Source organism: Lactuca sativa, chromosome 4 (genome assembly GCF_002870075.4).
Source record: "Lactuca sativa cultivar Salinas chromosome 4, Lsat_Salinas_v11, whole genome shotgun sequence".
NCBI classification, from domain to species: Eukaryota; Viridiplantae; Streptophyta; class Magnoliopsida; order Asterales; family Asteraceae; genus Lactuca; species Lactuca sativa.
Window position 1 is genome coordinate 250,193,407 of NC_056626.2, and position 72,089 is coordinate 250,265,495.

At 40.4% G+C, this 72,089-nt stretch overlaps 1 protein-coding gene across 1 annotated transcript; it reads right to left on the reverse strand.

Annotated features, from left to right (window-relative positions):
- Positions 1-15,786: 15,786 nt before the first annotated feature.
- LOC128133609 (uncharacterized) lies at positions 15,787-16,698 on the reverse strand. Its single transcript, XM_052771113.1, has one exon. It carries the CDS (start codon positions 16,696-16,698, stop codon positions 15,787-15,789), a length of 912 nt encoding a protein of 303 aa, XP_052627073.1.
- Positions 16,699-72,089: the final 55,391 nt, after the last annotated feature.

Sequence of the window (72,089 nt, forward strand, 5' to 3'; positions counted from 1 at the left end):
CTGAGTTTTTATCGAAACAATGATTTTACTTAAATTGAAAAATGTAAAATTTATCAATGATTTTACTTAAATTGAAAAATGAAAATTTTATCGTGATTTTGGGGATGTTACATTGTTGGATTGAGGAGATTTTCAAGTTTATCTTGCGCTTTTGAAATCTCATGAGAGAGATGAAATTATGGGAAACAATGCAAGACGTGATCCTTCAAGTGTTAACATGGATAAAGATTACGGCTGTAAAATCAACTAGAAGTGGAGGTAGTGACAAATGTTGGTTCTATGGCTGCAATAGCTCAGGTAGTTGTTTATTTTTATTTTTTAATTTGTATATGTATAAATACCCTTTTTTTATATATATGTTTGGTTGATATATTTAATTGTTTGGTAAATAGAATAACATTGAGAGTACAATGCTATAATAGAGAAAAAATATGATTGGGTTTTCAAAGTACAATCTACTAATAATAGAAAAAATAAACGGGTTTATTTTAATAGTATGACACCTTAATAAGTAAACATCGAAATTTAAATGCTATAAATAAAAAAAAATATAATTGGCTAAACTTTTGAAGTATGATTTCATAATAAGAAAAACATGGAAGTACAATGTTATAGTTATGGAGATTTTTCAAAGTACAAGGGTTAATATGAAAATAACAAGAATAATTTCCTATAAATAAGTAGGTTTAGTTATGTTTAATAATAACTTAGTGCACAAAGTCATATTTCATGTGTGTATGTTTTACCATGTGTAGATGGTCAACTGTCATCTTTATTTACAAATTTTCCCCTAAAGTGAAGTTAATTATTTTCATATTATAGGTTCTTGCTCTTGAATACCTTCATTCACTCGACATTGTTATTGGAGTAGAAGACTTCTTTTATTATTTTCTCCAACAACTCGTTCTTTCACAAGATCCAGTTGATTCTGTTTTGTTCATACATTTTATCTCCTCAAAATAACATTTATCCTTTTAGTCCAGTTAATCATTTCTTATATTAAATATTTATTATTTTTTCCCTAATTAATCTTGAAAAATCAATCCATGTTTGTAACAATGTTATAAACGTTCATTAAGAAATGCATTCTGTGATCCTACCAACCCATTCGTAGCATGGGTCACCCCACTAGTTCTAAGTAATGATCTAAGCTTCGTCTAATATTTTGCCCATAAAATGTATTAGGCTAACTTCAATGGTAGCATTCCAACCAATATTTAAAATACACCAATTTTATATATGTGTTACATTCAAATACCATTTTCAGGACTATGCCATCCTTACATTCCAAATGAATCATAACCCTGCCAAAATAATTGTGCCTATATTCAGGACTATTTCTTTTATTATTTTATCGACCAAACTATTTTGACGCTTCCAGTAGTAAGGTGATCTCAAAGGCCTTTTCCCTATATGTGAGCATGATGTCTATTGTTCGACTTTATCTTTATCTTTATCTTTATAATCTTTCTTTATATTCTATCTCTCTTATAAAGGAGGTCATTCAAATGAAGATGATGCAAGATAAACCATGTATCTTGAACCATATTCATTTGAAACCTCCAAACTCTTCAACTTATTGCTAATTAATTAATATATTAATTGAAATATTTTACTTATATAAGAACATTATTTCTCATGTTTGGTTAACCATACTTGTTTGCTTTCTCTTTCAAAGTTTGTTATGTAGAATACATAAAAATAGAGAAGAATGTTATAATTGTCATATGTCTAAAAGAAAGAACTTAATGATGAAATACATCAGGTTATATGATATTCTTTGTGCACATTAAAGATTAAAATAATCAAGTCATTTGATTGATTTAAAGAAAATACAATAGTCAAGGTTAAGGAAATGATATGATCTATTGTCTCAGGTTTTTTTTCTATATTTTTTTAATTACTAATTTTATTTTGCATGGTATTTTTATGTTTCATATATTATAAACAAAACTGTAAATACATTGTTGTTTTTTATTATAGGCATGGGAGATTTTGAAGCAACCAACAATCAACATAGATGTATATTTCATGATGTTGGATCATTTTTCAATTATAATAGTATTGTTTCTTAATCAATTAGTGATTGATCAATTGTACTATAATGTTATAATTGTAGAAGAAAGGTTTAGAGAGGTTAGGTGTTGAGTCTAGGAGTTGCGTCATTGGGCTTGTTAAACTTAGTCTAATATTGTCACGGTTTGGGCCTGTCCAACCGTGTTTTTGTCATTAGGGTTAGTATTTATGGTGCATGCATGCATCGTTATTTAGTACGCTTCTCAATTATTATTTCTTTCATTGTATTGTAACCCAAGTACACCTCTACAGTAGAAGTTCTTAGTCGAGCTCTTCTGAGGTGTTGCAGTTTAATCATTCAGCGCTTGTTTGATTCATTGTGTGTACATGCTTTTATTCTCTTTCTGATTTACTTGTTAAGGATCTAAACGATATTAAAAGAGTTTTCAACTCATCAATTGGTATCAGAGCAGAATACTGTGTAATCCATACGCATCTCATCTGTTGAAGAATGTTTTAGGGTTTCCGCTATCATCGTTTTTGTTAGAGCCGTCATCTTGTTATTGACGTTGTTCTTCGATCTCGATTTTACCCGAACTCAGTTTACTAGTCTGATTCTTGGCAGGTCATCAAACCAAATCATCATGTCACACGACGACTCTCGTTCAAACCCCATCAACATATCCAATAGTATCCGAAAGTAAACATTCACAAGTCTCAAAAGCAACTATCAGAACAGAAACACCAGCGAAACAAGAGATATCAAAAGAATCTCAATGAAAGGAAGCAATTTTGGCAATCCCAAAACTCCAATTATGTCCGCACAGAAAAGGCGTCCAATCTTAAGGCGAAAGAAAGATCAAAGGCTAACTCTGGTCCATGCACTCATTGCCAATCTTGCAGTCAAACGAACCGAAGAAGCAGTTTTGGTCCCAAATCTAGCACTGACAAGAACCGAAGGACCAGTTTCGGTCCTAAATCCCATCCTCCTCATTCTCAACCAAAGCAAAATCCTAACAAGGATATCAAGGGAAAAGGAAAGCTCATCTCAGAATACGAAACGCAAACAAAGAAGACGACAACTAACACTAGGAAACAAAAGAACAAGTTCGTTAAGAGTCAAAATAAAATTCCACAACTTGATTCAAACAAAACGAAAGATAACAAAATTAAGGTTTTCACCATCAAAAGGAAGGACGAAACCACTTTAATAAAACAAACGTATTTGGTTGATCTTTCTATTGCTATTCCCTGTTCTGTAAAAGGCTCACGTGGACCCAAGCAACTTTGGGTTCCTAAATATGTTTGATTTTTGCAGGTTATCAGTGACGAGCAGTTCGACGACGAATGGTATATCGATAGTGGCTGCTCACGTCACATGACAGGGAGACGAGAAGAGCTAAGGGAGTTTCGGGCTCTAAAAAATGGTGGATGTGTTAAGTACGGAAACAACTCATTTGGCACAATAAAAGACTATGGAATGATCACAAACGGAGATTTTTCGATCTGAAAGGTGGCATACATGGAAGGATTGCAACACAATCTCATAAGTGTCTCGCAATTGATTGTAGGGACTGGCTTGAAGGTCTCATTTTATGATGAAGGATCTGAGATCATTGAAAAGAAAACTAAGACGGTTCTTTTGAAGTCCCAATGCAAAGGTGAAATGTATCCATTAAATCAAAACCCGATATGAGGGAAGCATGCTGTATGTTTTCTAACGAAAGCTCATTTTGATGAAAGCTAGCTTTGGCATCAAAGACTCTCGCACATTAACTTCAAGGAGATCAACAAGTTAGTTCTTGGTGATCATGTGCGAGAATTGCCACTTCTAAAGTTTGACAAGGAACATTTGTGTGCTGCATGCGAAATATGAAAGCAAAGCCGGAAGAGTCATCCCACACGTGTTAACACGAAAATCATCGAACATCTTGAGCTTCTACACATCGATCTATGTGGTCCTTTGGCCATAGAAAGTGTTGGTGGTAGTAAGTACATTATTGTAATTGTCGATGATTTTTCACGTTTCACCTGGGTTTTCTTTCCTTTGGCCATAGAAAGTGTTGGTGGTAGTAAGTACATTATTGTAATTGTCGATGATTTTTCACGTTTCACCTGGGTTTTCTTTCTTAAACAGATATCAGAGGCGACTCATAAGCTCAAAAACTTTATAAAGCAAATGGAGCTTCAACTGAGAAAGGTGGTTAGAAATGTCCGAAGTGATAACAGGTTGGAATTAAAAAACCAAGAGTTTGAAGAATTTCTTGCTGAAAAAGGAGTGTCTCACAACTTCTCTGCTCACTATACTCCACAAAAAAATAGTGTAGTTGAAAGGCGAAACCGTTAGTTGTGTGAAGCCGCCCGAACCATGCTCAGCTTCGCTTCTCTACCTCTGTACTTCTGGGCTGATGCGATTGCAGCTGCCTGTTATAACCAAAACCGATCCTTCCTTAATAAGCGATTTTCCATCACTCTGTATGAAATTTTAAATAATTGCAAGCCTAACGTTAAGTTTTTCCATGTTTTCGGTTCAAGACGCTTCATTTTTAACTCTAAAGAGAATCGAAACAAGTTTGATGTAAAGGCAGACGAATGGATTTTTCTTGGTTACTCGCTCACTTCAAAGGCATATAGGGTTCTAAACAAACATTCAAAGAAAATTGAGGAAACCTATTATGTCACATTTGATGATAGGTACATGAAGAAACTCCCGTCAAGCGAAGGACCAGTGGAGTAAATCTTTCCCAAATAGGTCAAGTCTCAGTTCCAATATCCAATCTGTTTGAAGAGTACATGTCGCTCTTTAATGAGCTGGACAATGCCATTCTCTCCGAAGCGAAAGAAGCTGATAATAAGGTTGACAACTTGAAAAAGATAATCGACGAAGCTACAAAAGCCATGGAAAGCGAACCTCAAGATCGAAACAAACCTCGAGTTCAAAGTGAATCTCAAAGTTAAGGCAAACCTCAAAGCTCAAGTGAACCTACACATAGACGCTCCACATTCTAGGGGGAGGGCTCGTTTACACCAAAGCAACCTGATTTGCCATTCCAGGGGGAGAACCCATCTCCAACAATGAACCATGAAAGTCCAATCAAATGGGAGAATTATGAACCTGATGTTGAAACTGTTTTGTCATTCGAGGAGGATAATCACAATACAAATGACGAAGATTCTCAATCAGAATTTCAAGAAGAAATAAATGTTGAATTGGATCCTGCTTACGATCCGAATTACCCTCCCCTCACAAAATGGACAAGAGATAATCCAAAAACTCAAGTAATTGGTGAATCATCTGAGCGAGTTCTTACACGCTCTCAACTGAAAGCGATGCAAACTGTTTATTCTCTTATGTAGAATTTTGTATGTTTAATTCGTTTGTTTCCAAGATTGAGCCAAAAATAGTGAATACTGCACTTGATCACTCTGATTGGGTATAGGCAATGCAATATGAGCTAAATGAGTTTGAGCGAAACTGAGTCTGGAGACTGATTCCCACACCAAAGAATGCATATGTGGTTGGTTTAAAATGGGTATTCGGGAATAAGATGGACAAAGAAGGAAATGTAATACGCAACAAGGAAAGGCTAGTTGTTAAGGGATATTGTCAGGAAGAAGGGATAGACTATGAAGAAACCTTCGCTCCTGTATCAAGGTTAGAATCAGTTCAGATCTTTCTGGCATACGCTGCTCACAAGAATTTCGAGGTTTTTCAAATGGACGTCAAGTGTGCGTTCTTGAATGGAGAACTAGAAGAGACCGTGTACGTTGAGCAACCACCTGGATTTGCGAACAAGAAGTATCCTGATCATTGCTACATTCTGGACAAGGCGGTTTACGGTCTGAAGCAAGCCCCGAGAGCCTGGTATGAAACACTAACTCGCTTTCTAAAAATGTCTAAATTCAAACATGGTTCGATTGACCGAACCTTCTTTTGCAAGAAAGAGGGTGAACACCTAATGATCGTCCAAATTTATGTCGATGACATCATCTTCGGCTCTACGAATCCAATCTTAACAGCTGAATTCTGAACGTTGATGGAGACTAAGTTTGAGATGAGCTCAATGGGTCCGATTAACTTTTTTCTTGGATTGAATATAAGACAGGGACCAGAAGGCATATTCATTAATCAGGAGGCTTACACAAAGACTGTACTGGCGAAGTTCGGTATTATGGGAGATTCTAAAGTAAAGCTTCCAATGGCATTCAGAACGAAGCTAACACCATCTCTAGAGAAACCAGCTGCTAATATGAACCTCTATCGTCAAATGATAGGGTCTCTAATGTATCTAATTGCTAGTAGACCAGATATTATGTTTTCTGTCTGCTATTGTGCCAGGTTCCAAGCTAATCCACGAGAACCTCATATGGTGGCTGTGAAAAATATCTTCAGGTATTTGAAGCGAACCTCATCTCTCGGACTTTGGTACCTGGCGAAATCTGGCTTCTTTGTTCAAGCATTCTCAGATGCCGATCTTGGAAGATGTGGTCTAGACCAAAAGAGCACAACTGGTGGGTGTTAATTCCTTGATGGAAAACTCGTTAGCTGGCAATCCAAGAAACAAACGTGCATGTCTCTTTCTACGGCTGAAGCTGAATACATCACCACAACTTCTTGCACTTCACAGGTTATATGGATACAAAGTCAACTTAAAGACTATGGCCTAAACATGAAGAAAATACCCCTCTACTGTGACTCAGAAAGCACCATTCAGATATGTCACAACCCAGTGCAACACTCCAAAATGAAACATATAGCACTGAGATACCACTTCATCAAGGATCACATGGAAGATGGTAACGTTGAAATCCACTTTGTTCGATCCGCTGATCAATTAGCCGACATTTTCACGAAAGCCTTACCAGAAGCAAGTTTTAATAAAATACTCTAAGGCTTGGGAATGATGGAAGCTGAATCAGTACCAAAACCGATTTTGCCTCATTAAAATTGGACAAGTGAAATAGAGCGAACGCTCGGTCTATTTCGGTTCCAAATTTTTCAGGAACCGAAATGAACTGAACCTTCGGTCCATTTCGCTTCATCACCTTTAAGGTGAAATTTCGGTGGTATATTTTGTACACTATGTATATCTTTTCTCAATTAATTTTATGTTTTTCATTTCTTTTCATAAAATCCAAAAATATTTTATTTTTTTTATTTTTATTTCTTTCAGAAAAATTCATAAAATCAAAAAAAAAATTTATTTTCTGTTTTTATTTCTTTTTAGAAAATTCACAAAATCCAAAAATATTTTCTTTTTTATTTTTATTTCTTTTCAGAAAAATTCATAAAATCCAATTTTTTTTTTCTTTTCTGTTTTTATTTCTTTTAAGAAAATTCACAAAATCCAAAAACATTTTCTTTTATGTTTTATTTCTTTTCTTGTGCTTAGTTTTAATTTTAACTTCTTCGCACTAAATGGCTCACGGACAACTTCACATGATGGAGCTGGAGTAGGTATAACTCTCTTTCTTTGCACTAGCTACGTGTCCCTAGAAGCATGCTGCTGTATGTTGTCCGAAGCCTCAAAGACTTCAAGTGAAGCCTTACTGATTGAATATATACAAATCGATTCTTCCAAATCAGGCTGATAAAATCACTTAAGTCATGAGCTACCTTACTCTTCTCATATTGAGTCAAGAGTTAACTTCTTGGTCACTTTCACATAGCATAGGTACTTTCAGTTCTTTAACCACCTCAATAATTTTCTCCATCATATTTTATTTCATACTTGTAACCCTTAAGATTCTCAGAATTTACCACTGAGGTTTCCGGTTACACAACATCTGCACTAATGATCTTAGTTTCGTTTCACCACGTGCTAAGTGAAACCCAAAATCCAACACCTACAATGAATTGACGGTGAACAATAAAACGTTCTAGTTTTCACCCAAGTATTAATGAAACAACTTTAGTGGGAGGTACCAAGAAATCACTTTTTATTTTTGAGCGATCATTATGAAATTGTCTAATACCAAGACTTTTCTACCTAAAAGATCCATTTTATTTTTGTTTTTTAGATTTCCACTATATCACCAAGTCACTGAAATATGTTCAAACCTACTTGTTTATAAGCTACATTGGTCTTACAAGTACTTCATCCCACTTTCGGTCTTATATCAAGCTCCGTAGTGTGGTTGAAGCGAAAGCCACTCTAATAGGCTTATACTAAAAAAATCCGAAGAAGATGCTCTCAAAAGAAAGCAAAATGACCGAGAGTGTGATGAAAAGCTTCACATCGCAAAAGAAGAAGAAGAGAGGGAAAGAAAACGAAAAGAAGCGAACGACGCATTGGAACGAAGAAAAACTCTATTTCCTCTGTGGTCGTTAGAGAAACTTTCAAAAGAAGTAATCGAGTCTCCCAACACTCATTGGCTCGAACCGATCATCTCGTTTGATCGAGAGAATTCCAAAGACTCTCAGTTCGACATGCCGATCACCCGAAAGGCGTTTGTATTTCATTGCTTTAAGCCAACCATTGCTATCCCCTCTCCTGACCCGAAGGTTGATCGAGAACTAATTGACTACTATCTTGCATTCTCTCAACCACAATACTTGACCTGGAGCGCACAAAAGATCACATCGGTCAAGGTATTGAAACCAACTTCAGCGGGGAATTTTATAAATGTGAAGTTCAAGGTGACCTGAGGCTCTGGCAGCTCGGTTCATATGATCTCTCTCGCTGATTTGCCAAACTTAAACCCACATGATCGGATCCTCCTGAACAACATTTTGCTGACTGATCAAGAGCAGTACGAGCCTATCGTCGATCACATCAAACGAATGTTGGTGTGCTACATTCTTGAAGTTGCCAAGATGGATCAAGATATCGCTTCTTCCTTAAGGAAGAAGCCTACAATCAAACCAATTGGGAAGGCAAGCGACGTCAACAAAATGCAGATGAGTAAGATCGACCCTAAGTATCACACATTCATGTTCACTAGAGCCGAAGACCAGAAGTGCTTGTTCGCTGTTGATGAGAAACACCTGTTCTCCACTACTTGTCTGGAGCACATTCTCGACATCATTTACAGGTGTAATCAAAACAGTGAAGCTGATAAGCAGATTTTTTTGGATATGCTTCAGTGGTATATTGACTTTCGTCAAACTCTTCTCGCCATCATATCAAAGCTATTCAAGACTGTGAAGAAATCCACCCTCACTCAACCGAAATGATCTCTTGCCTCAATTGACGCAAATGGGGAGATTGTTGAGTCTACGAGTTACGTAATTGGGCTTGTTAAACTTAGCCCAATATTGTCATGGTTTGGGCCTGTCCAACCGTGTTTTTGTCATTAGGGTTAGTATGCATGCATCGTTATTTAGTACGCTTCTCAATTATTATTTCTTTCATTGTATTGTAACCCAAGCACACCTCTACAGTAGAAGTTCTTAGTCGAGCTCTTCTGAGGTGTTGTAGTTTAATTAATCGGCACTTGTTTGATTCATTGATTGTTCATGCTTTTATTCTCTTTCTGATTTACTTGTTAAGAATCTAAACAAGCTTAAAAGAGTTTTCAACTCATCATTAGGGTTATTTGTATCACAAATCAATAGTTATTATTATGGATATATTTTAACTTTTGTGAATTTGTTGAAAATTTATGATTTGTCGTTTCATGTGTATATCTTTTTATTAAAAAAACATTTAATTTAACGTTTACTATTTTCTAACATAACTTGAAATAGTTGTGGAGTATTAAGATATTGACATAAAATTTAAATATTATTTTAGATATTCAATTAGCCAATTTAAAGAAAAACCTTTTTAGATCATATACATAAAAGCCTTTTTTATATTTGTTTTTTTTAATATAAAAATTGTTGTGATTTTAAACTATTCTAAAAAATCACTAATGAAAAGTAGAAACACAATAGTATTTATATATAAGTTTAAAAAATTTTGGTTTTAATAGAAATTAGAAAAGTTTCCCTACGTTTATAGATAACTTTAAAAAAAGTTGGTTTTAATAGAAACTAGAAAAGTAGCCCCACGTTGCGGGGGTTGGACGGTATTCGTTTGTAATATGGAATCGAGAACAGTAAGTTGTAGAAAGTATATTAGCATGTGTAAGAGAGTAAAGTACATTGTTATTTCCTGCAATCTAGCATATATTTAACCAAGTTCTTGGGGCTTTATCTGGACAACCCTAGCAAAAAATAGTCCTTCAATGACAACCTGTAAAGGCGGAATGATTTAGAAGTTTTCATGGGCTGATTTGATTTAAAACGTTAAACCCACAATGTCAATGAACATAACATGGCACACATAAAATGACTACCCAAAATGCAACTCCTTAAAATACAATTAGAAAAAACAAACCTCTTGTGTGTTTTTATTTAATTGAAATTGTTTGAAAACTCCACAAATATTATATCTTGGGCACCTACTTATTTTGTAGCTATCTGAATTCTCAGGTCAAGGCAAACTATATGCGTCAATAAGCTTTGGATGCTCTCATATCACGACTCCTCGATCAATAGCAAGCACCCGCAACAAACCAACATATAATCCATCAACTCAATCATATGGTTACTTTTAAGACATAGAGATACATTATGTATACAAATTTATGAACGTGCTAATACTTGGCTGTAGATGTATTATGTTTTTTTTAATATGTTCAATGGGGTTATTATTATATTCCAATTTTTTCCGCACAAATAAAATAAAAGTATTGATTAATGCTACAATTAAGTTTTGGAGAAGGTACCTCTCTAGTCATGTACGTAACTGCAGGGTTAAGAGCCAAAAATTATACCAACTTAAGGTTTTCTGTGAAATGTTGAAATAGATTTTCATAACATTAATAAGTTTCTATGAGACATTTTTTAAATTTGGTCCTAGTGTAGCAAGGTTTATAATGGTAAGAAACATTATAAACATTTTTGGTCCATGTCTCCTCCCTTGAAACCCTCTAGAAACATTATATTTCTTCCTTCCAAAAATAGCTTTAAATATTTTCTATTAATTTTTTACAATCATTCACCCCCTGTGTCTTGCTTATTTGGATTTTTTTTTATCATTGTCGCTTCTGTTAGATTGTACAAGGGACTGCAACTCCATATATGCTATAAAAATGATTTTTAAGATCAAGTTATCTCCATTTTGGACCTTGCAATGTCCCAGTAAAAAAACAACTAATCATGTCATCCAACATATTTATAATGTTTCGGTCATTAATCCAGAAACAAAGTAAACAACATCTTCATCAGCATGCACTACAAGGAAAAAGGTCATTACCGGCAACAAAAGTCGCCGATAAAAGTCCCAAAAGTCGCCGGTAATATTAATAGCGGCGACGCGTCGCCGGTACTGAGTCGCCACTACTGCCTCGTCGCTATTGATCAGTTTGTCGCCACTAATGATAATAGTCGCCGCTATTGGTATGTCGCCGCTAATGATTATTGTCGCCGCTAATAAGCTAGTTGCCGGTAATGACATCTGTCACTGGTAAAAGTGTTGCCGGCAAAAGTGTCGCCGGTAATGAATTCTGTTGCCGGTAAAAGTGTCGCCGGTAAATTTTTTTCATTTTTTTTTTAAATAATGATTTTCGTTGCCGGTGATAATATCGTAGGTAAAAGTGTCGCCGGTAATAACAATATTCGATTAAATATCAAAACCAATAGTGTCGACTCTAATTACCAAACAAACATCCTATTAAATATCAAATATAATAGTGTCAATGCAAATTACAAACAAACATCCAAAATATAATTAAATATCAAAAGTCATAATATCCGAGTAGCAAAACAACAAAATTTTTACAATCTACCAAGTAGCAAAACGAGACAACATATGCAAATAAAATCCATTCTTACATACCCTCATCGCCGTTCCCATCGTTTCCTTGATTATTTTGGGATTGAAAAAACGAATAAAGCTCATCCCTACATGCCGGGTCGGCGAACATTGCACGAAGTTTTTCCAACTACATAATTAATAACAATATATATAAACTTATGAGTTAGATCGTCAAACATAAACAAAAACTATTAAAATACATTGTTATTTTTAAAGTAAGATAGAAAACCAAAGTACATTGTTATTTCTTGCACTTGGGACAAAAACCAAATTACCAAACTTTTTAGCAAATAACCACCACAAAACCAAAACTACCAAATCAACATGCATTTTATGATGCTAAAGTAGATTGCTATTCTTAAACAAAGATAGAAAACCAAAGTACATTGCTATATTTTGCACTTGGGACAAAAACCAAATTACCAAACTTTTTAGCAAATAACCACCACAAAACCAAAACTACCAAATCAACATGCATTTTACGATGCTAAAGTAGATTGCTATTTTACCTGTGATGGTTGTGATGGTTGCGAAGGCTGTGGAATCGTCGGGAGACCAGAAGGTTTGCGGCCAATGCCTCTAATGTGGCCACGTCGCTCTCCTAATACTATCTCGAACGTAGCTCTTTCTTGAGTTGGCGTTAACTCACTTTCACCTTGAGTTTGTTCTAGCATCTCTTCAACTAACCGATTCTATAACTCCCAAAAGTGAGTAACAATTAAGTATAAATAAACATTTAAATATATGATAAAATTATAATTAAATACTTACATATTGTTGTTCCGATTCAGCAGTAACAAATACACCATTCTTATCGGTATGAGCTTTGCGAAATGTTTCCACTCTCTTAAGGTTCTGTTGAAGTTTAAAAATTAGATTATATTTTAAATGTGATATCCCTATCATATTGTATGCCTATTGGTTTCCCCTGGTTCTGCAAGATTACTTTTTCAAGCTTTATATTTTTTGCTTTTCCTCGAACTTTCCTTCGGGCACGTCCCTCAACTACAAATGTAATTAAAAATGATTAGAAACGACATTTAATTTCTGATAATTGAAAAAAAATAGTAAATAAAAATTCATGATAAGACTTACCGTCCTGCTCGTGCTGGCCAGGACCTCTACCACCTGGGAAAGGTGGGTCCTCAGCTCCGTCTCCCCCATGTCCACGACCCATGACAGCAGCCATGGTAAACATAAACAACAGCCACACTCTCATCATTTCCTGAAAAATTATAAGATATACAAATACAATTTTTATTATAGATACACATTACATAGAAATAAACATTTAGATAGGAATAAACATTTAGATAGGAATAAACATTTCTATTTAAACTAGAAATCCAAATAAAGTTCATATTAGAAACACATATTACAAATACACATTACATAAGAACTATTCTAATCAGAATCTTCCTCATATCCTTCAATGTCTTCTTCAGTATCATAGTCAGAATCGGTGTCATTGTAATTAGTCTCGCAATCAGAAACATCATTGACTCTACCAGTTGGCGGAGGAACTTCAGATGCACTTTCTACATCAATAATGACTCTAGGAATGTTTTGAAAGTACATGCTGAAATCGATAAAAAGTGGAGCATCGGATGAAGAGATATTTTGAAGTACATCGACATCGTCTACATTTTCGTGTGAGACATTGTCAACATTTTGAACAAGGTCATCGTTCGATGGTAGATCCCAAATACTTCAATGATTAACATGCTCGACAACAAACCGATGGTTATTGTTTGGCTCTCTAATGTAGAACACTTGTTTGGCTTGTGACGCATATATGAGTTGATCATCTTTGTATGCTTCGCGTCGTGTGTCGATACTAGTGAAACTATCACTAGAAATAACTCCTGTTCGAGTATCAAACCATTTGCAACGAAATAGTACAGTTGAATAATCATGTGTATACCTCAACTCTATAATCTCTTCTAACTGGCCATAATATTTCTCGCCTTTCTCACCCACCGCTAAAACCCCAGAGTTTTGTGTTGTTCGTTGTGTGTCACGACTAAGTACCATAAACCTAAAACCATTGACTATGCATGCGGTGTAAGAATAGGCATTCATTTGCGGGCCCATTGCAAGAACCGACAACTCTTTGTGGAATTCTGGAGATTTTTCTATTTTCATTTGATGAACCTAACAATTATAAATTAATATGTATTATGTATTCGTTAGATCAATGAAACAAATTTGTTTATTAATTTATATTACCTTTTCACGAAACCAATTACGAAATTCTCTCTTTTCATCACTTTGGGGATGCTCAGATTTGAATTTCCTATGTTGATGACCAAAAGATATAGATTTAAAAAGATAAAATAAAAAATTAAGAATGAAAGTTAGAGATAAGATTAATTACTTGATATACTGTCTGACTTCTTCACAGCTATTCAATACAAACCATTCCATGTTATGCATTTCCGTTAAATTAAGAGTTTTGATTTGAGTTGTGCTGGTCGGTCGACATTTAGACTCAAACATCCAAAACTTTCTTTTTTCAATGACAACATCTACATTTCTTTCCGGACGATTCTTTACATCTCAAAGGTACATTGAACAAAATGATAAAGCTTCTTCAGCAACATAACCCTCAGCTATAGAACCTTCTGGCTTCGCCTTGTTTCTGACATAGTTTTTTAGTTTTTTCATATATCTCTCGAATGGAAACATCCATCTCATACAAACCGGGCCTCCAGCAATTGCTTCATCAGGTAAATGCAAAAGTAAATGAACCATAATGTCAAAAAACACCGGAGGATAAATCAATTCTAACTTGCACAAGATTGCAATAATGTCTACTTTTGCTTTCCTCATATCCTCCACCTTCAATGTTCTGGAACAAAGTTGCTTGAAAAACGTACAAAGGTCTACAATAGGTGTATAAGTATCTTTGTCTAACAACCCTCTTACTCCAATCGGTATCAAACGTTGCATAAGAATGTGGTGGTCATGCGATTTCAACCCAATAATGTTAGTATTGGTATCGTTCACTTTCTTACTAATGTTAGAACCAAACTCATCCGGCAGTTTAACCTCTTTTATAAATTGACAAAAGAGTTGTCGACTAGATTTCGTGAAAGAGTATCTTGCCTGGGGTCTATGAAACTTGTCACCATTTTTTTGCAACCATTCATTTCTCCGAATGTTTAGAATTCTCAAGTCCTCTCGTGCATTTGATGTGTCTTTGCTTTTATCGTTCATTAGGAGAGTACCTAACAAACTCTCGTCCACATTTTTCTGGACATGCATGACATCTGTGTTGTGTTTCAACTGTAGAGAAGACCAATACTCGAGTTCGAAGAAAATGCTTTGTTTCGACCAGTTCAACTCTTTATCTTGCCGCTTTGGCTCCCCGCCTCCATGCTCAGGATGTTTACCCGGTTTACGAGTTAGTAGACGACCTAGTTGCTCTTGTATGTCATCATTACTAAAGTGTCTCAGAGCGGGTCTTGTCTCTTCCATCCCTTTAAAGTCCAACCTCTTTCTTAACGGATCATTAACATCTAGGAAACGACGATGACCGATATATACGACTTTGTTTGTTGCACGGTACGAAGGAGTGTCTTCATTGCAAGTAGCACATGTTCTATACCCTTGCCCACTCCAACTTGATAATCTACTACGAGCTGGCTAATCGTTTATTGTCCACAACAACATAGCTCTCATCGTGAAAAATGTGTTTGTCGCCGCATCTTTAATACGTACGCCTGAGTTCCACAAATGTTTAAGCTCTTCCACCAACGGTCTAAGGAAAACATCCATATCCTTACCTGGAGCTTTCGGTCCTCGAATCAACAAAGTCAACATGAATGATGACTCTTTCATATAAAGTCAGGGTGGCAGATTGTATGTGGTGAGTATGATCGGCCATGTGCTATGTGGATTACACATGTTTCGAAATGGATTGAAACCGTTAGCTGAAAGACCTAGGCGTACGTTACGGGGTTCACTCGAGAAGTCGGGGTATGTTTTTTTTATCAAAATCTTGCCAATGTTCCCGATCAACATGATGAATCATCACACCATCTTCTGAACGTCTGGTACTATGCCAAATCATATTTTTGGCAGTGTGCCTCGAACAATATAAACGTCGTAGTCTAGGGGTCACAGGAAAGTACCATAACACCTTATGAGGTACTTTCTTACCCTTGGTGTTTTTATCGATCCATCGGCTCTCTTTACAAACGGGACAAACTTGCAAAGAATCATGTTCTTTCCAAAAGAGACAACAATCGTTTTTGCACACATGTATCGACTCATACCCCAGGCCAATAGACTTTAGTTTCTTTTTGGCTAGATAAAGTGAAAGGGGAACCTTGTTGCCTTTGGGAAATGCTAATTGCAAGAGCTCAAGGAGTTGATCAAATGAACTATTAGTCCATTTGTTGTTCACCTTGATATGCATTAACTTTGCTAGAAACTCAAGGGAAGAAAAGATGCAACCAGTATACAATTGAGTTTCCATTTCTTCCAACAACTGTGCAAAGTCATCATCCACACCGCTACCCCTTGTATTCGAGGTTCCTTCATCGAGGTTGGTATCATTTTCTCTCGACTCCCACATCACATCGTCGATTAAATCGACCATTTCATTACTTGGCAAGACGACTGGAGGAATAAAAGATTCACCATGATAGATCCAAATTTTGTACGCCTTACTGAAACCATTTATAAATATATGGCGTTCAACTGCAGTCGGGTACTTGAAGTAACGGTTATCACATTTTTCACACGCACATCTGATTTTACCATTACTATCAAGGTGCGACTTGAACTTCTCAATAAAAGCTTTGAGTCCTGCTTGGAACTCGGGATGGTTTCGATATGGATTAGTAGTCCAGCTTTTATCAATAGACATGATGTTGTTGAAACATAATTTTGGGTTTAGAGTTTAGTATACAGAATTAGCATTGTTTTTTTTCCAATCCACATTTTTTTACATCTAAAATAATACAAAAATTAAGTAATAAAGAAATGAAAAAAATAAATTAAAAATTTTTATTTATGCATTTTTTAATTAATTTTAATTAAAATTACTTGTAAGTTTTTAAACAATTTTACAATAGACATTATGTTGTTGTGTTGTTCTTTTTTACCGTCGAGATTAAAATATATATAAGTTTTTAAACAATTTTATAATTTTTTTTGTGTTTTTTTTTCCAATTATAACAATAATTTATATATATACATATATATATATATATATATATATATATATATATATATATATATATATATATATATATATATATATATATTGTGTTTTTTTTCCAATTATAATAATCATTAATTTTTATTTTCTTTTCAAATTATAAAAATAATGTATTTTTATTTTTTTTGTGTTTTTTTTTCAAATTATAAAAATAATGTATTTTTTTTTTTCAATTATAGCATCCTACTTATAAGAAAACCACATAATTTTACATAATACATAAGAACATGAAATTCACATACTTTAGATACATATTATGTTGTTGTGTTGTTTTTTTTACCGTCGAGATTAAAATATATATAAGTTTTTAAACAATTTTATAATTTTTTTTGTGTTTTTTTTCCAATTATAAGTTAACTATATAACTTATTGGTTAATTAATTTGGAGTTAGCTTGGGTAAAAACCAGAAGCTTTTTAGTTTTTGTATATAAGTTTTTAAACAATTTTATAGTTTTTTTTGTGTTTTTTTTTCAAATTATAAAAATAATGTATTTTTTTTTCAATTATAGCATCCTACTTATAAGAAAACCACATAATTTTACATAATACATAAGAACATGAAATTCACATACTTTTACATACATATTATGTTGTTGTGTTGTTTTTTTTTTACCGTCGAGATTAAAATATATATATATATATATATATATATATATAAGTTTTTAAACAATTTTATAATTTTTTTTGTGTTTTTTTCCAATTATAAATTAACTATATAACTTATTGGTTAATTAATTTGGAGTTAGCTTGGGTAAAAACTAGAAGCTTTCTAGTTTTTGTATATAAGTTTTTAAACAATTTTATAGTTTTTTTTGTGTTTTTTTTCAAATTATAAAAATAATGTATTTTTTTTTTTTTCAATTATAGCATCCTACTTATAGCAAAACCACATAGTTTTACATAATACATAAGAAGGTGAAATTCACATACTTTTACATACATATACCACATATACACCAAATACAAATACACACAAAATAACATCCTACTTAAACCAAATACACATAATTTCACATATATACATAATAACATCCTATTTATACCAAATACAAAAGTTTCACAATCATATATCACATTTACAACAAACATACATACATTCACATACACACAATAACATTCTACTTATAACAAATACATATAATTTCTACCAAATACTAATATACCACATATACATCAAACACACATACATTGGAATATATATATACCAAATTCACATATATTCAAACAAATACGGAATATACAATCCAGTTTTCACATATGACAATTTTAACATAATTTCACATATAAATACAACTTGAAGCTATACAACTAATTGCAATTCAATAACCACAAACAAAAAATTGAATAACTTGCTTCTAATCCAAAACAACACCACCAAAAACAAGAATATGAACAATTTATTATCATTCAATCACTATATAAAGCTACAAATCGAAATTCATACAAAATAAAAATGAAATCATCAAAAAAAACTTACCTTTCTTCAAGAAATGGAGGTAGAAATTGATCCCAAAGCTTTAACCACACCTAGAGACACTTGCTTGGAACAATGTGGGGAGAAATTTGCTTGGAAGAAGCAGATTTAAGAGGAAATCGGCGAGATGTCGAAGGAAATTGGAAGCAAACAGAAAGGAAAATGAAGAAGGGTGGGTATATGCGTGCGTTTTTTTTTTTTTTTATCTGCGACAGGCAATAGCGGCAACACCAGGGGCTTTACCGGCGACAATGAGTAATAGCGGCGACAAACTGGAAGGAAGGGTACCGCGTCATTTTTAGCGAACAATTAGCGGCGACTTTTTTTAACCTTTAGCGGCGACATCTGTGTCGCCAGTATTAGGTTAGACAGGATAAGGCACCCCACCCGTTGGATTGGATATATCATCAAACGGTTGAGATGCAATAGAGGGAGAAAGTGCGGATTCGGGTGACAACCCTTTAACGGCGACACTATTACCGGCGACAAGGGGCTTTACCGGCGACATTAGATAAAGTCGCCGGTAAAGCCTCTTGTTGCCGGTAATAACGTCGCCGTTAAAGAGTATATTTCTTGTAGTGATGTGCGCACATTCTTTGTAAGCTCTGAAAACTTTATAAAAGTAAAAAGGCATGCATCAGATTTGCAAAAACATGAAACATGAGAAACATGGTGAGATTAATGAAAATCAAACCTGGGAAACCGCAAAGTCTTCATTAAAAGTTAACAAATAAATGGAAATTCTCATTTAAAACCTAAAAAATCAAATTATAAAAGTGGTAAGTAATTTACTTATAAGAGTACAAAAACCTAATTAATTAGATTGCATGGGCATAATTATCATCATAAATTTATAATTTATTAATAAAGGAAAAGTGGGAAATATGCTATTTTTAAGAAAAATGGCATACCATGAGCGATTGCTAACGTAGCTGACATCAAAAATACTTAATTCAATTCCATACTGTAACATGGATGTAAACCTCTTAGTCGATAGAAAAGGTATATTTGCTGGATAAACACGAGAATCGGGATTCCCACACCATAAGAACACAGTAAACAAACCAACCAATATCGTAATTCTTATTTTTGAGAAGGATAAATCCTAAAAAATGAACATAAGAAAAAAAGGAAACATACTTACTACAAAATCGAAAAAGAAGTTAACCCGTGCAAAAGTGAGGGTCTGGCCAAGAAGGGAAAGAGGAATAGGATCATATATATATATATATATATATATATATATATATATATATATATATATATATATATATATATATATATATATATATATATATATATATATATATATATATATATATATATATATATATATATATATATATATATAGGTTTAACACTTGCTACAACAAACTATGGTGTTGTAGACACTGATTAACGTTTTTTAAAACGAAATACATACCTGTGGTATGATCATTGAAAGGTTCTTCTTCATCATATCCATAACCATGTTTGGTACAGAAAGCAATTATGCCTGTGGATTCTAAGATTAACCCTTAGGAACATGAAGTAAACCATTTTCCTGAAAAACGAGTAACAATGTCATCTTATATGCTAATTATCATAAGCAGTACAAATAAATTTGAGGCTTGTAATCGACATCCAAGCTCATAGAACTCAAGTGGATTAGGAGATTGGGACATTTTACTGCGATTACAATTCCAACACATGGAATTGAGTTCCCAAACATAGTTAAAAGAGAACTTCTATTCTTCTCAACTTAAGAAAGATTCAACCAAATCATCTAATTTTACAGCAGAAAATGAAATTAAAATGCTATTAACTTATCCCATATAGTTGGCAAAGTATGTTCTACATGCTCACCAACACTATTACCTTCATAGAATATTTGCAGGCTATCAAGTGTATGAAAATTTATCTCCCTCACATAACCAACATCTATAGAAACAACAGATGCAACTTCTTATCACTAACTTTTCAATAAAAAATAACTAACTTTTCAATCAAAATTTTGAATTAAAAAAATCAAAAACAATAACTCACCTCGACATTATTTCGAGCACCTGGTAAACCAGAATTGGTAGCGAGTTTTATCAGTCTCGAATCTTTCTGTAGTGATGGTGTAGAAAGAACAATAGTGATAAAATTAGTCATCCTTTAAGGGTTCTTCAAATAACTGACGGTGTAGACCAAACAATAATGAAAAATAGCCAGTCGGTAGTTTAGTAGTGGTTTTTAAAAAAGGAAAGAGATGTAGATGATATTGTGATGTGTAACAACCCGTTAGTTTCAAGTCAATAAAAATCAATTCCTCTAAATAAAATGAAGTTTTATTTATTTGCTAAGTTCATAAGGGTTAAATGTTGATTTTAAAATATATAAATAATGTTTTATTATAAGTGTTTTTAAAATTAGGATTTAATGCATCCCAAACGCAAAACCCTCGCATGGCCCTACCACTCAACCGAAAACTCCCCCACTTAGTCGTAAACTCTAGCCTCGGACTGAAATCTAATACCGGACAAGACTGATATCAGCGAAGATCTAACCCTACCTCAGACCGCAAACTGTTAAGTCAGAAGCAAAATCAGCTTGCGAGCACCCACATAGCTACACCGAAATCACCATTTTTGGGCTACTTTCACTCCGAAAACACTTTCAAGCCGAACATGAAGGACCGAAAACATAAGATTGAGGCCCAATAGGACCGCAAACCTCCTTTATGTATTTATGTTTGGCTGAAATCTCAATTCATTTCTCAAGTTCCAAACCGTAAATACCCTCTTTTTGCTCTCAAAAGTCATCCGAAATCCTCTCAAATATCATACGTAATCATCAAATCTTTATAGAATTTTGCCACGATTTTCATCCAATATTCAAATCTTCATACTTTCCCCAAGAACAATCTTTAAATCTTCATAATTTCCCAAGAACACACCGAAAACTCCTCAAGCCATTGAAAACCCCCATTTGTCCATCGAAAACTCCTTGCAACACTTCAAACAATTCCAAATAATTTTGTAACTACTCATTACATAATTAAAGTGTTGTCTAACACTTTAATTATTATTTAAATCATTGCTTAACTTATTATTTAAATTGATATCTTATTAATTTAAATACGACGTCGGATACAATTATTTTTAGGATAACATTATTCGCACGAACGCTAGCCCGAGGATCGTCTCTATAGTTTGCTATCCGATTGCAAACACGTACTAGAGGTGAGTTCATACCCCTACGTTTTTCTATATTTTTCAATGTCTTTAGGGGGAATACAACTAAAACATAAGGACTCTTGTGTTAAGATTCAAATGATTTAAAACCATTTGCAATTGATTCAAACCGATTTATCGTTACATTTTATAAAAATATATGTTTATATATTTTAAACCCTTTTTGTAAAATATCGAGCAAAAAGGTACTTTTTCATGAATCGCATACTACCACTTCATACACACAGTTAAATTGCAAAGGTTTTCAGTACATTACAGAACAATACATTTAAACTATAATTGGTATAGTTTGTGAACAACTACACTATTTTACCAATTCAAGAGCACTACTCAGAAACAAGTATATAAACTATAGATGGTATAGTTCAAGGAACACTACTCTATTACATTGATTCAAGGATACACTACTTAAATAATTATTTAAGTAAAATTATTTTACAATACAAAGTACACTACTACAAGGTGACACATACAGTTTCAAGTACAAGATAACACTACTACACTATACGTAAACTAGTGAATATAAGGTTGTGAGGCACTACTTCAATTGTACCCATCGGGGTACAGGTCCAAGTCCTATATGTAACAACACAAATTTTCAAACAAATTTTTGATTTTAAAAAAAATAAAGTATTTCCATTCAAACGAGGCATAAATAATTTAAGTATTATGTCAAATACAAATAGTCTAAATCCCAAGATCATAAAAACATCTTTCAGTGTGTATCGATCATGCCGGCGCCTTCCCACGGTCCTCGCTAGTACCTGAAACACATACATAACATCTGTAAGCATAAATGCTTAGTGAGTTCCCCAATATACAACTTACGCACATACGCCTTTCCAGGCCCTGACCTTCCAGTCCTCAACTCAACGCCTTCCGGCCCATAACATAATCGCCTTCCGGCCCATAACATATTGCCTTCCGGCCCACATAACATACATAGCACACATACCAAATAACTTACCACATATAGCATGCATATCCAATATCATACCTGACCTTCCGGTCACACAGTCAAACCCTTCCGGGTACAGTATAGTGAGAAGACTCACCTCGTGAATATCGAAGGCTAGCAAATCTCGAAATCACTCGTGCTCGATCCGCCGAGTTACAGACTCCCTATAATACCATATACCCCTTATTAATACTCTTATCATTCAAGACAACTGACCCTAAGAAATTACATGCAGGTCAACTCTGGTCAACGGTCAACGGTCAACGGTCAACTTGACCGGACTCGGCGAGTCTAGACGTCCTCCAACTCTCTGAGAGTCCCTATCTACTCGTCGAGTATCCTCCTTGACCCGACGAGTTACTCCTGGAAGAATCGCGGGGCCACCCCGACTCAACTCGCCGAGTCTGAAGAACAACTCGACGAGTCCCAGTTAATCTTCAAGCTACTCGCCGAGTCTGTTCATCGACTCGGCGAGTCCATGCCATGCAACCGCTCAAACTGCATCCTGGGATAAGTATGGTTCCGAAATACACAAGCATGGGACCTTCTGGACCTATAAAGGTCCTAATACAGGGTTATATTCGTTTGGGTAACAAGGTAATAATCCATCTAATCACCAAATGGGTTCCATAAACCCTAGATCCATGCACACATCAATATAACAGAAATGATCCGAAATGTTACCTGAATAATGCACTCTCCGTGTCCCCAAACTTCAGAACTCGAATCCCTTGCAGTTCCTTTAGCCAAAACTCTTCTCCTCCTTGCACCACAATTTCTTCAAGTCACCAATGGCCTTCAATCTTGCTCTAGATGCCCACAGCCGCTTAGGGTTCTTCTCAATCGACTAAAAGACGAACAATGACGGCATATAATGCGTTATATACGACCCAACCCTGAACGGTTAGGGTTTTCGCTAAACAGCGTAGACTCGCCGAGTCCATATCTGGACTCGTCGAGTCCAGTTGCGAACCCGCGACCAAGTCTGCGATCCTACTCGGCGAGTCTAGGCTCCAACTCGCCGAGTCCCCTCTTAATTCACCCCAAAAACATAATTTAACAATACCTGAGATCTCGGGCTGTTACAACTCTCCCCCACTAGGATTAGACTTCGCCCTCGAAGTCTCACTCTGAAAATAGTTCCGGATGCTGCTCCCGCATCTCACGTTCCGGCTCCCAAGTCATTTCCGATCCCTTACGGTGTTGCCACTGAACCAACACCAAAGGTACCTCCTTGTTTCTCAGAACCTTGATCTTCCGATCCCTGATAGCTACTGGTCTCTCGGCGTAGTTCATGCTCGCATCCACCTGAATATCCTCTAGTGGAACCACTGCCGACTCATCGGCTATGCACTTTCTCAATTGCGACACATGGAAGGTGTCGTGGATCTGTCCCAACTCCGCTGGCAACTCCAACCGATAGGCTACCCGGCCTATCCTTGCAATCACACGAAATGGCCCAATATACCGGGGCCACAACTTGCCCCTCTTCCTGAATCGAATCACTCCTTTCCAAGGAGAAACCTTCAGGAGAACGAAGTCGCCGACTTGAAACTCAAGCTCGGATCGGTGCCTGTCTGCATAACTCTTCTGTCGGCTCTGGGCGGTCAATAACCTCTGTCTAACTTGCTGAATCTGCTCTGTCATCTGAAGCACGATCTCTGTGCTGCCCATCACTCTCTGTCCCACCTCTCCCCAGCAAATGGGGGTCCGACATCTCCTACCATACAACAGCTCAAAAGGTGGCATACCAATGCTCGAATGATGGCTGTTGTTGTAGGAAAACTCTGCCAATGGTAAATACGCATCCCAACTACCCCCGAAGTCTAACACACACGCCCGGAGCATGTCCTCCAGCGTCTGAATCGTTCGCTCGCTCTGACCGTCTGTCTGGGGATGGTATGCGGTACTAAAATGCAATTTAGTACCCAGCTCCTCATGGAATTTCTTCCAGAACCTGGAAGTGAAGCGCACATCACGGTCTGAAACAATCGAGATCGGCACCCCATGCCGAGATACCACTTCTCTCACATATATCTCTGCCAACTTCTCCGCTGAAGAACTCTCGCTGATGGCAAGGAAGTGTGCACTCTTTGTCAACCTATCCACAATCACCCAAATTGCATCAACTCCCCTGGCAGTCCTCGGCAATTTGGTGATGAAATCCATAGTGATCTGTTCCCACTTCCACTCGGGGATCTCCAATGGCTGTAACTTGCCGTGCGGTCTCTGGTGCTCGGCCTTAACCCTACGGCAGGTCAAGCACCTCTCCACGAACCATGAAACGTCTCTCTTCATACAGGGCCACCAATACTCCTTCCTCAAGTCCAAATACATCTTCGTAGCACCGGGATGGATCGAGAATTTCGATCTATGAGCCTCTTCCATCAAAGTAATACGCGTACCGCCCACAAACGGTACCCAAATCCGACCCTGAAACGTCATAAGCCCTCGCCCATCCTTAACGAACTCTGAAATTAACCCCACAACCTGCTCTTTCTTCTGCATTTCTGGTCGCACAGCTTCGGCCTGTGCCCCACGAATAGCGCCCAATACTGGAGTCATCACAGTCAGTCTCAAGCATACATCTCGCAATGGAGTGCTCTCCGCCTTGCGGCTCAACGCGTCGGCTACCACATTAGCCTTACCTGGGTGGTACAGGATCTCGCAATCATAATCCTTGACCACATCCAACCACCTCCTCTGACGCATATTTAGGTTGGGCTGATCCATCAAATACTTCAAGCTCTTATGGTCCGTATATATCGTACATCGAACCCCATACAGGTAGTGACGCCAAATCTTGAGAGCGAACACTACTGCTCCCAACTCTAAATCATGCGTGGGGTATCTCGCCTCCTGAGGCTTCAGCTGCCTCGACGCATAAGCTATCACATGACCCCTCTGCATCAACACTGCACCCAGTCCCGAAATCGATGCGTCGCAATATACCACAAAGTCTTCCATCCCTTCTGGGAGAGCTAATACCGGGGCTTCGCACAACCTCTTGCGAAGTGTCTCAAAGGAGGTCTGCTGCTCGGGCCCCCATGAGAATGCAACACCCTTCCGGGTCAATCTGGTGAGTGGCACTGCGATCTTGGAGAAATCCTTGATGAATCTCCGATAATACCCTGCCAACCCAAGGAAGCTCCTGATCTCAGAAGGCGACTTCGGCACCTCCCAACTCATCACCGCCTCAACCTTGGCCGGATCGACCAATATCCCTTTCTGATTGACAACATGTCCTAGAAATTGGACCTCCCGCAGCCAGAAGTCACATTTAGAGAACTTTGCATAAAGCTTCTCCGACCTCAATACCTTGAGGACCTCCCTCAAATGCTCCTTATGCTGCTCTCTAGATCTAGAATACACTAGAATGTCGTCGATAAATACAATCACTGACCGATCCAACATCGGTCTGCATACCCTATTCATGAGATCCATGAACACAGTCGGGGCATTGGTGAGCCCGAAAGGCATCACCACAAACTCATAATGCCCATATCGTGTCCTAAACGCTATCTTCTGGACATCCTCATCCCGTACTCTCACCTGATGGTACCCTGACCTCAGATCGATCTTGGAAAACCAAGATGCTCCTTGCAACTGATCGAATAAATCATCGATCCTCGGCAACGGGTAACGGTTCTTGACCGTCAACTTGTTCAACTCCCGGTAATCAATGCACATCCGGTGTGAACCATCCTTCTTCTTGACGAACAGAATAGGTGCTCCCCACGGCGAGCTGCTCGGCCGTATGAATCCTTTCCCCAGCAACTCCTGGAGCTGCGAAGACAACTCTTGCATCTCTGGAGGTGCAAGACGATGCGACACCTTAGCAATAGGCGCGGCCCCCGGAACCAGATCGATACCAAACTCTACTTGCCTCACAGGAGGTACTCCCGGCAGTTCCACGGGGAAAACATCTGGAAACTCACGCACCACAGGGACCTCCTCAACTGACTTCGGTCTCTCGGAAACCTCCCGCGTATCCATCACATACGCCACAAAACCCTTACAGCCCTGCTGTAGACACTGCCTCGCCCTAGCGGCCGAACAAAAAGCTGATCCCGAACGGGTACCCTCGCCGTACACCGAAAGAACTCCCCCACTATGGTCTCGTATAGTCACCAGCTGACGCTCACAGTCGATGACAGCGCCGAATCGACTCAACCAGTCCATGCCCACGATGACACAGACATCACCCATCACAATAAGAATCAGGTCAATCGGGAATTCGACCCCGAAAATCTCTAACACGCATCCCCGGAGAACCTCCGTGGCACAAATCACTCTCTCGTCAGCTATAGAAACCCTCAGAGGCCGACTCAACGACTCACGACTAACGTTGATATGCTGACTAAAGGCTAAAGATACAAAGGATCTACTCGCACCCGAGTCAAATAACACTAAGGCAGGCACAGAGTTCACAAGGAAAGTACCTACGCATATAATAACATAAGTATAACATCTCGACATTAAAATAAATACATGAATTACAGCATACCTGCCACAACATCGGGCGCAACGCGGACCTCCTCCGCAGTCAGCTGAAAGGCTCTCCCACGAGCCCTCGGGGCCTCGACCTTCACCGGTCGAGTCTCAGTAGTCCTGGCAGTAGGTGCAGATCCCTGACGAAGCTGAGGGCACTCGGCCTTCCGATGGCCGGTCTGGTTGCAATGAAAGCAAACCATAAACCCCTTGGGGCACTCCCTAGCAATGTGCCCCTCCTTGCTGTAACAACTCAAATTTTCAAACAAAATTTTCTTTTTAATAATAGAGTAATTTCATTCAAAACAAGGCATAAATAATTTAAGTGTCATGTCAAATACAAACTGTCTAAATCCCAAGATCATAAAAACATTCTTCAGTGTGTATCGATCACGCCGGCGCCTTCCCACGGTCCTCGCTAGTACCTGAAACACATACATAACCACTGTAAGCATAAATGCTTAGTGAGTTCCCCAATATACACTTACGCACATACGCCTTTCCAGGCCCTGACCTTCCGGTCCTCAACACAACGCCTTCCGGCCCATAACATAATCGCCTTCCGGCCCATAACATATTGCCTTCCGGCCCACATAACATACATAGCACACATATAACAAATAACTTACCACATATAGCATACATATCACATATCATATCTGACCTTCCGGTCACAAAGTCAAACCCTTCCGGGTACAGTGTAGTGAGAAGACTCACCTCGTAAATGCTGAAAGCTAGCAAATCCTGAAATCACTCGTGCACAATCCGACGAGCTACAACCTCCCTATAACATCACATATCTCTCATTGACACTTATATCTTCTAAGTGTGACTATCCCTAAGAAGTCAGACTTAGGTCAACTCTGGTCAACGGTCAACTCGACCGGACTCGGCGAGTGCCATGGCGACTCGGCGAGTCTAGACGTTCTCCAACTCTCTGAGAGTCCCTATCTACTCGTCGAGTATCCTCCTTGACCCGACGAGTTACTCCTGGAAGAATCGCGGGGCCACCCCGACTCCACTCGCCGAGTCTGAAGAACAGCTCGACGAGTTCCAGTCAATCTCCAAGCTACTCGCCGAGTCTGTTCATCGGACTCGGCGAGTCCATGCCATGCAGTCGATCAAACTGCTTCCTGAGATAAGTTTCGTCCCGAAATACACAAGCATGGGACCTTCTGGACCTCTAAAGGTCCTAATACAGGATTATAGTCGTTGGGTAACAAGGTACTAATTCATCTAATCACTAAATGGGTTCCATAAACCCTAAATCCATGCACACATCAACATAACAGAAAGGAATCCGAAATATTACCTGAAATATGCACTCTCTATGTCCCCAAACCGCAGAACTCGAATCCCTTGCTGTTCCTTTAGCCAAAGCTCTTCTCCTCCTTGCACAACAATTTCTTCAAACCCTAATATCCTTCAATCTTGCTCTAGATGCCCACAGCCGTTTAGGGTTCTTCTCAGTCGACTAAAGACGGACAATGATGGCCTATAAGTGCATTATATACGACCCAAACCTGAACGGTTAGGGTTTTCGCTAAACAGCGTAGACTCGCCGAGTCCATATCGGACTCGTCGAGTCCAGTCGCAAACCCGCGACCAAGTCTGCGATCCTACTCGGCGAGTCTAGGCTCCAACTCGCCGAGTCCTCTCTTAACTCACCCCAAAAACATAATTTAACAATACCTGAGATTCCGGGCTGTTACAACTCTCCCCCACTTGGATTAGACTTCGCCCTCGAAGTCTCACTCTGAAAATAGTTTCGGATGCTGCTCCCGCATCTCACGTTCCGGCTCCCAAGTCATTTCCGACCCCTTACGGTGTTGCTACTGGACCAACACCAGAGGTACTTCCTTGTTCCTCAGAACCTTGATCTTCCGATCCCTGATGGCCACTGGTCTCTCGGCATAATTCAGGCTCGCATCCACTTGAATATCCTCCAATGGAACCACTGCCGACTCATCGGCTATGCACTTCCTCAATTGCGACACATGAAAAGTGTCGTGGATCTGTCCCAACTCCGTTGGCAACTCCAACCGATATGCTACCCGGCCTATCCTTGCAATCACACGAAATGGCCCAATATACCGGGGCCCCAACTTGCCCCTCTTCCTGAATCGAATCACTCCTTTCCAAGAGGAGACCTTCAGGAGAACGAAGTCGCCGACCTGAAATTCAAGCTCAGATCGGCGCCTGTCTGCATAACTCTTCTGTCGGCTCTGGGCAGTCAATAACCTCTGCCTAACTTGATGAATCTGCTCTGTCGTCTGAAACACGATCTCCGTGCTGCCCATCACTCCCTGTCCCACCTCTCCCCAGCAAATGGGGGTCCGACATCTCCTACCATACAACAGCTCAAAAGGTGGCATACCAATGCTCGAATGATGGCTGTTGTTGTAGGAAAACTCTGCCAATGGTAAATACGCATCCCAACTACCCCCGAAGTCTAACACACGCCCGGAGCATGTCCTCTAGCGTCTGAATCGTCCGCTCGCTCTGACCGTCTGTCTGGGGATGGTATGCGGTACTAAAATGCAATTTAGTACCCAGCTCCTCATGGAACTTCTTCCAGAATCTGGAAGTGAAGCGCACATCACGGTCTGAAACAATCGAGATCGGTACTCCATGCCAAGATACCACTTCTCTCACATACATCTCTGCCAACTTCTCCGCTGAAGAACTCTCGCTGATGGCAAGGAAGTGTGCACTCTTCGTCAACCTATCCACAATCACCCAAATTGCATCAACTCCCCTGTGTCACACCCCCAAACCTGAACGGCGGAAACGTTCGGAGGCGGATGACTTCATGTGGTAACGTAACAAATGAATACATAGTAAAGAAAGCAATACAACCATCATATATATAATTGAAAGTTTACATTTGTCAAAAGTTACATGTTCAAAACTCAATTACAATATGATGTCAAAATACGAGATTAAACTGGCGCCGCAGCATCCCTTCATCAAAAGCGAAATGAATACCTGAAATTACTGATTTCCTGGGACATACAAGTAATTTTGAAAGAGTAGATCAGCATTTAAGCTGGTGAATTTCATAAGTATTTAAGTGACAATGTTTGAATGAACTGAAATGTTTTATCTTCGTTTGTTTGTGGTTAGAAAATCCAATATTTTCTACTAGTATAAAAGTAGCCTTCACTCAAGACCAATGTTTGTTTCTAAAATGTATGTAAATGTAAAATAACCAATGAATTTGAAAACCTTGTAAATCAATGCATTTTAATACCCCTTGTGAGTTTTATAACCATACTATTGACTCTGAATGCCTATACACAACGTTCTTCAGGCGTTGGAATGTTATGACGTTTGTCACCCCAAACGGTGGACTGCACCTAACAGTCAGGGCGCGGGTTTGTCAAGCCCGTATAGATCTATACACAAACACCATGCTCCCCCTCCAAGGGATTCTGGTATATAATACAGGACTTGAAATGTGTACTCGAACGTACATGAAGTTAGTGTCTCACAAATTCGTGGTATAAAAACAGATCTACTTGTTAAAATGTTACGTTTGTTCTTGTATACGAAAGTAAACTTCTTGAAATGTATGTTTCTAGTATATAAGAGTTAGAAATCTGTTCGTAAAACTATACCTATTATAGTTTTTCAAAAAGCGTGTCTTGTTTGTTTAGAAATATTTAGAAAAGAAATCAATTGTTTATGAAAGTATAGATTTTTGGTGTAGAGTCTAGGATAGACAAGAAAAATCTAAGAACAGTTTAGTTTATACATGCATTACAACAACATTATATTTTAAAAGGTAAGATGCTATTGTGACATATGTTATATATATATAAAAGTTCCTTTAAATGTTTATAAATCGCATGATATTTGAATTTATAACAGTATATAAAAGAGTTTCTTTATGGAACACACGATAATACTCGTGTGTTTTACTTGTAATCCCCCCCCCCTTGAAAGCATATAAAAGTATTTAGAATAATTAAAACGGTTGATTAAGGGGTATGAAATTCACTTGAAAGTTTTGGAGATAGCGAGATGGAAAACCGGGCAGAGTTTCGTCTCGGGAAACGGATTTTCCTCGGGATTCTCGGAAATCTCGGGAGCAAAATCGACCTTCGGGACTTGAGCCAAAAAGACCAGAGCTTCGGGTTTGAACGGACACGGAAAACGAGGAAATGTTGAGAGAGAGAGAAGAGAAATGAACCCTTTCTTTGTAAACCCTCGCATTCTATTTATAGGAAGGCTGGTCTGCCTCGGTACGCGGGGCGTACGCTCGTACGCGCTGCGTACGCGCACGTCATGCATGACCGAAGCCTCGACTGCCTCGGTTCGGATGGGACGGGTTGTTGGGTTCTCGGGTCGGATGGGACGGGTTGCTGGGGAGGTGGGTCGGATGGGACACCGGGTCGGATGGGACGTCGGGTCGGACGGGTCGGGCGGGTCGGATGGATCGGATTCATCGGATATGGCGACGTGGACGATCCGAGGCCAAGTCTTACGAGTACGCAGGGCGTACAGAGGTACGCGGCGCGTACCCGGATGAGGAAGCGGACCCCCCCTTCGGATAATGTCCGAATTTTGAATTAAAAAATTAACTAATTTATTTAATAAACTTCCAAAATTCATATCTTCTTCATACGAACTCTGTTTTCGATGGTCTTTATATCCTCGCGTAGGTGAGACTACGCTCTACAACTTTCGTTTAGACTCCGTCGGCAATTTCTAAAATTATATTTTTATTATTTATTAAAAATCCATCGTGTTTAAGGAATTTCTTAGAAAATTCATAACTTCTTTATCTGATGTCGGTTTTTGCCAGACTTTTTACCGATGGAATACCATTGACGAGACCTTCGATTCTCGTTTAGGTCATTCCAGCCAAAAGTCGCTCGATTTCCGATTCGAGTTTTTAGTTGTCTGATGCTAAGCCGAACTTGGAAAATTCATAACTTCGCTATGTGAAGTCGGATTTGGGCGCTCTTTTCACGTACGAACATGGTTCAAAGACATTTAATCATAGAAGGAAATTAAGTAGAACTTATTTATACATGTTATTATGAAAGTAACTTTTTATTATTCAGAAGTGGTTACAATACTTGACCCATTTTGGTCGTTACAAAGAGTTGAAATATCGGGTTGTCACATCATCCCCCCGTTAGAGAGAATTTCGTCCCGAAATTTAAAGTAGTAAAGATACTAGTGAACATGAAAGAGATGAGGGTACTTTTGTTTCATCTGATCTTCGCGTTCCCATGTGAATTCGGGTCCCCGCTTGGCGTTCCAGCGAACCTTCACGATGGGTATGCGACTTTGTTTTGTTTGTTTGACCTCTCGGTCCATGATTTCTACTGGTTCTTCCACAAAGTTGAGGCTCTCGTTGATCTCGATCTCGTCGAGTGGAATAACAAGAGTCTCGTCGGAAAGGCACTTTTTCAAGTTTGAGACGTGGAAGGTTGGATGGATGTTACTAAGTTCGCGTGGTAGGTTAAGCTTGTAAGCCACTGGGCCGATTCTGGCAAGAATCTCGAAAGGCCCTATGTATCTTGGATTTAGTTTCCCACGCTTTCCAAATCGTATTAAACCCTTCCACGGTGAGACCTTTAATAAGACGTGGTCTCCTACCTGGAATTCCAAAGGTTTCCTCCTTTGGTCAGCGTAGCTTTTCTGTCGGTCTCTTGAGGCTTTCAATCGTTCACGAATCTGAACAATTTTCTCTGTTGTTTCACGTATGATCTCCGGACCTGTGAGAGTGCTTTCAGGAATTCTTCCTCTAGCTAACTGGGTATCGCCAACTTCAGTCCAGCACAGAGGGGATCTGCACTTTCGACCATAGAGGGCTTCAAACGGAGCAGCCTTTATGCTTGTATGATAACTATTGTTGTATGAAAATTCGACAAGGGGTAAATGAATATCCCATGCCTTACCAAAATCAATCACGCAGGCTCTCAGCATGTCTTCTAAAGTTTGTATTGTCCTCTCACTTTGTCCGTCTGTCTGTGGGTGGTAGGCTGTACTCATGTCTAGCCTAGTTCCCAGGGAACTTTGTAGTGACTGCCAGAATCTTGAAGTGAATCTACTATCTCGATCGGAGATAATGGATATTGGAACACCATGCAGTCGCACTACTTCCCTTAAGTAAGTTCTTGTAAGCTTCTCCATCTTGTCAGTCTCTTTGATGGGTAGGAAATGTGTGGATTTGGTCAATCTGTCGACAATGACCCATATGGTATCGAGTCCACTTGTCGTCTTGGGTAACTTGGTTATGAAGTCCATAGTAATCCGCTCCCATTTCCATTCCGGTATCTCTGGTTGTTGTAGTAGTCCTGACGGTTTCTGATACTCGACCTTAACCTTAGCGCAAGTAAGACATTTACTCACGAAGGTAGCAATTTCTGCTTTCATGTTAGGCCACCAGTATAGTTTCTTAAGATCCAGATACATTTTATCTGAACCCGGGTGAACGGAATATCTTGAGTTGTGAGCCTCGGTCATGACTACGTTTCTGAAACCACCATGATTTGGGGTCCAGATTCGGTCCATGAGATAGTAGGCTCCGCCACCCTTGACTTCTAAATTCTTCTCCATTCCTCGCAGGGATTCACCCGCCACATTTTCAGGTTGCAAAGCTTCCATTTGTGCTTCCTTAATTTGTGTGGATAGGTGGGAATGGATAGTCATGGTCAGAGATTTGACCCTCCGACCAGTGTATTCCTTTCGACTGAGGGCGTCGGCTACTACGTTGGCCTTGCCAGGATGATAACGAATTTCGCATTCGTAGTCATTCAGTAACTCAACCCATCGTCGTTGTCGCATGTTGAGTTCCTTCTAATCGAAAATGTGTTGAAGGCTCTTGTGATCGGTGAATATAGTACTCTTTGTTCCGTATAAGTAGTGCCTCCAGATCTTCAGAGCAAATACCACTGCTCCTAACTCGAGGTCGTGTGTCGTATAGTTCACTTCGTGTGTCTTAAGCTGTCGGGAGGCAAAAGCGATAAACTTCCCTCTCTGCATAAGAACACAACCAAGTCCTTGATTTGAAGCATCGCAATACACCACGAAGTCTTCTATCCCTTCGGGGAGGGATAGTATCGGTGCGGTGCACAAGGCCTGCTTTAGTGTCTGGAATGCCTTCTCTTGTTTCGCTTCCCAGTCAAAGGCCACACCTTTCTGGGTTAATGAAGTAAGAGGTTTCGCAATGCTCGAAAAGTTCTTTATGAATCTACGATAGTAGCCAGCTAGACCTAGAAATTGACGAATTTCTGTAGGCGTCTTTGGTGCCGACCAGTTCTCAATAGCCTTAATTTTGGAGGGGTCCACGTGTATACCTTTCTCGCTAACAACGTGACCTAAAAATTCGACTCTTCGAATCCAAAATTCGCATTTAGAGAACTTCGCATAGAGTTTCTCTGTTCGCAGTGTTTCTAGGACTTTTCGTAGGTGTTGACTATGCTCTTCCTCACTTCGAGAGTAGATAAGTATATCATCGATAAAGACGATGACGAACTGATCCAAGTAAGGGCGACATACCCTATTCATTAGGTCCATAAATACTGCTGGTGCATTGGTTAATCCGAACGGCATCACTACGAATTCGTAGTGTCCATAACGAGTTCGGAAGGCTGTCTTTGGAATGTCCCCCTCTAGAACTCGTAATTGATGATATCCGGATCGCAGGTCTATTTTGGAGAAGTAGTTCGCCCCTTGAAGTTGATCGAATAGGTCGTCGATACGGGGTAGAGGATAGCGGTTCTTGACAGTAAGTTTGTTCAGCTCTCTGTAGTCGATGCACATACGGAACGATCCGTCTTTCTTCTTTACAAACAAGACCGGTGCTCCCCAAGGTGAGAAACTTGGTCTTATGAATCCTTTGTGAAGGAGTTCATTAAGTTGACTGGAAAGTTCCTGCATCTCTGCTGGTGCAAGACGATAAGGCGACTTCGCTACTGGGGTAGCTCCTGGAATTAAGTCGATTCTAAATTCGACTTGGCGTTGTGGTGGTAATCCTGGTAGTTCTTCTGGAAAGATATCGGGAAAGTCGCGTACTACCGAGATGCTCTTGATGTCCTTCAGTTCTTGACTTGTATCGACGATGTGCGCTAAGAATGCTCGACAATCCTTCCGCAAGCACTTTCGAGCTTGGATGCACGAAATGATGCGAAGGTTTGTACTAGATTTGTCGCCGTAGACAACTAATGTTTCATTGTTTGGGAGGTTAAGACGGACTGCTTTCTCAAAGCACATGATGTCGGCGCGAAGAAGGCTCAACCAATCCATGCCGATGATGACGTCGAAACTTTTAATTTGAACAGGCATGAGATTGATTGGGAAAGAATGGCCGTCTAATGTTAACGTACAGCCCATGTATATGCAATTTGTGTTTTCGGTTTTTCCATTGGCCATCTCTATAGTGAATGAATTTTCTAACTTGCTAGGTTTAGGTTTAAGTAAATGAATAAAATTTTGACTCACGAAGCTTCTCTCCGCTCCACTATCGAATAATATGCATGCGTATGAATTATCGAGAAGAAACGTACCAGCAACTATAGTTGGGTCAGCTACAGCTTCGTCGTGGCCTATTGCCAAAACTCGTCTAACACCTCCGGTGCCTGCTGCCTTAGGACAGTTTCTCTGGTAGTGGCCCACCTCGCCACAACCGTAGCAAGCCTGCCCTACACCCGCACCGGGAACTTGAGTGATCGGCTTTGCGGGTTCCTTGCAGAAACGGGCTGTGTGCCCTTTCTGGCTGCAGTTGGCGCACTGCATAGCTCGACAAGGTCCATGGTGGTGGTAATTGCATTTGGTGCATTTTGGGAGGTTGCCTATATAAGGCTTTGTTGGGTAGGTATTTATAGGGGCTGTAGTAGGTACAATGGCAGCATTTACTGACACTAGTTGTTTCTTCGCGGATTCTTGGGAAGATCCACCCTTCCCTTTAATCCATGCTCTCTTCCTGCCATTGTTGTTGTTGTTGTTGTAGTTGTTGTAGTTGTTGTTTGCTTTCTGTGGTGCTGGTGCAGAAGTGGTTGAGTTCTGATGACCTCCGTAGTCGATCAGAGATTGTGCCAGTTCCTTAGCACTTTCAAAGGTGTCAGGTTTAGAAGCTAACACGCTTGATCGTATTTGGGGCGTCAGTCCCCAGATGTACCTTTCTATCTTCTTGCTCTCGGGAGCAATCATATCTGGACAAAGGATTGCCAGTTCGCAAAATCTGTTGGTATAAGTAGCGATGTCGGTACCCACCATTCCGAGAGTCCATAGCTCGTGTTCAAGCTTTTGAATTTCTCCCCGTGGGCAGTATTCTCTCATCATCATGGCCTTCAAGTTCTCCCAGCTTATGGAGTTCGCCACGATTAGGGTAAGTACTTTAACGTGGCCATTCCACCAGGTTAAAGCTTTATCGAGAAGGGTGAAAGTTGCAAATTTGACCTTGCTGTGCTCGGGGCAGGAGCAGATTTCAAAGACTGCCTCCGTCCTTTCAATCCACTGCCTCAGGGCCATCACACCACCAGTACCATAAAACATCCGAGGCTTGGCATTAGTGAAGTCCTTATAGGTGCATTCTCGAGGTGGTCCATGACTCTCGCCATGGTTGGATGGGTGTGTGCCAGATCCCGAGCCATTAGTACTTGAGTTATTGATCTGTGACATGGCAGCTGCCACCGCTGCGGTGACTGCTGCTTGAAACATTACAGCATCAAATTGGGGTGGTGGAGGTGGTGGTGGTATAGGTGCTTCCTCACCGTTGTTTCGCCTTGGATTCCTACGCGGAGGCATCCTTCAACTATAGATTGAAAAGACAAGGATAAGAATCTCATAGAATGGAAAAATGTATGTGTCTCATGAACTAAATCGCTATAGTTCAATAACAGATGAAAGTATGAGTCTTAAAGTAGAAGAATGAAAGTTATTTGTAAGACTGAAGGTATGAAACGAGTATTTGGGTTCACAAGGACCATTCAAGGTTCGAACGAAATACTCAACATAGTAGTAATAGTGCCACTTATATTAATATAAAAGTTGTTACAACGATCATGAAAATTTGACCCCTATAAGGGTCTTCGATTACAAAGTTCGAGAAATTTAAAGACTTTTAGCCGAGGTCCTAAGCTATAACAAAATTTGAGTCCTAGGCAAGCACTACTTGCGTCGCAGGTTGCGCTTGGAGCTTGACTCCGCATCTGATTGCTTTGACACCATTAGACGCCTATCGAAAGCGGCTTGTTGTTCCCTTAGTTCGGCGAGGGCTGCAATCATTTGCGCTTGAAACACTTCGGTTTGAAATTGAGCATTGTCTTGCATCTTGTCCAGCCTACGGATATCAGAAGTGTGAACCTGCACTTCCACGTTGATATCCCGGAGTCGACTAGCTTGAACTCCAGACTGATAGGACTGATTTGCTAACTTACCCACCATTACCGGGAGTGCTCGATCAGCCGAACCTCCGCCGCGGACATCATAGAAGTCCCGGCACATGCCGTAGGGAGGGCGTAGGTTTTGCTGTTGGCTCCAATGGTGGAGGTGACTTCCCCAGACGGGAGTCGGTCCTTGAAAGTTCCTTACGAAGACGGGAGGTTGAATGGGTGGTGGATCGATAACTTCCGGCTCTGAGTCGGTACCGGAGTCATCACCCACTTCTATGGGTTCCTCGTCCTCTTCGGGATCATCTTCGATCCATCCTACGTTGCCTTGGTTGGGAAAATAGGGGTCGCCAGGGTGGTGAAATCCAGCCATTTGACTGTACGAGAAATAGGGTTATAAGAATTGAGTAAAGCCGAAACATGTAAGTTAAACTAGTTTAGATAGCAAATACTCCTATAGTATTTAAGTGCTTGTGTTTGATTCTTGTAATGGTTTGGTAAGTTTTGACTTGTTGCTTACTACGATCATTCCTCGATATACGTTGGTCCAATCTTGGGCAAATATAGTTGATCACGCTATATTTGTCCAAAATCTGATTACATATATCGAGTCTCAATCGTAGTGTCAACTTGTCTAAATACTTGTATAGTTGTATAACATGAAAATAGTTCGTGGTATGCATGTATTTGTACTTAAATGAACTACCAATTTAAGTTGAACGAAATGCTGCTTAAGTGTAAAAAGAAAATTTGTTTTGTCAGAGAGTATTAGTCCCTTAAGCATTTATAGTTTGTATATCTTATGTGGTTCGATATACTTAGTTCACTATAAACATTGCTCTGATACCAATCTGTCACACCCCCAAACCTGAACGGCGGAAACGTTCGGAGGCGGATGACTTCATGTGGTAATGTAACAAATGAATACATAGTAAAGAAAGCAATACAACCATCATATATATAATTGAAAGTTTACATTTGTCAAAAGTTACATGTTCAAAACTCAATTACAATATGATGTCAAAATACGAGATTAAACTGGCGCCGCAGCATCCCTTCATCAAAAGCGAAATGAATACCTGAAATTACTGATTTCCTGGGACATACAAGTAATTTTGAAAGAGTAGATCAGCATTTAAGCTGGTGAATTTCATAAGTATTTAAGTGACAATGTTTGAATGAACTGAAATGTTTTATCTTCGTTTGTTTGTGGTTAGAAAATCCAATATTTTCTACTAGTATAAAAGTAGCCTTCACTCAAGACCAATGTTTGTTTCTAAAATGTATGTAAATGTAAAATAACCAATGAATTTGAAAACCTTGTAAATCAATGCATTTTAATACCCCTTGTGAGTTTTATAACCATACTATTAACTCTGAATGCCTATACACAACGTTCTTCAGGCGTTGGAATGTTATGACGTTTGTCACCCCAAACGGTGGACTGCAGCTAACAGTCAGGGCGCGGGTTTGTCAAGCCCGTATAGATCTATACACAAACACCATGCTCCCCCTCCAAGGGATTCTGGTATATAATACAGGACTTGAAATGTGTACTCGAACGTACATGAAGTTAGTGTCTCACAAATTCGTGGTATAAAAACAGATCTACTTGTTAAAATGTTACGTTTGTTCTTGTATACGAAAGTAAACTTCTTGAAATGTATGTTTCTAGTATATAAGAGTTAGAAATCTGTTCGTAAAACTATACCTATTATAGTTTTTCAAAAAGCGTGTCTTGTTTGTTTAGAAATATTGAGAAAAGAAATCACTTGTTTATGAAAGTATAGATTTTTGGTGTAGAGTCTAGGATAGACAAGAAAAATCTAAGAACAGTTTAGTTTATACATGCATTACAACAACATTATATTTTAAAAGGTAAGATGCTATTGTGACATATGTTATATATATATAAAAGTTCCTTTAAATGTTTATAAATCGCATGATATTTGAATATATAACAGTATATAAAAGAGTTTCTTTATGGAACACACGATAATACTCGTGTGTTTTACTTGTAATCCCCCCCCCTTGAAAGCATATAAAAGTATTTAGAATAATTAAAACGGTTGATTAAGGGGTATGAAACTCACTTGAAAGTTTTGGAGATAGCGAGATGGAAAACCGGGCAGAGTTTCGTCTCGGGAAACGGATTTTCCTCGGGATTCTCGGAAATCTCGGGAGCAAAATCGACCTTCGGGACTTGAGCCAAAAAGACCAGAGCTTCAGGTTTTAACGGACACGGAAAACGAGGAAATGTTGAGAGAGAGAGAAGAGAAATGAACCCTTTCTTTGGAAACCCTCGCATTCTATTTATAGGAAGGCTGGTCTGCCTCGGTACGCGGGGCGTACGCTCGTACGCGCTGCGTACGCGCACGTCATGCATGACCGAAGCCTCGACTGCCTCGGTTCGGATGGGACGGGTTGTTGGGTTCTCGGGTCGGATGGGACGGGTTGCTGGGGAGGTGGGTCGGATGGGACACCGGGTCGGATGGGACGTCGGGTCGGACGGGTCGGGCGGGTCGGATGGATCGGATTCCTCGGATATGGCGACGTGGACGATCCGAGGCCAAGTCTTACGAGTACGCAGGGCGTACAGAGGTACGCGGCGCGTACCCGGATGAGGAAGCGGACCCCCCCTTCGGATAATGTCCGAATTTTGAATTAAAAAATTAACTAATTTATTTAATAAACTTCCAAAATTCATATCTTCTTCATACGAACTCCGTTTTCGATGGTCTTTATATCCTCGCGTAGGTGAGACTACGCTCTACAACTTTCGTTTAGACTCCGTCGGCAAATTCTAAAATTATATTTTTATTATTTATTAAAAATCCATCGTGTTTAAGGAATTTCTTAGAAAATTCATAACTTCTTTATCTGATGTCGGTTTTTGCCAGACTTTTTACCGATGGAATACCATTGACGAGACCTTCGATTCTCGTTTAGGTCATTCCGGCCAAAAGTCGCTCGATTTCCGATTCGAGTTTTTAGTTGTCTGATGCTAAGCCGAACTTGGAAAATTCATAACTTCGCTATGTGAAGTCGGATTTGGGCGCTCTTTTCACGTACGAACATGGTTCAAAGACATTTAATCATAGAAGGAAATTAAGTAGAACTTATTTATACATGTTATTATGAAAGTAACTTTTTATTATTCAGAAGTGGTTACAATACTCTTTCCTCAAGTAGAACCCATTTTGGTCGTTACAAAGAGTTGAAATATCGGGTTGTCACACCCTGGCAGTCCTCGGCAATTTGGTGATGAAATCCATAGTGATTTGTTCCCACTTCCACTCAGGGATCTCTAATGGCTGTAACTTGCCATGCGGTTTCTGGTGCTCGGCCTTGACCCTACGGCAGGTCAAGCACCTCTCAACGAACCATGCGACGTCCCTCTTCATACAGGGCCACCAATACTCTTTCCTCAAGTCCAAATACATCTTCGTAGCACCGGGATGGATCGAAAATTTCGATCTATGAGCCTCTTCCATCAAAGTAATACGCGTACCGCCCACAAACGGTACCCAAATCCGACCCTGAAACGTCATAAGCCCTCGCCCATCCTTAACGAACTCTGAAATTAACCCCACAACCCGCTCCTTCTTCTGCATTTCTGGTCGCACAGCTTCGGTCTGCGCCCCACGAATAGCATCCAATACTGGAGTCATCACAGTCAGTGTCAAGCATACATCTCGCAATGGAGTGCTCTCCGCCCTGCGGCTCAACGCGTCGGCTACCACATTAGCCTTACCTAGGTGGTACAGGATCTCACAATCATAATCCTTGACCACATCCAACCACCTCCTCTGACGCATATTTAGGTTGGGCTGATCCATCAAATACTTCAAGCTCTTATGGTCCGTATATATTGTACATCGAACCCCATACAGGTAGTGACGCCAAATCTTGAGAGCGAACACTACTGCTCCCAACTCTAAATCATGCGTGGGGTATCTCGCCTCATGAAGCTTCAGCTGCCTCGACGCGTAAGCTATCACATGACCCCTTTGCATCAACACTGCACCCAGTCCCGAAATCGATGCGTCGCAATATACCACAAAATCTTCCATCCCTTCTGGGAGAGCTAATACCGGGGCTTCGCACAACCTCTTGCGAAGTGTCTCAAAGGAGGTCTGCTGCTCGGGCCCCCACGAGAATGCAACACCCTTCCGGGTCAAACTGGTGAGTGGCACTGCGATCTTGGAGAAATCTTTGATGAATCTCCGATAATACCCTGCCAACCCAAGGAAGCTCCTGATCTCAGAAGGTGACTTCGGCACTTCCCAACTCATCACCGCCTCAACCTTGGCCGGATCGACCAATATCCCTTTCTGATTAAGGACATGTCCTAGAAATTGGACCTCCCGCAGCCAGAAGTCACATTTGGAGAACTTTGCATAAAGCTTCTCCGACCTCAATACCTCGAGGACCTCCCTCAAATGCTTCTCATGCTGCTCTCTAGATCTAGAATACACCAGAATGTCGTCGATAAATACAATCACTGATCGATCCAACATCGGTCTGCATACCCTGTTCATGAGATCCATGAACACAGCCGGGGCATTGGTGAGCCCGAAAGGCATCACCACAAACTCATAATGCCCATATCGTGTCCTAAACGCTGTCTTCTGGACATCCTCATCCCGCACTCTCACCTGATGGTACCCTGACCTCAGATCGATCTTGGAAAACCAAGACGCTCCTTGCAACTGATCGAATAAATCATCGATCCTCGGTAACGGGTAACGGTTCTTGACCGTCAACTTGTTCAACTCCCGGTAATCAATGCACATCCGGTGTGAACCATTCTTCTTCTTGACGAACAGAATAGGTGCTCCCCACGGCGAGCTGCTCGGCCGATTGAATCCCTTCCCCAGCAACTCCTGGAGCTGCGAGGACAACTCTTGCATCTCTGGAAACAGATCGATACCAAACTCTACTTGCGTCACAGGAGGTACTCCCGGCAGCTCCTCGGGGAAAACATCTGGAAACTCACGCACCACAGGGACCTCCTCAACTGACTTCGGTCTCTCGGAAACCACCCGCGTATCCATCACATACGCCACAAAACCCTTACAGCCCTGCTGTGGACACTGCCTCGCCCTAGCGGCCGAACAAAAAGCTGATCCCGAACGGGTACCCTCGCCGTACACCGAAAGAACTCCCCCACTATGGTCTCGTATGGTCACCAACTGACGCTCACAGTCGATGACAGCGCCGAATCGGCTCAACCAGTCCATGCCTACGATGACACAGACATCACCAATCGCAATAGGAATCAGGTCAATCGGGAATTCGACCCCGAAAATCTCTAGAACGCATCCCCGAAGAACCTCCGTGGCACAAATCACTTTCTCGTCAGCTATAGAAACCCTCAAAGGTCGACTCAACGACTCACGACTAGTGCTGATATGCTGACTAAAGGCTAAGGACACAAAGGACCTACTCGCACCCGAGTCAAATAACACTAAGGCAGGCACAGAGTTCACAAGGAAAGTACCTACGCATATAATAACATAAGCATAACATCTCGGCATTAAAATAAATACATGAATTACAACATACCTGCCACGACATCGGGCACAGCGCGGACCTCCTCCGCAGTCAGCTGAAAGGCCCCCCCACGAGCCCTCGGGGCCTCGACCTTCACCGGTCGAGCCTCAGTAGTCCTGGCAATAGGTGCAGATCCCTGACGAAGCTGCGGACACTCGGCCTTCCGATGGCCGGTCTGGTTGCAATGAAAGCAAACCATAAACCCCTTGGGGCACTCCCTAGCAATGTGCCCCTCCTTGCCGCACTTGTAGCAAGCACCGGCTCGACACGCCCCATGGTGACCCTTGCCGCACTTTCCGCAAGTGCGGCTCTTCGGACCTCCCGTCCTCGAATCGGCGGACTTGATCCGCTTGGCTGCCGGCTGAGACTGAGCCGGCCGCCGGTCTGCCTGCTGAGACTCGGCCACCTCCCTGGCCTGAGTCTCCAACTCGATCTCACGCTTCCTGGCATTCGCCTGAAGCTCCGTAAAAGTATGATAGGTGGAGTTCGACACAAACTCCCGGATATCCCTCCTCAAGACACCCAAGTACCGGCTCATCCGAGCCTGCTCTGTGGACACCAGCTCGGGGCAAAACATCGCCCTCTCATGAAACTTCCGTGTGATCGCCGCCACCGAATCTGTACCCTGCTTGAGGGTTAAGAACTCCTGAACCAATCGTTCCCGCTCCACCGGGGGAACGTACTCATCCCTGAACATGGCAGTAAACCCCTCCCATGTCACCGCTGTAGTCTCTGCCAAAGTGAAGTTCGCCGTCACGAACTTCCACCAGTCCTTCGCTCCCAGACGGAGCTGGTTCAAAGCGAACCGTACCCTCAGGTGCTCCGGGCATGAACAAGTGTAGAAGCACCCCTCTATGTCCGCGATCCACCTCATCGCAGCAATCGGATCCTGCGTCCCATCGAACTCCGGTGGCTTCGTGTTGCTGAACTCTCAGAACAGCAACGAGTCACCCCCCTGTGGCCTAGCAGCGGCCACAGCTGCGGTAGCTGCAGCGGTTGCAGCCTCAGTCAATGCGGCGTACCGCTCATCGAATGTCTCCATCAGGGTGGTCTTAATAGACCCAAACATCTCCGGGATCTCAGCCCGGATTGCCGCAGCTACCTCCTCGTGAATCATCTGACGAATCTCCTCGTCACTCACACCGCTCGAACTCGCTCCGTGGCGTGGTCTAACCATGATGTCTCTGAAATACAACATAAAACTATCAGAGACTCCATCGAGTATAATCGTACTCGATAACGCAACCCTACTCAGTCTCCGATATCCAGGGATTCTTACTTGAGCCTCCCACTGACCCGGTGTCTTCGGTAGTACGGGCCCAATACTACCGACCACACCGCATCAGCATTCATCCCAAGTCTTCCTCCCCAAACCCCGGATAGTGAGTACTCTACTTCTGATATGCACTATCTACCCGCATACTAGCAAAGCATCTCATATCGGCAAACTTCCCTAGACTAAGGCATCACAAATCAGGCCACTCTAGTCCTATCATGAATACCTAGTCTTCTAGCATGCATAACAATTTACATTATATAACATTGTAAGGTATTTTGGGGATCTTTACCGTTCGGGCGCTGACTGATCGTACACACTGCTTCTTTCTTGCTTACCACAAAACCATTTACATAAGTTTATGCCTTTATTTAAAAAGTTTTCCTCAAATCCTCAGTTTGAGTTCAGTTACTCCCGAAGGTGCACCCGAATCCCTCAAACCTGGCACCCCTCTATATCCGCGATCCACCTCATCGCAGCAATAGGATCCTGCGTCCCATCGAACTCTGGTGGCTTCGTGTTGCTGAACTCTCGGAACAGCAACGAGTCACCCCCCTGTGGCCTAGCAGCGGCCACAGCTGCGGTAGCTGCAGTGGTTGCAGCCTCAGTCAATGCGGCGTACCGCTCATCAAACGTCTCCATCAGGGTGGTCTTAATAGACCCAAACATCTCCGGGATCTCAGCCCGGATTGCCGCAGCTACCTCCTCGTGAATCATCTGACGAATCTCCTCGTCACTCACACCGCTCGAACTCGCTCCGTGGCGTGGTCTAACCATGATGTCTCTGAAATACAACATAAAACTATCAGAGACTCCATCGAGTATAATCGTACTCGATAACGCAACCCTACTCAGTCTCCGATATCCAGGGATTCTTACTTGAGCCTCCCACTGACCCGGTGTCTTCGGTAGTACGGGCCCAATACTACCGACCACACCGCATCAGCATTCATCCCAAGTCTTCCTCCCCAAACCCCGGATAGTGAGTACTCTACTTCTGATATGCACTATCTACCCGCACACTAGCAAGCAATCTCATATCGGCAAACTTCCCTAGACTAAGGCATCACAAATCAGGCCACTCTAGTCCTATCATGAATACCTAGTCTTCTAGCATGCATAACGATTTATATCATATAACATTGTAAGGTATTTTGGGGATCTTTACCGTTCGGGCGCTGACTGATCGTACACACTGCTTCTTTCTTGCTCATCACAAAACCATTTACAAAAGTTTATGCCTTTATTTAAAAAGTTTTCCTCAAATCCTCGGTTTGAGTTCAGTTACTCCCGAAGGTGCACCCGAATCCCTCAAACCAAGGCTCTGATACCAATTGTAACAACGCAAATTTTCAAACAAATTTTTGATTTTAAAAAAAAATAAAGTATTTCCATTCAAACGAGGCATAAATAATTTAAGTATTATGTCAAATACAAATAGTCTAAATCCCAAGATCATAAAAACATCTTTCAGTGTGTATCGATCATGCCGGTGCCTTCCCACGGTCCTTGCTAGTACCTGAAACACATACATAACATCTGTAAGCATAAATGCTTAGTGAGTTCCCCAATATACAACTTACGCACATACGCCTTTCCAGGCCCTGACCTTCCAGTCCTCAACTCAACGCCTTCCGGCCCATAACATAATCGCCTTCCGGCCCATAACATATTGCCTTCCGGCCCACATAACATACATAGCACACATACCAAATAACTTACCACATATAGCATGCATATCCAATATCATACCTGACCTTCCGGTCACACAGTCAAACCCTTCCGGGTACAGTATAGTGAGAAGACTCACCTCGTGAATATCGAAGGCTAGCAAATCTCGAAATCACTCGTGCTCGATCCGCCGAGCTACAGACTCCCTATAATACCATATACCCCTTATTAATACTCTTATCATTCAAGACAACTGACCCTAAGAAATTACATGCAGGTCAACTCTGGTCAACGGTCAACTTGACCGGACTCGGCGAGTGCCATGGCGACTCGGCAAGTCTAGACGTCCTCCAACTCTCTGAGAGTCCCTATCTACTCGTCGAGTATCCTCCTTGACCCGACGAGTTACTCCTGGAAGAATCGCGGGGCCACCCCGACTCAACTCGCCGAGTCTGAAGAACAACTCGACGAGTCCCAGTTAATCTTCAAGCTACTCGCCGAGTCTGTTCATCGACTCGGCGAGTCCATGCCATGCAACCGCTCAAACTGCATCCTGGGATAAGTATGGTTCCGAAATACACAAGCATGGGACCTTCTGGACCTATAAAGGTCCTAATACAGGGTTATATTCGTTTGGGTAACAAGGTAATAATCCATCTAATCACCAAATGGGTTCCATAAACCCTAGATCCATGCACACATCAATATAACAGAAATGATCCGAAATGTTACCTGAATAATGCACTCTCCGTGTCCCCAAACTTCAGAACTCGAATCCCTTGCAGTTCCTTTAGCCAAAACTCTTCTCCTCCTTGCACCACAATTTCTTCAAGTCACCAATGGCCTTCAATCTTGCTCTAGATGCCCACAGCCGCTTAGGGTTCTTCTCAATCGACTAAAAGACGAACAATGACGGCATATAATGCGTTATATACGACCCAACCCTGAACGGTTAGGGTTTTCGCTAAACAGTGTAGACTCGCCGAGTCCATATCTGGACTCGTCGAGTCCAGTCGCGAACCCGCGACCAAGTCTGCGATCCTACTCGGCGAGTCTAGGCTCCAACTCGCCGAGTCCCCTCTTAATTCACCCCAAAAACATAATTTAACAATACCTGAGATCTCGGGCTGTTACACTATACATTATAGCTAGAGTTTCCTAGCGGGAGAGCATGAATTTGTGTATAGATCTATACGGGATTGATAACCCCGCACCTAAACTATTAGCTACAGTGAGGCCGGCAGGCCTGGGGTGACAAACGTCATAACATTATGCCGCCTGAAGAACGTCGTAGAGGTCACTAGTCTGTTTAGCATGGTTATATGCAACTCACAACAGTATTAACTAATACATTTGTTTACAAGATTAACACTACTTTAATGGTTTTATTTTAATTAATAAAACTACAGTACACTGCTATACACTACATCTGGTGGTATCCAGGCATTCATACAAAGGTTTTCATACAAACACTACTACTATACACTACTTTTCCTAGTATATATTACACTAGTAAGACATATTGTAACGCCCACGTTTTCAGGCTAGGCATTATCATTGATGTAATAGTCTAGGTTAACCCTTATAACTCTTTTTGGAGTATTAATGATGAAATATTTGAGTATTATGTGAATCATGTGTTTATTTTCTTAATTATTATAATTTAATAAATTAAGAATAAAATAAGCGTCAAAATTAAAGTATGAGATAAGCCCGATATCTTTGCATAAATATGTAGTGGTCGAAACAAGGATTCCGAAGATATAAAGAATGCCAAAATCCGAGTTATAACGAAGAAGTTATGACCTGTCGAAGTTTCGTGACATAACCGGCAACGCTGAATGACGTAAAAAGTGAAATTTACGTTAGAGCGATATTTAGCCTTAGAAATCTAAACGAAAGTCATAGAGTTCGTTAAACCGAGAGCGTGCATAAAAAGAACGCCCAAATCTGACTTCGTATGAGGAAGTTATGATTTTTCGAAGTTTCGACTTAGCAATATGCAGCCCGAATACTCGATTTGAGATCGAGCGGTTTTTAGCCGAAACAATCGAGAATTGAAGATCTCGTTAATTGTAGTCAAACGATGAAAAGATAGGCGAAAACGGACATCGGATGAAGAAGTTATGATTTTATAACGGAGTTTTCCTGTTCCGGCCTACTAAAAATAAATAATAAAAATAAATTCAAAATTAGCCGACGGAGTCTAAATGGAAGTTTTAGAACATAGTCTCACCTACGTTTGGATATAAAGAACGTCGAAAACGGAGTTCGTATGAGGAAGATATGAATTTTTGAAGTTTATTAAATATTTTCGATATTTAATTTAAATATAAATTATCCGATATTATCCAAGGGGGGGAGTCAGCGAGCTGATCCTCATTACGCCCAGTGTAATTTCATATTATGCCCAACGTAAATCGAAGTTCCAGCCCTTATAAAAGGATGTCGAGGGCAGCCGATTCTTTTGCTCATTTCTTCCCTTTCTCTCGCGTTTTTGCATCGTTTTTTGTGCAAGAATTATCCCGAAGCCCCGGTATCATTCCCGAGCCCCGAAGCAACTCCCGAAGCCCCGAAGATCCCGAGAAGTGCAATTCCCGAGCCAAAGCTCTGCCCGCGAGCCGTAGTGCTGTCCGATCATCTTCTGATCAAGTGCTTGTGTGGTTACTTTCTTCTAACACATAATTATGAAGTATTTTATATAAAATACGTGTTATGTGTATATTTTGTTGTTATATGTGTGAATGTATATTCACTTTCTTCCATCTCATGGATTTGATTTATTCTCTATGAAATACGTGTTATGTGTATGTGTCTCATTTGTTGTTTGGAATATGTATTGAATGAGAATGCTATATAGGTTTTAAACAATGTATAAAAATATATATTTTTATCTACTAATATGTTGGGTAGAACATGGGTAGATAGTTGTGTGATAAACAGATGAGAGGCCTCGATGTTGTTTTGATTTAGTCATCTAGCGGAGTTTAGATGACGACCACAGACTTTTCTAGACAGTCCTGTGGAATGCTAGCAAGTTCGCCACCTATAGGTGTTAATGAACTCGGGTGTTCATTCGCTGTACTCCATCCCCCTCATGGTTGCCTTATTTGACATATATTGCCGGGAAACCCCCGAATGCATGTGTTGTCGCCCCGACGAAATATTGTAAGACTAGGTCCCTTGTGTTAGTTGTTTTAGGGACGTAAAGTGAGAATAACGGGAATGGGTAACTGGGTTATAGTTGGTTGGTGGAATTAAATATAATTATTTATTGTGGGTTGACAACCCTATATGCTCACCAGGCTTCCAAGACTGACCCACTCAGTTTTATTTGTATTACAGGAAGTGGCGCAAGGGCATAAGATGGATGAATCATCAAGTTGTTTTGTTTACAAGTATGTATATGTATATATATTTGTTGAACGACTTGTAATGTTATCGTTTATGCTTTATGGTCTGTATCGGAACATGACATCCCGAGTTTTGATTATATAATGAAAGTACATTTCTTGATGAAATGTTGTGGTACATATTATTTTATCATACTTTGTTTTTGGGAACAAATTCTGCAACTCTTTCAAATCAAAAGGATTTACTCTGAAATTATTTCAAAAGCATAAATAAAAATCGGTCTTTTCTGGCCGAGATTTTGGGGATGTCACAATTGGTATCAGAGCATTAGTTTTAGCGAACTAGGAGTTTGTAGGATTTCTAGACTTAAACTTAAAATGCTAAGTGAAATTTTGAGATGTGTGTCTGTTATGTTTTAGACACGAGCACTAGTTTATTTTAGGAAAACTGCCTAAAATGCTTTTATGTTCTAAATGTTATATGTTTCCATATATGATATTATTTTTTCGGATCTATGGTCTGTTGCCAACCGGATCTGGAAACCTTATGTGTGTAGAATTCTATGCGTACGTCTACGATATTAGAACTAGCATGTAAATGTTTCGGAGTGATAAGGATGATTTGAATATCTATCGTGAATGAGGATCTAATTTCACCTTATTCGGTGTATAGATCAAAAATGGTGAGAACGAGGAGTGGAGTTGGAAATGCTGATGAAAACAGGAATCAACCACCAGTGCTTGAGCAAATACCTGTCATAGCAGCAGCACCTGAGCCGATAACAATGGCTGGTGTACAAATGATGATTCAAACAATGTTGGATCGTCAAATGGAGGAGACTAGGCGGTTGCTTCAATAGAATCGTGAAGAACTATCAATTCATGTGGAAGAGCCCGAATTAAATGAAGGGCACTCGGAAGGCGGAAACTTCAGTAGGTCTGTTGGTCAAGCCAACCCACCGATAGTTAGGAAAAACAATCAGGGTGGAAGAAATGATGGAATGGGATGCAATTACAAGGACTTTCTGACTTACAAACCATCGACCTTCGCTGGAAAGGAGGATCCGATCTGAGTTATGGATTGGATCTCAGAGATGGAATTGGCCTTTATGACTTGTGGCTGCAGAGGCAAGTTACAGACCACGTACGCAGTGCGTCAGTTCCGAGGTGGAGCCGTTCGTTGGTGGAACACTCTAGGGAAGACTTTAAGCCCTAATGAGCCACTCAATTGTCATGGGCAGAGTTCTTGGCGCAGTTCAAGCGCAAGTTTTGCTCGGCTCAAAATCTATTTGAGTTGGAGAATAAGTTTCTGACATTGACAAAAGTCAGCATGTCAGTCGATGAATACACTAATAACTTTACAGACAAGATGGAGTTTGCTTTGCGCATCGTTCCAGATGAGCTGACAAAGGTTGACCGGTACCTGAAGGGACTCTCACGGGAGTATGCAGTGCCAGTTCGTCAGGCACCTACTCTAGAGGCAGCTATTTGGGCTGCCAAGTCTGTTGAGGACATGATCAAGGGAAGAACCGCCAGCAAGGTTGAAGTTGGAGAGAAGAGAAAGTTTGAAGGAACTTCAGGTTCGAATAAGAAAAGCAAATTTTCGAAGTCTGATTCGAAAAAGTTTGGAGGAAAAGGAGGCGAAGCGAAATGGTGTGAGAAGTGAAAGAAAAAGCACTTTGGGAAATGTAGTGAGGATGTAACCTACTATAAGTGTGGAAAAATTGGGCATTTTGCCAATGAGTGTCCGTCCAACAAAAGGATGTGGTTTGGTTGTAACGAGGAAGGGCACATTTTGAAAGACTGTCTGAAGAAGAAGGAGGCAGCTAAGCCCAACATTCCACCAAAGCCGAAGGCGAGAGCCTTCCAGACGACACTTAAGGCTGCGAAAGATGAAGTTGATGTCGCTTCAGGTACCTTTCTCATAAACGAATTACCTGCTCAAATTTTGTTTGATTCTGGAGCCAACTCCTCCTTTATTTCACATGAGTTTGGTAGAAAACTAGCTTTGCCTATTGATAGACTAGATAATGCTTTATTAGTCGAAGTTGCTAGTGGCAAGTTTGTACTTGTTAGCCATCGTATGAAAAACATCTTAATTGACCTTAATAGGAAAAGTTTCATGAGGAATTATTGCCTATCGAACTAAATGGTTTCGACATCGTTATGGGAATGGATAGGCTTAGCGCCAATGATGCCGAAATTTTATGCAAGAAGAAGACAGTTAAAGTAAACCTGCCTGGGAAAGATTCGTTTATTGTGTATGGGGACAAACGCAGAGTAAATTCTGGAATCATTTCTCTAATGAAAGCCAGAAAGTGTTTGACCAAGGGGTGCACATCATACTTAGCATTCGTGATCGATGCTAAGAAGGAAAAGAAGGTGATGCAGAATATTCACGTGGTGTGTGATTATCCGGAAGTATTTCCCGAAGATCTTCCTGGATTACCAACGGATAGACAAGTGGAGTTCAGAATAGACTTGTTACCAGGAACCACGCCAATTGCAAAAGCACCTTACCGATTAGCACCGACGGAGATGAAGGAGCTCATGATGCAACTTCAGGAGTTGCTGGACAAAGGTTTCATTAGACCTAGTTCATCACCCTGGGGAGCTCCGGTGTTATTCGTAAAGAAGAAAGATGGAAGTATAAGAATGTGCATCGATTACAGAGAACTGAACAAGGCAACAATAAAGAATAGATACTCGTTGCCAAGGATTGATGACCTGTTTGATATATTGCAAGGTTTGAGCTATTTCTCGAAGATCGGTCTTAGGTCAGGATATCATCAGCTGAAAGTAAGAGAGCAAGATATAGAGAAGACTGCATTCAGAACACGATATGGACACTACGAGTTTTTGGTTATATCGTTTGGACTAACCAATGCTCCGACAGCATTCATGGATTTAATGAATCGGGTTTGTAATCCATTCCTTGATAAATCTGTGATAGTGTTCATAGACAACATTTTGATTTATTCGAAAAGCCAAGAGGAGCATGATAGACACTTGCGAGAAGTGTTAGAAGTTTTGAAGAAGGAGGAGCTGTATGCAAAGTTCTCCAAATGTGATTTTTGGATTCGAGAAGTCCAATTCTTGGGTCACGTGGTCAACCAGGAAGGGATAATGGTTGATCCAGCAAAAATTGAGCCTGTAATGAAGTGGGAACAACTGAAAAGTCCCACGGAGATCCGAAGCTTTTTAGGATTAGCCGGATATTACCGAAGGTTTATCCAAGGCTTTTCTTTAATTGCTACTCCATTAACAGCTTTGACCTACAAAGGAGCTATTTATGCTTGGAATGATAAGCATAAAGAAACATTCGAGAAGCTAAAGAAGAAGCTATGCGAGGCACCGATACTTTCTTTATCCGATGGAGTTGAAGACTTCGTTGTCTATAGCGATGCGTCTGGGGTTGGATTGGGTTGTGTTTTGACCCAAAGAAAAAAGGTGATAGCATATGCGTCTCGACAACTAAAGGAGCATGAAAAGAATTACCCAACTCATGATTTGGAGTTGGCAGCGGTAGTTTTCGCTCTGAAAATATGGGGGCATTACCTCTATGGCACAAAGTGTAAACTTTTCACTGATCATAAGAGTCTCCAATATCTCTTTAATCAGAAAGAGTTAAATATGAGACAACGACGCTGGCTAGAGTTACTCAAGGACTACGACCGTGAGATACTTTACCACCCCGGTAAAGCTAATGTTGTTGCTGATGCTCTCAGTCGGAAAGTCAATGTTGAGAGAAAAAGGCCAAGAGCGTTGAGAATAGAAGCTGTCTCGACAATTATGGATAGTATAAAGAAAGCTCAAGAAGAAGCTTCTGAAAAGAATGACTGGAAGGAGGAACATTTGGGCAAAACGTTGGTGTTTGTTACAAACGGTCATGGCCTGAAGGTATTCCAAGATCATATTTGGGTACCTAAGTCAGGAGGAATAAGAGATCTTCTGATGGAAGAAGCTCACAAAACCATGTACTCAATTCATCCTGGCAGCACTAAAATGTATAGGGACCTGACACCCTACTACTGGTGGCCGACGATGAAGCTTGATGTTGCAAAGTATGTGGCCGAGTGTGTGACTTGTGCGAGAGTCAAGACACAGCATCAGAAACCATATGGGAGTTTAGAACCTTTACCTGTGCCTATGCGTAAATGGGAAGACATTGCGATGGATTTTGACACTAAACTACCCAGAACAAAGAATGGTCACGACATGATTTGGGTGGTCGTTGATCAATTCACTAAGAGTGCGCATTTCATAGCAGCCAATGAGAAATGGTCTATGGAAAAGCTTGTGAATTCTTACGTGAAGGAAATTGTGAGGCTTCACGGTGTTCCGTTAACGATTGTATCGAATCGTGATATCCGTTTCACCTCACGATTTTGGAAAAGTCTACAAGAGGAATTGGGTACCAAGTTGTGTTTAAGTACAGCTTACCATCCGCAGACTGATGGTCAGAGTGAAAGAACAATACAAACACTTGAAGATATGTTGAAAGCATGTACCCTGGAATTCCAAGGTAACTGGGATGAATATTTACCTTTGGTAGAATTTTCCTACAATAATAGTTTCCACTCGAGCATAAAGATGGCACCTTATCAAGCTTTGTACAGACAAAAGTGTCGTACGTCGTCTTGTTGGCTTGAGGCTGGGGAAAAGCAGTTTATGGATCCCGAGATGGTCCATCAGACTGCTGAGAAGTTGAAAGTGATCAGGGAAAGAATGTTAGCAGCTCAAGATCGTCAAAAGAGCTATGCTGACAAGAAGCGAAGACCGATGACTTTTGAAGTTGGGGATTCGGTTTTACTTAAAGTCTCACCCTGGAAGGGACTTATAAGATTTGGAAAAAGGGGAAAGTTGAGTCCTAGGTTTATTGGACCGTTTAAAGTTCTTCAGAGGATTGGGAACCAAGCTTACAAGCTAGAACTACCAGAAGAACTGAGTGGTATTCATAACACTTTCTATGTGTGTTATTTGAGGAAGTTCACGGGAGAAGTTCCCGATATAATTCCAATTTCTGAATTGAGAATTAATGAAAACAAGAGGTTAATTGAAGAACCAGAGGCAATTGTTGACCGAAAGACTAAGAAGCTTCGACGCAAGATGGTCGAATTAGTGCTTGTTCGTTGAAAACACTCAAATGGGCCAAATATCACCTGGGAAATGGAGAGTGACATGTTGAGTCGCTATCCGCATTTGTTTGTTGATGTGTGATTCCGGTGACCGAATCATCCTAAGGGGGAGAGAATTGTAACGCACGCACTTCCAGGCTAGGCATTATCATTGATGTAATAGTCTAGGTTAACCCTTGTAACTCTTTTTGGAGTATTAATGATGAAATATTTGAGTATTATGTGAATTATGTGTTTATTTTCTTAATTATTATAATTTAATAAATTAAGAATAAAATAAGTGTCAAAGTTATAGTATGAGATAAGCCCGATATCTTTGCATAAAGATGTAGTGGTTGAAACAAGGATTCCGAAGATATAAAGAATGCCGAAATCCGAGTTATAACGAAGAAGTTATGACCTGTCGAAGTTTCGCGACAAAACCAGCAACGTTGAATGACGTAAAAAGTGAAATTTATGTTAGAGCGATATTTAGCCTTAGTAATCTAAACTAAAGTCGTAGAGTTCGTTAAACCGAGAGCGTGCATTAAAAGAACGCCCAAATCTGACTTCGTATGAGGAAGTTATGATTTTTCGAAGTTTCGACTTAGCAGTATGCAACCCGAATACTCGATTTGAGATCGAGCGGTTTTAGCCGAAACAATCTAAATGAGAATTGAAGATCTCGTTAATTGTAGTGAAATGATGAAAAGATAGGCGAAAACGGACGTCGGATGAAGAAGTTATGATTTTATAACAGAGTTTTCCTGTCCCGGCCTACTAAAACTAAATAATAAAAATAAATTCAAAATTAGCTGACGGAGTCTAAATGAAAGTTGTAGAGCGTAGTCTCACCTACGCGTGGATATAAAGAACGTCGAAAACGGAGTTCGTATGAGGAAGATATGAATTTTTGAAGTTTATTAAATATTTTCGATATTTAATTTAAATATAAATTATCCGATATTATCCAAGGGGGGGGAGTCAGCGAGCTGATCCTCATTACGCCCAACATAATTTCAGATTATGCCCAACGTAAATCGAAGTTCCAGCGTCTATAAAAGGATGTTGCGGGCAGCCGATTCTTTTGCTCATTTCTTCCCTTTCTCTCGCGTTTTTGCATCGTTTTTCGTGCAAGAATTATCCTGAAGCCCTGGTATAATTCCCGAAGCAAGTCCAGAAGCCCCGAAGATCCTGAGAATTGCAATTCCCGAGCCGAAGCTATGCCCGCGAGGAGTCCGGTTTTTGTGAAGATCTTCCGGATCTGCTGAAGAATACTACTTCTACAAGCCGTAGTGCTGTCCGATCATCTTCTGATCAAGTGAGTGTGTGGTTACTTTCTTCTAACGCATAATTATGAAGTATTTTATATAAAATACATGTTATGTATATATTTTGTTGTTATATGTGTGAATGTATATTCACTTTCTTCTATCTCATGGATCTGATTTATTCTCTATGAAATACGTGTTATGTATATGTATCTCATATGTTGTTTGGAATATGTATTGAATGAGAATGCTATACAGGTTTTAAACTATGTATAAAAATATATATTTTTATCTACTAATATGCTGGGTAGAACATGGGTAGATAGTTGTGTGATAAACAGATGAGAGGCCTCGATGTTGTTTTGATTTAGTCATCTAGCGGAGTTCAGATGACGACCACAGACTTTTCTAGACAGTCCTGTGGAACGCTAGCAGGTTCGCCACCTGTAGGTGTTAATGAACTCGGGTGTTCATTCGCTGTACTCCATCCCCCTCATGGTTGCCTTATTTGACATATATTGCCGGGAAACCCCCGAATGCATGTGTTGTCGCCCCGACGAAATATTGTAAGACTAGGTCCCTTGTGTTAGTTGTTTTAGGGACGTAAAGTGAGAATAACGGGAATGGGTAACTGGGTTATAGTTGGTTGGTGGAATTAAATATAATTATTTATTGTGGGTTGACAACCCTATATGCTCACCAGGCTTCCAAGCCTGACCCACTCAGTTTTATTTGTATTACAGGAAGTGGCGCAAGGGCATAAGATGGATGAATCATTAAGTTGTTTTGTTTACAAGTATGTATATGTATATATATTTGTTGAACGACTTGTAATGTTATCATTTATGCTTTATGGTCTGTATCGGAACATGACATCCCGAGTTTTGATTATATAATGAAAGTACATTTCTTGATGAAATGCTTTGGTAAATATTATTTTATCATACTTTGTTTTTGGGAACAAATTCCGCAACTCTTTCAAATCAAAAGGATTAACTCTGAAATTATTTAAAAAGCATAAATGAAAATCGGTCTTTTCTGGCCAAGATTTTGGGGATGTCACACATACAATGTGACATCCCCATTTTCACGGCCTAAAAAGACTGATTTTTTGTTTATGCTTTATAAAAATCAGAGTACCTCTTTTAATAAAAATGTTGCGGAATTTGTTCCCAGTAAAATATGATAAATATGTTATCAAAGCATTTCCTAAGAAAAGTATTTTTATTCATTTAAACCATTTGGGATGTCATCGTCAATATAATAACATAAGCATATATAGAACTTACATTCATTATCACTAGTGATTTATATCTCCTTAATCTCTCAGTGTAATGTGACTTCATATCAACACCTGTGATATAAATAAACCGAGTGGGTCAGGTTGAGAAACCTGGTGAGTATATAGGGTTTTCAACCCACAATAATATAATTATTATGTTAAACATCAAGCAATCAACCCAATTACCCATCCCCATTATCTTCTTTAATCTTAAGGATTTACCCTAAGATTCATCTATTCCTCGTTCGTTCATTCCTAAGGAGTATCTTAAGGAATCGACACTAAGTCTGCATAGTCGCCAGGGTTTATCTCGTTTATTCACAATACCGTTTTCGAGAGTCCACTCGCAATAGCTGTCAATGGGTTTTTAGAGTACACCGGGTGAATACATCGTTCACAACACCTACAAGTTGCGATCATGCTAGTGTTCCACTAGACTGTCTAGAATAGTCCGTGGTTGTCATCCAAACTCTGCTAGATGACGGGGCCATCGCTTGGGTCATCTTTTGGCTCATCGTTTTGGCTCATCGCTTTGGTTCATCGCTTTGCACCATATTTTATCACTCATATATCATCGCTCATCATTCATCACATCTTTCATCGCTCATCATTTATCTCATCTTTCATCGCTCATCATTTATCTCACCTCTAATCTACCCATGTTTTACCCAACACATTTTGTAGATATAAAATACATATACAATTTAGATCATTTAAGAACATGTATAAAATGTTTCATCCAGCATAGACAGCAAGTAATCAGACATTATAGACACATAGCACGTAATTTATATAAAATACTTCATATCTATTTGTAAGATGAAAGTAACTATGCACTCACTTGGTAAGGTGGTGATTGCGAACTTAGACAACGCTTTGTTACTCTTAAAACAATTTCCTTCGACAAAGCCTAGTATCAATACCGCTAAGGTTTAGTCTAACGTTAACCGCGACTAATTAATAGTCTAGCTATTATTACTATTATATAAGCGTTAAACAACACTCTTATATAACTGATAATAATAGCCCAAATAATTATTTTAAGGTCCTAATAAGGTTACTATAATTAATTAGAATCTATATTAAAAATAGCGTAGGCATAACTCACATACAGCGAGTTATTATTCAAAAAAAACCGGGCTTCGCTGGAGCAGCGTTTCCGAGCCGAAATCTTTTCTTCTCGGAGCTGTCGGGCGCTCCGGGGTTTCCTTCTCGTGGGAGTGGTTTAAGGTGGCTAGAGAGAAGTTAGAGAAAGAAAGAAAGGTTATGGTGTGAAGAAATTATGAAGGATTCATCCTTTATTTATAGGGATTTTATCGTAGAGTAGCCCCTAAGCTTTGTCTGTATCTTCTGCGTACGAGCTCCGTTTTCTACGTTCTTTATATCCAAGCGTTGGTATTTATGAGTACTACAACTTTCATTTAGACCTCGTCGGCTAATTCTCATTCTATCTCCGATTTGCAAAACTGCGTATGAGCTTCGTCTGTATCTTTTGCATACAAGCTCTATTATCGACGTTCTTTATATCCACGCGTTTTTATTTATGAGTAGTACAACTTTCATTTAGATCCCGTTGGCTAATTCTCACTCTATCTCAAATTTACAAAACTGTATCGAATTCACCGCGCTCGAAGAGTATGGACTAAGCTTCGTCCATATCTTTCACATACAAGCTCCGTTTTCGACTGTCTTTTTATCGTTTAACTCCTATTAACGATATCTTAATTTCTCGTTTAGATTATTTTGACTAAAAATGGACCGATCTAAAATTCAAATTTCGGGTTGTGCACTGCTGTGCTAAATCTTAGAAAAATCATAACTTCTTCATACGAAGTCAGATTTGGACGTTCTTTTTATGCACACTCTTGGTTTAACATATACTATGAATTTTGTTTAGATAGCTAAGGCTAAAAAGTATTTTATCGTAAATTCACTTTTTACGATTCCCGGTGTCGTGCCAGTTTAGCCGTAAAACTTCGATGGGTCATAACTTCTTTGTTATAAGTCGGATTTCAACGTTCTTTATATGTATGAAACCCTTATGACATATACTATAACTTGGTCAAGATTATTTATTCTAAATTATCTTATATCAAAAATGTCATTGTTGATGCTCATACAGTTTAGGGAAAACATGCATGATATGGTTTTATTCATTCATAAGACTACATACATTTTGGTCTTAAGGACTAAGACTACTTTTCATTACTAAAGGAAATATTGGATTTTCTGGAAGTATACTATAACATTTTCAAGGAACAACGACAAGCTTTTCATCTCAAAAACGTACTTATGAACTCACCAACTTAAATGTTGATACACTTTCAAAACGACTTGTATTCTCAGGGAACCGATAGACAGGTACACCCACAGGTTTTGAGAAGACGGAGCTTTTTGAGTCACGTCATTTATACTTATGTTATACACTTTTGATGTCATACAAACTATGTATCGAACATATGTAAATACTTTACTTTATCAATGTAATGGTTGTGTTTGCTTTGGTTACTATTATACAATTGTTGTGATACTGTACATGACGTCCTCCGCCCCCGATCGTTTCCGCCGTTCCGGGTTAGGGGTGTGACAGATTAGTATCAGAGCATTATTTATAGTGAACTAAGTATATCAAACCTTACAAGATATGCAACTATAAACACAATGGGGTCGGAGTGCTCTGACTAAAAGTATACTTTTAAAATTTAAGTATTTTATAAGAAATATACAAACATACATACATACCAGAAACAATATCACAGTAAGAACTATACAAAAGTATTTAGATGTTAGACACTGCCGTTAAACCTACACAATTGAAATTTGCGATTATCTACTTATTTTAGTAAAACTCTATCGTAAATCGCTGATTGAACACTATAAAAGTCAGGTTATGATACGTTTAGGACTAAGATATATCTTGTTTAATATCACATGGCTTATGACCACTGTAGAGGACTTATTGTCATTTCTTCTTGAATCTTTTTAGAAAAAAGATGCCTCCAAAGAAGTCCAACAGACAGAAAAACAACCCTCCAACAAATCCACCACCGCCGCCACCTCCTCAGTATGACCTGTTGGATTAGATGTCTAAGCTCATAACTATTATTGGTCTGTACTCGACCCGAGAGTAGCATGGTCCATTTCGGTTGCAAATCATCAGGACAATTTGTTAGGATGGACTTTTTAGAGAAGGTAATATATGATTTATTAATATATTATAAGATAAAATATATTAATATGAAATCATATGTTTTAATTAGTATTGATCAAGAATTAATTTGGAATTAATTTAGTGATCAAAGGAGACTAAATAAATCTATGGGAATTAATTATGGTAATTAGTTATATTTATATGTGTTGGGCTTGTGATCCAAGTTGGACCAAGTTTATGTATAGATACATAAAGAGTTGGGCCACATGAACCATGGATCATAACAGCCATGGGTATGGATTTGGGTTATACCAATGACCCTTAGAATTCTACATATAAATAGGTGAGTATATAGCCAAAAACGTGACTAAGGTTCTTGGAGTTCATATGGATGGTTTTTGGTGTATGAAGATTCTCTCTCAAATGTCTAGCTTTGTCCATGATGTGTTATGACTTCAGTTGAGTTTTCCACACTATTGGAGGCTAAGCTCTTAAGGCCAAATACATCAAGACTTCAAGCTACATAAAAGGTATGTTACCCTAACTAGTATCTTATATGGTTTATGTCAAATGCATGCAAGTCATAAGTTTAAAGCCTTGGAAACCATTTGCATGTATAATTAGTGAAAACATAAATCCAATGTATTTAGGGTTGTATGTGCACCATAGGATGTTGTAGTATACAAAACCCATTAATGGTATCAGAACAAGGCTTGTTTTCAATTATACTTGATGCAAATTGCTGAAAAAATCAATTTTCTAGCTGTCTGGACTGTGGACTCGCCGAGTCCATGAAGAAATTCATCCTACTCGTCATGTAGGTTCATACACTCGACGAGTAGGAGGCCCAGAGTGCAGATTTTCGACTTTTAAGGCTGGAATTTGACTAGAATCATTACCCTAAGCTGTTTTTGAACTTATAAACCTGTTTTTGATGTGGTAATGATCATTCTAATCCAATTCAAAAGATAATCGTCAATAGATTCATGTTTTGTATTAGTTTAATGGTTAGGCTAATTACATGAAAATTGTTTGATTTGAATTGTCTTGTTCATATGAGTTGAGTCTAGATCATAGTTTTTCTTGACATGCTTGTTAGTTAGATTGATGATCTTGGTGTTTTTAATGGATTCCATAACTTGTCCTCAAGTTATGGAATACCAAAAGTTTTTTGTGTTAAATCTTCATTAAATCCATAGGTTACACAACTTGAAGAGTCATTTTCCCATAAATAGTTTTATGTACTCCATAACTTGTCCTCAAGTTATGGATGTTCAAGAGTCTCTTCATTAAAGTCTTTAAAACCCATATTAAACTCATATGTTATGAAATTGAAATGTTTTTGAATTGTTCAAAACTTGCCCTCAAGTTTTGGAATTTGTAAAGTTTCCCCCCATGAATACTTTAATTCCGAGTTAAACCCTTAGAATTTTACAAGTTAAAATTCAACCTTTATACTATTATAATATTAGTAGTTAATATTTATATATATGTATAAGAACAAATTCAGTCTTACCGTTAGTAGGCCTCATTCACGTAGCTGGTCTATAGGGGGGGGGGGGGGGGTATATGGTTACTACTTATAAAATGACAGTGTAATGGGTATCCACTCTCACCCACCGCTTCCTTAACTGGTGGAGGGTCGTTAGCCGAACGGGTAGGACAAGACTCTAATTCTCCCTTCATTAAAAGTATAATGATAAATATAAAGTAACTAAACACTTATAAATTCCCAATTTTAGTTACTTTAGGAAAATGTGAATATGGTGCTAACCCATGAAATTACACTTTGTACCTTAACAAGTCGTTAGTGGAGCGTGTGTGGTTAACTGACACACTAACATGGACTAGTAAGAGTGGCAAAGGGTAACTTAATGTTTATCATAGATTGGTGGAGCGCATGTGGTTAAACGACACATCGATTAGGTGATAAAGTTAAGAGTACCAAGTTAATTTGCATGGTTATTCACACCTTGTTTGTGATCCTCGACATCTCAGTCACAAACTTGAGAGGGCACAATTGAGATTTAGGTGCTATTTGTTTTTTGGAAAAAACCTCTTCAGACCTTTTACTACTGCACGGCGCAGCACACGCGCAACACTTTTCATCTCGCAGTTGTTTGTTTTTTAGAAGTCTTTTGAGTCAAAAACCTCTGTGCGTGCTCTGTTTGGGGCAGCACTTGTACTGCCTCTTCCAACCTCTTCCAACCTCTTCTTCTTCTTTTTTTATTGTTGAAATTTTGATTATATGTTAAAATTTTATTTCACATTTTTTTCATTTTTTTTTGTTTATTCTTGTTGAATTTTTTTTATTCAATATTGATAATTTCTTGATGAAATATCATTATTTTTTTACTAAAATATCTTTATTTTTTTGTTGAAATATCATTATTTTTTACTGAAATATCATTAATTTTACCGAAATATTATACATTATTAGATTTTACGTATTAAAAAACTATTTTCGGTTTATAAAATTAGTTTATTTTAATTTTTTAATATTTGCAGCAGTATGCAGATGTTAAAAAAACAAACACGCTTCTTATTACAGTTTGCAGCCGTTTGGTCCAGCTCTTCTACTACAGAGGGTGGCAGAGGTGGTCCGCAGACTTCATGAATGTTTGCTTCAGAAAATCAAACAACACCTTAAACATGCCAGTAAAAAGTTCAATGAATCTCAAATGATCTAGGAGTTTCAATCCAATTAAAACTAATACCTATTTCATTTTTCATGGTGGAAATTAGTGAGTCGTCATTCGCCTACCTTCAAATATTTTATAGCTTAGATTACGACATCCCTCTTCCAAGTTAAAAAAATATTGTGTTGGGTCTTAGCCTTAATATTTCATATTAGGTGTTATATTAAGGACTTAAATCAACTAACTTGAATTTCTCCTATTGAAGATGTCTGGTTCAGACAACTATGATCTTCCCAAATCTCTTGGAACAAGCTTTTTCCATCTCCTCCGATTATTCTCCCTAACCCACAAGTTATTGAAAAGTTCAAGGTCACTCAAGCCCTATTGGCAAGTCTATTTGCACTCACATCTTGGAGATGAAGTCAAATATTGACAGGCTGGGAGAGTTGGGTGTCAAAGTCTCAAGGAAGTTGGCTGTTGATTGGGTTCTTTAATCACTTCCTAAGTCACATAGTGAGTTCTTTAAGGACTACTACGTAACAGACTATGACATGAACCTTAATGATCTTACTTATTTGCTTGTTGCTGCTGAATCAGCAATGATTTAGGTCACTGGTAAAGCAAATTTGATTGGAAGATCTACTTCCCAAACTTCCATGGACATTAACAATGGTGACAATAGAAGTCCAGAAAGGTCTTCTCATCCCAATGGAAAGGGATCGGCCATATTCAACCTGGTTGACCAAATGGTAAAGAGAAATGCTAAGTCTGAGATAGTCCCATGTACCATTACCAAAGAGTCTATATGTTTCTATTGCCAAAAGAAGGGGCTTTGATTGTGAAGATGCCGAATTTACCTAAAAGTCCGTAAGAGTGGTAAAAGTCAACTAATTTGACTATGCTTCAGGTAAAGTCCATTATCTGACTCTATTAAGTTCCTATTTGGAGATTCTTATTACGTGTTGTGACTAGGTCACATTTTGATGTTTTGTAGAATCGAAGAAAGGAAGCTTAAAGAAAGAGTAAGCTAATTCGGATAGTGAAGAGATGGATTTCAATCGCATGATCTGAAGATCAGAATTTTGGGTTGCTACTTAAGAGTTATGATATATTTCTTAGGAATAGATAACAACATGTTTTTCATATGCATTTGGATTGTAAGGATGAGTTTTTCCGCAAGTTTTAAATAAAAGAAAAGTTTTTATTTAATTTAATTTAAATTTCCTTACAATGGCATTTGTGAAAAAAAAATGTTCTTTATATGATTCCGTTGATAGCAACATTGGAAAATGGATTTGATTCTTTCATTTGTGGTAGTGTCATAATTTACCAAATAAGGAAAGATTCTCATCACCCAAGTTTCAGTTGGATAAATACTTGGAATCATGAAACTTGCATGATGAATGAGAATTTTCATCTTTGGGGAATTAAAACTAATTCCTTGTTCACATGTATATGTGAGTCAAGTGAAGGACTAGGAGATGAGGTACACTTGGTTGTGCGTTGATCAGGTCCACCACAAAGAATGATAAGACTATTCGTCATGATTTAATAAAGTTTAGTAAATATGGTTGTGCTTACAAGTTTAAGTATAATTCTGAAACATTGGAAAAGTTTCAATGTTTGGCAGGACGAATGAGAAGAATCAAATTAGGCAGAAAGATAAAAGTTTCTCCAATCTGAAAAGATGGGAGAGTACTTTAGTATTGTGTTTTATGATTATCTTAGTGATTATGAAACCATGTCACAATTAATCCTCTAAGGACATCTTTGTGCATTCATATAACTCAGAAGATGAATCGTGAATTGTTGAAATGGTTAAATCAAAAGATGAATCATAATCCGTTCCAAAATTGAGTCTTAGAGTAATACTCCAAGATTGTAACTTGAGTGACATAATCTTAAGAAGGTTTATAACACTTGTCAAATGTAGAGTAAAGCTTTTTCTTACTCTTGTACATTTGAAATTGGTAAGTTGTGATGTTTTGGATAAAAAAAAAAGACCAACTAAGGCCAATTATGTGAAGTGTTTGTCTTGATAAGAATATGCACTAACTCTTGAATATTTGCTTTGTCAAGGAATTGTTCTTGACAAGAGAATCTTATATGTAAAGAGGTTAGTGGGAGTCTTAAAGATCTTTAAAATTTTCAAGAACTAATCAAGAATAAAAACATGTTGTTTATCACTAGCACACGACTTGAGGTTTATAGCCTATCATGTTGACATATTCTTGTTTTTGTGCCCATTCCAGTTAAAGTTAAGTGTGCATGTGAGTTCTATGAGTTCTCAGTTATTTGCATAACTACTTGGAAGCAATGGTAGGCCCTTGTGCTGTCAGGTGACAAGAAGTTAAGATTGAACAAGTTCAGTCCATATGAGTTTGGTTTTGTCACTAACCTCCTCTTGTGGTTATGACAAATTCACATGGATAAGGACACATACACCATAAAATCTAAGTGTCATAAGGTTTCTCTCCGATTCATGAAAATGATGGTGTGGAAACGCTTTCGCTAAATAGATTTTAAGTAGATAGCAACTGTGATATTTGCATTCTCAAAGTTGTTAGTGGAGCGTGTGTGGTTAACCGACACACTAAGATGGACCTATTAGAAATGGCAAAGGTCTAAACAATTGAGATTATGATTATGACATCCCTTTGTTGGGTTTTAGTATACTTGTAACACCGTGAATTTCAAAATAATTTTTCGCATAATATCAAAACATATTCATTTTATTTTCATAAAACATCAGTGTTTGAAACTCCAATCAATGTCATACAATGAATCCCAAGATCACATATCATAAAAATCCCATGTGTGTGTACTGATCAAGCCGACGCCTTCCCACGCTCATCACTAGTACCTGAAACAAATAACACCAACACTATAAGCACAAAGCTTAGTGAGTTCCCCAAAATACCACACATAACACATGTTAGCCACTCGAGGCTATAACTTTGTGGGTCCGTGGACCCTACTCTGTGAACCCTCTGGTTCTAACTCTAGGAACCTTCCGGTTCCAACTCTATAAACATGCACAACATAAATCACATAGAAATAATGCAGTACAACACATAACATACATATAGCATACAAATACTCTGTCACATAAATCTGGTTACCTACTCAAGGTAAAGTATAGTGAGAAGACTCACCTCGCGTATCTCAATAACTCGCAAATCCCAGAAATCACTCGCGCTCGATCCTCCGAGCTATAATCCTCCTATAACACCATATATCTCTAATTAACACTTTCACAACTAAGGTTGACTACCCCTATCAAGTCAACACTGGTCAACTCTGGTCAACGGTCAACAGTCAACTTTGACCGGACTCGGCGAGTGCACTGGAGCGACTCGGCGAGTCTAAACGTGTTCACTGACTCCCTAGGATCCTCTCTTGACACGTCGAGTACTTCCCTGACTAGACGAGTTCCACCTGGCATGAATCGCGGGGCCACCACGACTCAACTCGCAGAGTATCAAGAACCACTCGGCGAGTTCCAGCTTGACTCAATCCACCTGTCATCCCTCTCTGACTCTCCCTGACTCACTGAGTCAACCCTTAACTCGGTAAGACCACTCGCTGAGTGGTTATGGACAATCTTCATGCTACTCGCCGAGTCTGTTCTTCGGACTCGGCGAGTCTAAGCCATGCATGAACTCAAACTCACTCCTGAGGTCAGATATGTTCCTGTAACTCATAGATCCAGTCCTTCCAAGCACATTTATCACGTAAAGTTACAATCTTGGCTACCATGCGACGCCTACAAGGCTTCTTTTGGTGAAATGACATCTAAAATGGTAACCTAAGTCCATAACTCAATAGGAAAGGCATAAAGCAGAGTATTTGGGACTCTCTGTACCTACTAAGGTCCAGATCTAGGTACCAATTCCCCATGGGACCTCTCACACTCCAATTACAAGGTAAACAAGGCATGAAGAAACCCAAGATTTGACCATATCAATAAAAACACGAGAATAAGCTCTGAATATTACCTCAAATAGCTTCCTCTGCCGAAATGAAAGTAGATCCAAGCTCCCCAACTCTCCTAGCTTGGCCTTCCTCTTCCCTTCATGCTAACACACACAAGGATGGTGAACAATGGCCTCTTTTCTCACTCACAAGGACTCTCAGATGCTCTGGTGCTCTCAAGTTCGAAGGTAGCCGCAATGAAGGGCTATAAGGTCCTTTAAATAGGGCTCAGAGCCGGGAAATTAGGGTTTCATTAAACAGCATGGACTCGCCGAGTCCGGACGCGAACCCGCGTCCAAATCCGCGATCATACTCGGCGAGTCTAGGCTCCAACTCGCCGAGTCTCCTCACAAATTACGAAAAATAAATAAATGAATAATACCTGGGAATCCGGGCTGTTACAATTCTCCCCCACTAGAACTAGACTTCGCCCTCGAAGTCTCGCTCTACAAATAACTCCGGATGCTGCTCACGCATCTCACACTCCGGTTCCCAAGTCATCTCGGACCCCTTCCGATGTTGCCACTGAACCAAAACCAAGGGTACCTCCTTGTTCCGCAAAACCTTGACCTTCCGATCTTTGATTTCCACTGGTCTCTCAGCATAATTCTGGCTCGCATCCACCTGAATATCCTCTAATGGAACCACTGCCGACTCATCGGCTATACACTTCCGCAATTGCGACACGTGGAAAGTATCGTGAATCTGACGCAACTCTGCTGGCAAATCCAAACGATAGGCTACCCTGCCTAGCCTCGCGACTACCCGGAATTGACCAATATATTTGGGCCCCAACTTTCCCCTCTTCCTGAATTGAATCACTCCTTTCCAAGGAGAGACCTTCAGGAGCACAAGGTCGCAGACCTGAAACTCAAGCTCAGACCGGCGTCTGTTTGCATAACTCTTCTGACGACTCTGAGCGGTCAACAACCTCTGTCTGACCTGCTGGATTTGCTCTGTCGTCTAAAGCACGATCTCTGTACTGCCCATCACGCGCTGTCCAACCTCTCCCCAGCAAATGGGGGTCTTACACCTCCTCTCATACAACAGCTCAAAGGGCGGCATACCAATGCTTGAATGATGGTTGTTGTTGTAGGAAAACTCTGCCAAGGGCAAATATGCATCCCAACTACCCCCGAAATCCAACACACATGCCCGGATCATGTCCTCGAGGGTCTGAATTGTCCGCTCACTCTGACCGTCTGTCTGGGGATGATATGCGGTACTAAAATGCAGCCTAGTACCCAACTCCTCATGAAACTTCTTCCAGAATCTGGAAGTGAAATGCACGTCACGGTCTGAAACAATCGAGATCGGCACCCCATGCCGAGATACCACTTCCCTCACGTACACCTCTGCCAGTTTCTCTGCTGAAGAACTCTCGCTGATAGCAAGAAAGTGAGCGCTCTTCGTCAACCTGTCTACAATCACCCAAATTGCATCAACTCCTCTAGCAGTCCTTGGCAATTTGGTGATAAAATCCATGGTGATCTGTTCCCACTTCCATTCAGGAACCTCCAACGGCTGCAACTTACCATTCGACTTCTGGTGCTCGGCCTTAACCCTACGGCAGGTCAAGCACCTCCCAACAAACCACGCAACATCCCTCTTCATACAGGGCCACCAATACTCCTTTCTTAGGTCCAAATACATCTTATTGGCCCCAGGATGGATCGAAAATTTCGACCGATGAGCCTCTTCCATCAAAATGGCACGCGTTCCTCCCACAAACGGCACCTAGATACGCCCCTGAAATGTCATAAGCCCCCGACCATCAGTAACGAACTCTGAAACCAAACCAACAACCCGCTCTTTCTTCTGCATCTCAGGTTGCACAGCCTCGACCTGTGCCCCACGAATGGCGTCCAACACTGGAGCTATCACGGTCAATCTCAAACATACATCCCACAACGGGGTGCTCTCCACCCTGCGGCTCAGTGCATCGGCTACAACATTAGCCTTGCCTGGATGGTACAGGATCTCACAATCATAATCCTTGACCACATCCAACTACCTTCTCTGTCGCATATTTAGGTTGGGCTGATCCATCAAATATTTCAAACTCTTATGGTCCGTGTATATCGTACACCAAACCCTATACAGGTAGTGACGCCAAATCTTGAGGGCGAAGACCACTGCCCCCAACTCTAGATCATGGGTGGGATATCTCATCTCATGAGGCTTCAGCTGCCTCGATGCATATGCTATCACAGTATACCACAAAGTCCTCCATCCCTTTCGGGAGGGCTAACACCGGGGCTTCGCATAACCTTTGGCGAAGTGTCTCAAAGGAGGCCTGCTGCTCGAGGCCCCATTAAAAAGCAACACCCTTCCGGGTCAACCTGGTGAGTGGCACTGCGATTTTAGAGAAACCCTTGATAAATCTACGATAATACCCTGCAAACCCTAGGAAACTCCTGATCTCGGAGGGTGACCTCGACACCTCCCAACTCATCACCGCCTCAACTTTGGCCGGGTCGACCAATATCCCTTCTCGGTTAACGAGATGTCCTAAGAACTGGACCTCCCGCAACCAGAAATCACACTTAGAGAATTTGGCATAAAGCCTCTCCGATCTCAGAACTCCGAGAACGTCTCTCAAATGCTCCTCATGCTGCTCTCTAGATCTCGAATATACCAAAATGTTGTCGATAAATAAAATCACCGACCGATCCAGCATCGGCTTGCACACTCGGTTCATGAGATCCATGAACACTGTCGGGGCATTGGTGAGCCCAAAAGGCATCACCAGAAACTCGTAATGCCCATAACGCGTCCTGAACGCTGTCTTCTGGACGTCCTCATCTCGCACCCTCACCTGATGATATCGAGACCTCAAATCGATCTTGGAGAACCAAGACGCTCCCTGAAACTGATCGAACAAATCGTCGATCCTTGACAACGGGTAACGGTTCTTAACCGTCAGCTTGTTCAACTCCTGGTAATCAATGCACATCCGGTGTGAACCATCCTTCTTCTTGACGAACATGATAGGTGCTCCCCACGGCGAGCTGCTCGGCTGAATAAACCCCTTTCCCAGGAGCTCCTGAAGCTGCGAGGATAACTCTTGCATCTCAGGAGGTGCAAGGCGATAAGGCACCTTAGCGATAGGCGCGGCCCGCAGAACCAAATCGATACTGAACTCCACTTGCCTCACAGGAGGCACACCCGGCAACTCCTCAGGAAATACATCAGGGAACTCACGCACTATTGGAACCTCCTCAACAGACCTCGGTCTCTCGGAATCCACCCGTGTATCCATCACATACGCCACAAAACCCTTACAGCCCTGCTGTAGCCACTGCCTTGCCCTAGCGGCCGAACAAAACGCTGATCTAGAACGGGTAATCTCGCCGTACACTGTAAGAACTCCCCCACTAGGGTCTCGTATGGTCACCAACTGTCGCTCGCAGTCGATAACCGCACCGAATATGCTCAACCAGTCCATGCCCACAATGACACAGACGTCACCCATCGCAATAGGAACCAGATCAATCGGGAACTGAACACCGAAAATCTTGACTACGCACCCTAGGAGAACCTCCGTGGCATATATCACCCTCTCATCAGCTATGGAAACTCTCAGAGGCCGACTCAACGCCTCACGACTAACACTGATATGCTGACTAAAAGCCCAAGATACAAAAGACCGACTCGCACTCGAGTCAAATAACACCAAGGCAGGTACAGAATTCACAAGAAAAGTACCTACGCATAACATAATATAAGCATAATATCTCAACATCAAAATAAATACACGAAAGAATACATACCAGCCACGACATCGGGTGCTGCGCGGACCTCCTCCGCGGTCAACTGAAAAGCTCTCCCTCGTGCTCTCGGCGCCTCGGCCTTCACTGGCCGACTCTCGGTAGCTCTGATGGTGGCAGGGGCAGATCCCTGAGATGATCCTCGCAATTGCAGACACTCTGCCTTCCGGTTTCTGGTTTGGTTGTAGTGAAAACACACCGCAAACCCCTTGAGGTAGTCCTTGGCCATGTGCCCCTCTTTGCCACACTTGTAGCAAGATCCCGCTCTACAGACTCCATCATGACCCTTGCCACACTTCCCACAAGTGCGGCCCTTCTGGCTCCCTGGTTTAGGATCAACGGGCTTGGCCCGCTTGGCTACCGGCTGAGACTGTGTCGGTCGCCGATCCCTCCCCTGAGACTCCGCCTCCTCCCTAGCCTGAGTCTCTAGCTCAATCTCCCTCTTCCGGGCATTTTCCTGAAGCTCGGCAAATGTCCGGTACGAGGATTTCACCGCGAATTCCCGAATGTCTCGCCTCAAGATACTCAAATATCGGCTCATACGTGCCTGCTCCGTGGACATGTGCTCAGGGCAGAACATCGCCCTCTCATGGAACATCCTGGTAATCACCATAACAGACTGAGTACCCTGCTTGAGGGTCAGAAACTCCTAGGCCAAACGCTCCCTCTCCACCTAGGGAACGTACTCATCTCGGAACATGGCAGTGAACCTCTCCCAGGTCACTGCCGCAAGCTCAGCAGGCGTAAAGTGCGTCGTCACAAACTTCCACCAGTCCTTCGCTCCTAAGCGAAGCTGGTTCAGCGCGAACCGAACCTTCAAATGCTCAGGAGTTGAGCAAGTGAAGAAACACCCCTCTATGTCAGAAATCCATCTCATAGCCGCAACTAGGTCCTGGGTCCCATCAAACTCTGGTGGTTTTGTGTTGCTGAACTCTCGGAACAGCAACGCATCACCACCCTGCGGCCTCGCGGCAGCAATAGCTGCGGTAGCCGCTGCAAAAACAGCCTCAGAAAGAGCGGCATAACGCTCGTCGAAGGTCTCGATCAACGTGGTCTTAATAGACCCGAACATCTCTGGTATCTCTACCCTGATGGTCGCAGCCACCTCCTCATGGATGATCCGGCGGATCTCTTCATCATTGGTCTCACTGCTCTCAGGCATCAGACGTGTCCTCACCATGATCTACCTCTGAAATACAGTATAAGACAAATTAGAATCCATTCGAGCATACTCACACTCGACAACTCATCCCTCCTTGATCTTTGGTATTCCAAAGATTCCTACTTGGGCTGTACACCGCTCCGGTGCTTTCAGTAGTACGGGCCCAATACTACTGTCCGCACCGTATCAGAATACACCCCAAGTCCTCTCTTCGGATCCCAAATTCCAAGTACTCTATCATGCACAATCCATTCTCTAACAGATCTCTCATAAGCCCCTCGCTGCTACCTACTCACTCTCAAGCATCTCATAGCGGCTCACCT

Coding starts and splice junctions, on each gene's coding strand:
- LOC128133609 (XM_052771113.1), bottom strand. CDS start 16,698: ATGTCTATTGATAAAAGCTGGACTACTAATCCATATCGAAACCATCCC.